Source organism: Lipophrys pholis (genome assembly GCF_963383615.2).
Source record: "Lipophrys pholis genome assembly, chromosome: 21".
NCBI lineage: Eukaryota > Metazoa > Chordata > Actinopteri > Blenniiformes > Blenniidae > Lipophrys > Lipophrys pholis.
The window spans coordinates 12,201,500-12,273,588 of record NC_137649.1 but is presented as its reverse complement, the minus strand read 5'-3'; the positions used below and the strand labels follow the sequence as shown (position 1 = coordinate 12,273,588).

Sequence of the window (72,089 nt, the reverse complement as noted above, 5' to 3'; positions counted from 1 at the left end):
AGTTCAGTGGGCGACTCTCATTTTCCTACATTGAAGTCAGTTTGTCGATTTAACGTTTTTCTGTTTGGTGGCGGACCGGTGACCCGCTCAAGGTGTACCGAACTACTGGGACAGGCTCCCGCTCCCACGGCCTTAACTTTAATAAAGTGAGTATAGAAGATAAATAGGTGATTGTAAAGTATGTTCACAGTAAGTTTGTACTTAGGTACTTTTTCCAAGTAGTTTTGTTTCCTATTTCTCTCAAATTTGTGACATTTATGACAAAATGTAACACAATTTTAATGTGGTCTACTGTGTTTGACACATAACAGCATACACCTAATCAGTAGATGTAGAGGAGGCGACATCTATAGAATTACTTTATGAGTCGTGTACTTTTTTTGCCCAACATTGGCTTAAGCTTGTCCTCAGTCACAAGTGGCGCCCTGACCTTTGACAGTGAAGCGGATACATTTCCAGTGAACTCCACCCAGCATTTTTTTTTATTTTTATTTTTTTAAGTTACCTCAAGGAAACTCTCTGACCTTGGAGATTCATAATGAAACGGTCTCTGCACTCCAAGGTATTTTTCCTGAAACATAATCCCACAGAAAGCCTGGTGCATATGGAGGCCAATCTAAAGCACCGTGTGGCAGAGTGGCACAAATGACTCTTTGTTGCCTCGCGGGTCTTACATCATCTCCAGACTCCAGTTCCTGGACCGACTGCAGGACTTTTGATGGGAGATCCCTGTGGTACACTTGACCCCAGACTCAACCCAGTACATTTCTACTTTTCTCACAGAAGCTGCTATTCGCTCAATTATAACCTCACACGTTCCCATGCGCGGCTTTCCTGTCTCTCTCAGTCTTTTGAGATGAAATCTCACCGTTTTGGTGCTATGTCGGCCTTTGAGCCACCCCGCACGGGATCAGGAGTTACAGGGAGCCCCTGTGGCTGGCAGGTTAACTGTGTCCGTGTTGAAAGGGGTTCTGCTCGGTCTCACTCGACCGGCCTGTCTGAGCTCACGTTTTCCAGCCTCGCCGGTTGGTGAGGGAACCACTTTCATATGGGAACCCTTGTTTCCAACTCCTGTGGCCAACCATGACTTGACGGCGTTATGGGACAAGACTCCGGCAAGAGAAAAAACACAGACAAGAGCGATCTTTCAGCTCGTCCCTGAGGTCACCTTCACTTGGCACAATAACGCTCCCCTCGCATGAGCTCTGCTCCGCCAAATGCATAAACATAAACAACCAATGGAAACAGTCAAAACAAAACGGCTCTTCCTTCATCCATCTGACATTTTTACATGGTTTAACTGGACACACACTAAAACGAATATGTTAATTATTCTTTAACCACAGATGCTTTGAAAGCTGCTATTGATCAAACTAAAACATGTCACAAGGTGCTGACATGCTGGCTGTGACAGTAATGACTCATCGTTTCCAAAAAATATGCCCTTGGCTTGCGACAACTAAGAAGTTAAATGGTAATATTCAAGTAAACTGCTCTTGTGGAAGACAGCTGAAGTGTGTGCTGTATAATTTGCTCTATTTGTACAATAATGAACAACATTTCCCAAAATCGTTCCAGACACCACACAAGGTCATTTACTGAAGATGTACATGATTATTATTAGAGGGCAACGGCTTTATCTGAAGTACTATTAACAACAGGAAGTCAAACTCATAAATGTGAGAGCTGGACGCAAAAGAAAACTTTAGAACACATAAGCCAGATTTTCACATATGGCAAAATGGAGTGTGTTGTCCTTTATAATTTTGCTTTACTCATTTGGATTATTTTATTAAATGTTTTTGATTTGTTCATTCATTCATTCATTCATTCATTCATTCATTCAATATCAGGAGTACAGCATAGACCAATCTATGACTAAGAGCCTGTTGGCACAATTCGACTCAACAAGCTGCTGACTTTGTCATTTCAGCAAGAAAATACAACAGCAGGGAAACAATAGTAGTGGAAGAATGACTTTTTCTAATAAGATGAATGCTGAACAAAGTTGGCAATAAGGAGATTATCTGTAACACCACTACTTTTTGTAGTATGGCAATAGTAACTAAATACAATAATGAAATTCAAAAAGAAGTTGAAAGATTTATTTTAGGATAAAGACTGTTACAGGGTTGATGTCTCTCTCTGTCCTGTTTATTGAGAAAGTTGTTTGAGTGTTAGTCGACATTAGCCTTCATCCACAGTGCCCAAGAGATATTAAAAGGGGACGCTGTAAAGGCCGGTGGAGTTAGTCCATTTAAAAAAAAAAAAGTTGATAAAACAAAGAAACTTTAGTAATCAGAGTAACAATTGTGGATTTCAATCCACAACTCACTGATGTAACTTCAGCTTTTACTTAATGCATGAATGAGACGGAGCCACAGAGCTCAGCTGGTGCATCACAGCAACTTTACAAAAGAAAAATTATCATTAAGATTTCAAGCTTTTTTTTACCCCAAAACTTTCATCTTAACTCTCAAAATTGGCTTTTGACTTTTTTTCCTCAACATTTTAACTGAAGTCTTTTCTCGCATAAATCTTTTTTTCCTTGGTGGAGTTCTAACGTACCATCATATCTGTATAGTCTACATAGTGAATGTGTGTAGCCAACTGTTATTGTAGCATATAATATCCACCCCCCTTCAGCTCACTAATGCTCCACAATCTTCAGCCACCTGTTGTAAACTTTGGGTTGATGAGGATGGAGGAGTGGATTTATCCAAACTATAATGAAGGACGACATAGACAAAGCAGAAACAGAAACAGAGAGCTTAAAGTTGCGAAAAACGATCGCTGAGAAAGGTCAGGGTGTGGCGCGGATGTGGACTTCCAACCTACTTGCAACAAACACCAGCTTAGAAAAAAATTTAATCTAGCAAAATTGAAAAAGAAAAAAAATAAATCAAAAAATATTGTTCTCAAATGCAGCTTTAGTGTATCACCAAGAACAACAAGAGCCCATTGTGGTTTAATATGTCACTTGATGTACCAAGTTTCCAGCTGATAAAATAGTGTCTTGGTAGCAACAGCACTCTGCCCACAAAAATGGGACTTTTCTGGCCTTTGTGCTCGTCTTTATGTGACACACAGTAAAGCCGGTATGCGGCGGAGCGAGGTGACTGACTGGAACTAACAACAGCCTGAGCCACTGGGGAATGGAGGACACTGGTAAACCAGAAAATCTCCCCTAAAATTATAAGAGACCAAAAGGAACAAGAGATCCGGATTGAAAGCCAGAAGAAGGGAAAGAAAGAGCGAGGCAGGAGGAGGAAAATAAAAGAAACATGCAGTGGAATGGGCGAGAAGGGTTATAAAACCTGAAGTACACACTGCAAACACTCACAAAAGCTTCTTCTTTATAGAAATAAAGAGGTGGATCAGTACATGCCTTTAACCGGGACAGCATGTGTCTCTTTATTGTGCTGTATATGGCTTTGCTGGCACCGAGGGGCTTTAATAAGACTCAGAGAATCACGTCGGTGAAAACAACCAGACTTTCGCTGGCTGCTGAGGCCAGAAACCGTGGTTGGGCGCTATACTCATTTAAAAACAATTTTATTATGCAACAGTAAACACAGCACGCACAAATGCGCATGCATAATATGTTGGTAAGGTCTTCCAAAATCAACATTAACATGCTTTTAAAATTGGTGTACGGTTATAATTCATGAAAAAGTTTCCTGCTTCTGTCTCTGAGTGAAAAGCTTGTCAGATGTCTTCAGTGTTCCCATTTCAGCATGGCTTCCTTTTGTTGTTTCTTTTTGTTGTTGTTGTTGTTTTTCACACTCGATGGGCCAGTTACAAATAAGCGTGGTTCAACATGCTGCTCATTTGTGCCAAAATAACCCATTTTTGCCAGAAACAGCCGTGAATTACTGTCTCATTCTGTCTGTGGTTGAAATTTTCATGATGAGCGCTTGGCGTTTGATCCGTTTCAAGCCTTCAAACGGACTCGCTTCCCCTCCATCCCATCCCTGTCATGTCAACCCTGCGGTCAGATATCGTCATTGTCGGCACTTTGAAGAACATAAAAACGGCAGTTCAGCTCAGATGCACCAGTGCAGCTGTCAGTCCACATGAAAAGCTCCTCGGTGCCGTATGTGAATACAGAGTTTCATCCAGCAGATGGGGTGAGAACGCCAACCCAACAGGAATCTTTCATCAGGGGTAATTGAGACATAAATGCAGTCAGAGTAAGATTACAAACCAATTGGAGAAACAGATATTTTAAAGACTTCCTATCACGTGAAGCTTCTCAAACTCAAATTCAGACAAAACCCATCAAATAAATTATAGATCATAAAGTCCTCCACGCCGTGCCTGTAATGTTTTCGAGTCAAACCATTTCACAAACCTGAGAAATAGAAATTTGCTGGGGTCTGATTAAAGTCCATTTATTCCTCCTGGTTCCCTTTGGACGTGGATCAAATACTTATTCATCTTTGTGAGAAGACTTTGAGGAAAATCAGAAAAAACAAGTAAAGTTGGTCCGCTACTATATACAAGGTTGAACTCTAATCGTTAAATATTGATCAACCAAGCCATGGACTTCTACAATAACTTCCAAAACACAGATTTTCTATGTTGTTGTGTGTTCTTCCCCCTGTTGTATCGCCTTGTTTTTTAGTTTCCTTTCTGTTGGTTTCTTTCCTTGTATTCCCTCATGGTGATGTGTGGGGTACACTGAACTCAGGTGGGGAGTGTCCCTCCCCTCCCCAAATATCCTTGATCATTGTCTGGTGTGCCTTGTTGTCACTCCTGCCTCCAGTATATTTCAACCCTCAGTCTGTCCTTGTGTCTTTGCTTGCCCGTCTGCTCAGAGCTGCGTTCTTCCTGCTGTGTCTCTGTGGTTTGTGGTTCCCTGTGGTTCTGTGTTGTTCTCCAGTGTTTTCTTCTGGCCTCCGTCTAGTTTAATAAATATCGCTTCATGTTCGCAACTGGTTGTGTGTTTGGTTCTTCAGTCTTTGCTTGATTGTTCGTCTGTGTTTGTGTGTTGTTGGACCAGCAACATGTATTTGCTGCACCCTGCCTTCACTATGCTTGACTTGCTATGGATAAACATCCTAATGTGTCATTTATGTCATATCATGCTTTAGGTCTCACACAAAATACACAAGTATAATTTATAGCTTTAAAAAAAATGAAATCAGTTTCTTTATGGATTTCTGTGAAAAATCAAACATGACTTGTTGGTTACGCTGAAAATATGTATGACACTGGACATACTGTTTCTTAAAATGTTTCTATGTGCATGTTGTCATGTTTCTTCTCACTGAGTGATGCTCTTCAGGCTTTAGTTTCCAGTTTCCATCCACGGTGGACATCACGTGTCCTCCTGGCTGCTTCAAGTTCAGTCATTTCAAATATCTTGAATCTGAGTTCTATGTTTTTACATTATATTTGGATTTTTATTTATTTTGCATTGCCAGCTAAAGCCAGTAAATTCATCATTTCTGAACCATAGATGATGCATTCTATACTTAACTAAAGCAATATGGTAAAAATAAAAGACATTGTTCGGGCAAAATGTCAATGTTTTGTGCAACTAAACATTTTCTTTGAATGTTATCAAAGCAGCACTATTAGATTGGAATATACCGGGAGTACAGCCATTTACCAGATTAAGAAAAGCCTTCAGTAAAATGCAGTCAAAATTAAAAAATGAAAGACTAAACCATGTTTTGCAGTTGGATATTAAGATTAATTGTTTATCTTTCACGGATGAAGCATTGCATTAAGATGAGAGTTGATTTTAATGTAAACCAATGGCATTTAGTAGTTCACCATCAACAGATTTCTCTCATTTGAGAGACAACTTATGACTTGTTTTAAATCATACCTGTTGTCCTAGGCTGGAATTATGGTATGGGTTTCTGTAAATTTTGTCACTGTATGACATTGATTTAATGGAGTTGAAGTGCATGGCTCTGATAGATTCTGCATGCCAGATATCTGTCTCATTCTTGTGTTTGCTTTGCAGTACTGTACTCAAATTGTGACAATGCATTGCTTGTTCTTATTTCTTGCTTTCCCCAGTTTTCCCCAGCCACTTTCCCCCTGCTTCTGCTTTCTTTTCTCTTCGCTCCTTGAAACCATATATTTAGAATCCTCTTCTGCTCGAATCAATCTCCAGTGATATTGATCATGTCAGGCATAACAGTGGGAAGTAAAAATGATTGCAGACTAAGGGCCCCGGCTAATTAACCAACAATCGATACAACTAATCAAAACCAATTATTCTTCCATTGGCAAGGAAGGCTGCATCTGTGTCTGCTGAGAGGCTCTGTGGATTAGTCTGATTGCAGCTTGTGTTTCATTTAAATGACGCTGGAAATTGGGGTAATATTACGAAAAGGTCAGCATTTTACTAATTTCAGAATAATCTTTAAATCGCTGTCATCGTCTTTCCACTGCTCCCTCTGCAGGTGAAGACTTTTGTTCACAAGTTTGTTTGTTACCATGAAGTTCTATATTGTATAACGATTGTTTAAAAAAAATTTGTGAACCGCATTGCAATAATCAGAGAGCGAGAGCTCTAATCCTCACAGCCATTCCTGTATACATAAAATGACCTAACCATTGTCTGTTTGAATTACCTTTTATCCAGTAAAATGTTATCAGCTCCATTTTTTCAAAACTTTATGATATATAATATTACTCTGACAATAATCCTAGAATGTGTCACGGCACCCCAGCTGATCATTGCACCCTGCTTAAAGCTCTTACGTCTGTGCAACAGAAAGAAACCCACCAAGGAGCAATGAAAAAGTATTGAATCATATTTTGTTTTTGTGTGTACAGTCGATGGCATAAGTGATTTACCCGGGGGAAACATGGCATCCAGATGTAATGCAATAGGACAGCAGGCAGGTGGAGTTAGTGTGACTCACAAGGAAAGGTTCTGCTAGGAAACATTATGTCCCGATATAGCATGTAGCATCAACTGCACTGCAGAGACGATACACCTCCTGGCTCCCTGGAGAACGTGAGTTTTCGCGGGCCCTGTCACGCTGTGGAAATCGTTCAGGAATTCAAAATGTACCGACTTTCAATCCATGTGTGGAATGTGCTGGAAAAACAAATCTGACCTGCGGAGGCCACTCCTCACCAAGACTTAAAGGATTCGCTGTTAACATCTCGGGCTGTGTTGCAAAGCATGAAGTGAACCACGCAGGGTGGCTGCACAGGGAGTCGTCCTTCAACAACAGTATTGGTGGTTCGATTCCCTGGTCTGCTTTTACATGCATCAAAGTGTCTTTGAGAAACACACATTATTATTAATATCTATGGGTTTGATACATGAGCCTTGTCTATCTTTGTACTTTAAGTTTTCAGAAACAAAATACTTCCACTAATGCATAGGGAACATGAAAACAAAGTTATGAACCAGGACTTGATCTGGGTTTATGCGGCTGTGAGGCTGATGTGCTTACCACTACACACCATACAGCCCACAAACACTTTTTCGTAAAGATCATATCTGGAGTTCACAATACCTTCAGATGGTTCAGAAGTCCAAACATAAACCAGATCAAACTGAAACATGACTTGAATAAAGTTCTAGATATAAAAAATTATATATAATATGTACACGTTGACTGGCATAACAACCACACAACACGAAAAGACACAAAACTTCAGGAAGCATTCATCCACTTCAAACTCCACACAAAAAAGCCTGGTCTGGACTCAAAAATATAACTTTATTGTTATGAGGAATTCTAATCACTAACCGCTGCGCGGCTTCAGTAGGAAGAATGAGGAAACACGCTGGGAAAACCAACCATGAAGCCACAACAGAGGAGAGAAAACAAAACTAAACTCTAAAGCTGTGACACTCTAAAGGTCACTTCTGTATGAACTTCTTATAACATTGCCACCTCACCATGTACAGGTCCCAATACTGATTATTTGATGCCTGTTTTACTCGACTTTGAACCCATTCAGCATGGAAAAAAAGGTTTACCGAGCCACTGACGGCACACATCTCTCCATCAATACACCTGTAAGTCCATGTTTATCTCTGATCATTGAGCTGTTAAAAGACACTAATGGGCATCTGTGTGCAAATCCTCCTGTCCCTGTGCCACTCAAAGTCCTCACAGAATTTGCTTTAAATCCTCCAAAACACAGAGACTTTAATGGCTGCTGCCACATGAACATTAAAAAAAAAAAAAGAAGCATGAAAATGTGCCAGCGTCATGAGTGACGACTGTTCTGCGATGACTGCTAAACTGTCAGGTATGGAGAGAGTGCCTGAGGGAGGGACCTGCCTGTTATCGCCTCCATCACCAGACATACGTCTCTCACTCACATAGAGTGACCTGGAAATGCAACTTGTCTTATCTGATTATTCAGGTTACCATCCAGGACCTGTTGTTGTTGTTGTTGTTTTTGTTGTTGTGACTCATCAACCTGTTAGGAAGTAAATCAGCTGTGTGTGTGTCAGTGAGGATGAATGAATATCTGCATTTGCCGTTTGGTTCCTGCTTGCTGGACTGACGTCCACGTGAAAGTAAATCAACTGAGGGCACGCTCAAGGTTTTCCTATGGGGCACTACTGCCTCCTATTGGCAGGCAATGCAGGATTTCAATTTGCTTTTTAAAGCAAACCTGTGTGCAGATCTATCGTCATTCAGAAAGAAAAAAAAGTCTAAAATCTTTCTAAACAAATAAAGGGTACTTATTTTATTCTTAATGATTCACATGCATGCAAGTCTATGTGAGTGCAACATGTAAGAGTTACTCCATGGTCATTATTAAAAGTAATGTTGCAGGATTTATTTTATACTTTTTATCAATATGTATATGCTCTGGCTGCATAATAAAGTACAATCAAATCTGGCTTATACAAATCTTAATAGCAATAGTAATAATTATCATCATCATCATCAGCAGCATCAGCATCAGCATCAGCAGCATCTCACCTACTAATTCCACTGAAGCAGACTAATTAAGAGAAAAACAAGTAAATGTCCCACTATATCAGTGCCATGTATGCTTGGCGCATGTAAAACAGGCTTTTTGCAGGTTTTAGGATTACAGTCATGTTCAGCACTAAATGTCAGTTGTCTGCAGTGGCACAAGATGGAAGAGTACAAATGCTAAGCCTTCTGAATCACATTGAAGGTAAATTACTTGAAATACCAACCGTGGAATAAATTGGGGATGACTGAAAAAAGTATTGTTTCAAGCTCCTTTTAGTATAAACATGCATTAATGATAGCACTGAATTAAAACATGGCCAAACCTAAAATGAGCTTCAAAAGAGCTTCAAAATAATGAAGTGAAATGTTAAAAAAAAAAACAAGCCCATGAAATTAATTGTTTCTTTCGAATAAAACCGATTTAACTTTACCTGCAAATTTTATGTCGATTTTGAAATGGAGACTCAACTATTTAGATTTATGTGTTGATTTGTCAGATTTGTGTTTGAAGAATAAATATATTACCGGCTGGATTGTGCTTGTTATTGGAGTAATTATGAAATGTTGACAGCACATTTCTTGTTTTTCCAAAAACTTGATCATCATCATCATCAGCCCCTTGGGTTGTTGCGACTTACATCTAATTAAACCATGTTATTGTTATGGTTTTGTAACTGGCGGCACTTTTGAAACACACATTCAGCTCAGTATTTAGCCTCAAGTGCATGATTTTGGACTGTGGGAGGAAGGACTCGGAGGAACAAAAAGGCACACACAAGGAGAACGTGGAAACTCCACAGAAAGACCTCCCCAAGCCTAAATAGAACTGCTGTTGTTATGCAGACGACTTCAGGAATTGTCCTTGTCTCAATATAAACAAGGGATAATTGAATCTGATATCTCCTTATTGTTTTTTCAAGATGTCTATAATAGTGTATCTTCATGTGTCAGCTCGACGTAAATTTTCGAAATTACAATATGCGTGATATTCTTACTTCCATATGTTTCACTTGAATAACTTTGAAAGATGGTAAACTGCAATTTGGCAGGAGATAGTCAAGCATTACAGTAGCGACTCCAGCATCACTCCAATAATACAGGTCAGCAGGTCCGGACATCACTCGGCTGTATTCATTCTTTAATCTGTGAACACAGTAACCGAAGCAGTCTGCTTGTCTTCCTGTAAATCCCCTGGGCCTGCCCTAGATTTCCAGAAATGTTTTGTTGTTTTCACGCCGTGATCCACCGACCCTGCATGAGTTCCTGAGAGCATCAGACACCCCAGAGCGACCAGCGGCCTCCTGGAGGGATGATGCTCGGCTGCCTAAACAATTCAAACAGGCTGGGAAAAGCTTTGGTTTAGGCTTCTCTCTGCCGAGGTCTCGAATATTAAAATGAATTAAAGAGAGGGTGGTATGCCCCTCCTCTGGTTTATGTGTCACTCTCCTGGAATAGGTTCTCCATTCTGCCCTCGAAACAACTCTCTCTCTTCTGACTTTTTGAGTTTTAAGCAGGATGTCAGAAAAGTTACCGCAGGAATATCTGGCTTGTGACGGCCAAACGTTCATAGCGACGTCGCTTTTTGATCCTTCGATCTCGGCTCTTCCTATCATTGTGAAGCAGAATTCACTAAAGCGTTGGATTGTTCACCCACTAATAGGGATCGTGAGCTGGGATTAGACCATCGTGAGACAGTTGATGCATTACTGTTGCAACAACACATCATCAGTAGGGTAAAACTAACCTATGTCAAACACCTAATAGGCAGTGTGCACCAACACTCCAGGTGCCCCTGCTGTGTCGTGGTAAACATAAGTGATTCTATCACCAGAGAGCAATGCTTTAGGCAGAGATTTGAGGCACTGCTTTCCTGTTTTGCCAAGGTGTCCTATAGATATGATAACGTCAGCTGGCGTTGGATGATAACCATTAGCATTTACCCGGGAGCACCTGTCTGGTGATAAGAAGATTGGAGGTTACGGTTTCTAAAGTGGATGTGCCACAACGATTTCCTTGGATATGGTGGCATCGTACAAAATATCAAGGAAGCTATTGCTATTTGGTGAATGGAAATTGGAGACCGTACCATTGCTTTCAATTGATTTATAAAGAGTTGAGTGGAAGTATAGTTAAGTTAGAGGTCATCTAGGATTTCTTCACATGCAGAAAAGAGGCTTTAAAAGTAAACATCCCCTTTGTTTGAGGCGCGGGCACAAGAGAAATGTTCTGTTGATAGAGAAAATGATGCATCTTGAAAGTAAATCTCAACTTTCACGCGTCCTCAAGAGTCAAGATGACCTGACGCTATCGGCAGTGGCACCTGTCACAATTGCAGTCACACCTACACAGGAAGCACGGACCACCAGCTCAGTTTGAAAAACAGGAAACCCTGCAGATGCTGTTCCGCGGGGAAACAATTTGTAATGTTTCCCCCGTAATTGCGTGCACAAATGATCTTTTCGTCGTCATTGTCATGCCCTTGTGACTTTCTGCTGATGGAGAGGTGTGTTGTGTTATTTGGATGTCTTAACCCTTTCCGTAAACAAATGAAGCAGCTGCTTTGTGCCCACCAGATGGATGAAATCTAAACTCATTAGGTGGCATGTGTGATGCAGATAATCCAGCAAACTGTGCAGTGTGCAATAAAGGCAGAAGAGTTGACTTTCAAACCAGAAAGGGACTTTAATGTAATTAGGCTGTAATGAAGGTTTTATTTGTATTGTTATTTTTTATTAGAAGTAGTAGTAGTAGTAGTAGTAATAGTAGCAGTGGTAGCAGTAGTACTCATAATAGTCATATATATTTTATAAGGTTTTGGTTTTTTTTTTTCCTTAGTGAATGTTAAACTTTGTAAATAATGCTCATATTTTCAATCAGAATTTTCATCATCGATGCTTTTTGGTTAATTTAGTTAAAAAAATGAAATAAATTTCTCTTAGTATTGCAATTATTTTGACTTTATTCATTTTGTTGGTATTTGATTATGTACATTAGTCATATATATTAGTTACATGTTCAAATAGACTGATGGATTCTTTTCAGAACTTAATCAGAAAGAAATTTATAAAATACAAATGACCTGATAAAATTATAATGTAGAACCTAAAAAAAATCTCAAATAAATTCTCTAATCTGTTCCTGTATTTCTTTGTCTTCCATTAGATATCATATGTAATACTTTAGGGAAGGCTCATATACCAGATAAGGTACAGTCATTATGGCCCATCATGTTGATGCAAAATGTTTTTAACTGCATACACAGTCTGAGGAATACACTGTCTCATAAAGGGGTAATCTCACGGGTCATAATGTTATGGCCGGTGTCATGTGTTTTCCTCTCTGGCGCTCTGGCCTCGGGCTCATGTTGGAAGGAAGCTCGGAGGGGAAACACTGGAGCTGCCATTCGACCTGTTCAGCAGCATCTTGGTTACCTGTTGCCTAGCAACCGTGTTAATTAAATCAGACCTCGCTTCCAGTCAACAGGAATAATAGTTACAAGAAAGAAAGAAAAAAACATATATAAAAAAAAAAAAAAGGAGACAGGTTGAGAGAAACTCTTTCATTCTTTCTCTATTTTGTGAATGCAGTCAGTGGACCTGTAAATAAATCTTTCACTGCTGGCAATAATAGCCCAGCAAACCATTTGATGATTGATTTTTTTTTTTTTTTCGCTTATCTAAATAAGCTTTGACTACTGCAGAATAAGAGTGAGCACATTAAATTATTATCACCGTTGTGCATTCGAATGAACCAATCACATGTGATGCTGCACTGCTTTCTATGACTCAGTTGCTGCTGTGGCTGGAGGCAACGTTTGAAGATTTTTTTTATTTATTTTTTAAGACTATGGGACAGGATTTCATGGTGTGTGACGCACGGATTCAGTTTTAAACGTAAAATAACGAAGGGAAGGTTGCTCTGAAGAATTTATTCGAGGGGCTCAAGCAGAAAGGCAATTATCATTCAAATGTTCTCTTCGGGTTAGGTCTCTGGCTCCCAATTATTGTGTAATTGAAATATCTGGGCTATGTCCTCAGACCTCTCTTGCCAGCCAGGCAGAGAATAGCTGATGGGGAGTTAAGAGTTTGGTGTTTTTCTTTTAATTGGAACAGCTGTCCATCAAACATAATGTTGTTTACAACCAGGTCATTGTTCTTCAAAAGCAGAGAAGACCTACAGCTTTAAGCTTTTAATTCACGGCTTCGAGCTAATAATATGACACTTTACATCGCCAACAACCTTTTATCTCTGGAGTGTTGTGTTGCTGTAGCACACTGGACTGTTATCTGTGTCATGTCTTCAGCAATATGTACTCTTTGCTTGCTTTTTTTACTTACTGCTCCTGATAAGGCGCCACGTCATTTTCTACATTTCAAATTGCCAACGCGATTTCGCTACAGGCCTCCCCTGCTTTTATATACGTCATGTCCGACCTGCTGTGTTTTACAATGTGTCTGCGCTGCCAAACCACACAGCCACTTCACTGTCACTCTTGTCACTTTCATATCATCCCGAGAATCTTGAAATGATCAACAAATGCAACATTTATGCCTTCAGACCTAAAGGTGATGGCGACAATGATTCAACCCAGTTGCACACATTGTTTATTTGTTTATGAAGAGATTTTATTGCTGGAAAACAGTTTACGCCACGTCATCTATTCTCTGTAAAGTTCACCGTGAGGCTTGTTTGTTGAGTCTTATTAGGTGAGAGGCTATAATCATACTCATCTTGAATACTGCTGGTGATAAACAAAAAGTGATTTAGTTACTGAGCTCTTAATAATCAACCCTAAATTGTTGTTAGGGGCAGCTCTTGTAACACAAATCAGTGACGTTGCATTAATTTGCACAATATGGCAGCATAAAAACAAGATTCTATTGTAATACAATGATGCATCTAAATAAAATAGTAACATTTATTTTTCTAGTGGTTTAATTTCATCAGTGAGACCATTTTCAATTTATGACCCATGAAATAGAAGATGTCAAGGTGTTGAAATAACATTTTAGAACATCAAATAATGTAACATAATTCTTTTTCTAATATCTCTATTTACAGAGTAAATATCAATTCCAATTGAATTTTAAAAACACGGCAGAGTCCCTAAGATTGTCAAAATAACTGACAAAACAAATAACTAAGTAATTAAAACTAATGTAGTTACACAAGAAAGGTTCAGAGCACCATTTGCTGTATGTCTCTTTGATTTTCCATTTTAAATTGATTTGTCTCCATTCACCTTAGTCCGCACCAGAAACACAATGCTGCTATCCACAGTGGGCTTTCCACGGAGACTAAAAGGAAGAAACAAACAGTGACGTCACGAAAAGCACCACCTACGACAGCTCCTGCGTAGATTACAATAAACCAAAGCTGATAACAAGCACAGACTTTGTTCCCCTCCTTCAGTTTCTCCAAAGTCCCTCATGTGCTTGATCTTATAAAGACTGCAAAGGAGATTAAACTCTAATTTTTACAGTCTGGATTGCAGCTGCTGGAATAGAAAATCTTTTGGTCAGAACTGACAGATTGTTTGAAGTTGAGGAAATAGAGGGTTTTTTTCCGTAAATGTTGTTGCTGGATGCCTAAATTCAGCGGTGGTTGTGCACCATATCAGAACTTTTGTAAATGGCACAAAGTCATTAATCTCCTTAAACATCGTGATGATCACTCGACCCCATCAGTCATAACACCCAAAGTAACAGTGCACGACAAAGGCTGACAATTTTTATGAGAAGTCTGCCCCAAATAGAATAAAGAAACTAGTTTTAATCCATTTTCTGTTGTTTTGCAAGGTTTGTTTTGTACTTCAAGCAACCTTACGTGTCAAAATGCCACAAAAAGGACAAATGCGTACTTTGAGGCCTACAAATGAGGGGAAAAAAAACACCTCGATCACTTGTCCTGTGGTCCTGGATCCTCCACAGCTAAGATTAAGGTTTAAGCTGATGCACACCGATGAGGAAGACAGAGATAAGATTAAGATTAAACCTGAATTTCATCCGTCAGTGTGACGTGACCGATTTGACAGCGAGTGAAAACCATCAGAAAAGAGTTTTAATCCTGGATGCTCGTTGTACATGGCTGATTGACAATATTAAAGTATGGACTTTTCTAAAAAGATTTGTGGAAGTCGTGAGAATCAGAACGGTTAATAATTTTTTTACTTCTAGTCTCATGTCCTTGGATTTGGATAATCAGCTTGATATTCAGTTTTAAATGTCATCAGCTATTACAGTGTCTTGTTTTCACAAACCTGTCTTTAATTTCCAGTTGACACAGTTCAGAGATGACGGCTCTGTATGTCAGGAGCTCTAAATATGTTTGTTGTCAAGCTCTTAAAGGATACAAGTGGCGGCGTTGTCTGAACGAGTGTCGAATGAAATCAAGTGAACGCTACAAGCCAAGGCCAGAGTATTCCCATTACAAATGTATGATTTTCTTGTTCTGTGTTACACTTCAAGGCAGCAGCTGCTTTGTGAGCTCTGTATTCATCCGGTGGTTGTGTATCTACCACAGCAGCCGCTCTGAACAGCATGAAGCATCCTTATAGATCATCTCTGGAACAGACGCACCAGAATAAACACATTACTCATCTGTTTCCTGCTTTTAACTAGTAGCTGTGGATATTGTTTCAAGTCAGGCGTGACTTCACAATTTTGCCTGATAACAGCGGGGGGGGGGGGGGGGGGGGGGGTAGCAGGGATTCAAGCTCTTTGTGGACATAGCAGGGCATTGTGGGTAGCCCCCGAAGGGAGTTACGGCTTGGCAAATATTTGAAGTGCAGCTGAACACTGTTTACCTCGGCTGAAGGTTCGGGCAGAAACTATTCCTGCTGAATTATGCATCATCACAAAGGAGACAGAGCCACAAGTGTCAGTCAGAGTATTCTTTTTAAATGATATCACAGAGGTTCTGGTGGTATAAAAGGTGCAATTGTTTCTGTGTGTTTACTTGCTTTATTTTGCAGTCATTTTAAAGAGCAATTGGTTTTAAAGACAACCTGTGAGAAAATCAATGAAAATTGACCAAAGGGAACCAAATGATCCCAAACAGAAACGGTAATATTCCTCATTTGTTTCAGCTGTTGGTGCACTTTGGGTTCCAAACAAGACTAAACACACAGTCTGATCGCTTCACATCTGTCAACATGTATTTGCATACGCTACATCTGCATTTTCATCATTCAAAAAAAATTAAAAATCCACTTAGATTTAAAGTACAAAGGACGAGATCATCTAGCACATGAGAGGGAATATTAATATTAAAGAAGTGGGACTTGAGAAGGTGAAAATTGTATGTTAATCTAAAAATTATGTTAACTATGGTTACAAAAATGGTCCCGCAAAAGGGTACGTGAAAGGACCGACGGTAAAATGTGTTCATTTACAGAGTGCAATCACAGCATCTTACAAAATATCCTGTTACTAGACCCAATATTTTCGCTGTCAGAATGTATTATTCAATATCAGTGCATCCCGTAGGAATTGGATTTGCACAGGGTGTTTATTTGGACTCCTGGTGCCAGCTTCAATCAAACAGGAGATAATAAAAAACACAACAGCTTTCTCAATCATTGTAAAGGCCGTTCATTGTGAAATTGTGTCTGTTGGAATAGTGCTAAGGCTGACATCATTCCCAGATTGAAAATGTTTGATATTGAATCTGTTCAGTAGGAAAACTTCCACGTCTCGCAGGTGACTGGCTTTTGTGCAGTCAAGTATAAAGTATGATCTTCTACAAACTGCAAATCAGATAAAAGTGTAAAGCAAAGGGTTTAAATTGACCAGAAGAAAGCGCATGTACATCAATATCTCTCGGAGGCCTGGTTGACCCATGAGGCCTGCCTGTAATGAATTCAGTGTTCAGTGTTGCTGATCAGAAAGCAGCAGAATTGTTCACAGGTCCACGGTGGGAATTGTGCTGACCTTGTTGTTCCTGCTGATGCGGCGTTCGGGCCGCGGCCTGGGCAGCTTAGTCTGGATCAGCTCCTCGGGGGTGTTACCCAGCGGGGGCAGCAGCCTTTTCTTGCTGTTCCTGGTTTCAGGTAGCCACTGAGGGGGCAGCTCAAACGGTCCAAAGCCAAACTGCGGTGAGTCCTCTGCTTCAGTGGGCGTGGCGGGAGCCACCTGTGACGAGGAGGCGTACGCACACGTGTGCACCGGAGAGGCTCGGGGTGCAACCGCTGAAGCAGTGGCCTCTTTTGTGACAATGAGCCCTCCTCCTGTTCCCTGCAGGGGCTCTTTGTTGGAACCACCTTCACTTCGGACGCTCCCGAGTCTTGACCGGCTCTTTTGGTCTTCTTTGGGCCCGGAGCAGCTCCCTGATCCTTGAGGGGGAACCTCATTTTCCACGTTCTCCTCTTCTTCCTCCTCAGACGGTTTGAAGATCTGCTGCTGGCCGATGTTAAACATCTCCAGAAGTTGGCTCCCTGAGCGGCCAGCTGTCTCCAATCCTACAGGCTCTCCAATCGGCCCCTCTGTCCCTAAAGAGGCCAGACCTCCAGTGGTGACCACGTTACGGCGGCTGTAACGTCTATGAAGCCGGGCCAGCAGGTCCAGCCAGCTGTGACGAGCCGAGCGGTTAACGGTCAGAAATAAGAGTGGGTTGGTGAGCAGGGAGATCTTGGGCAGCCAGAGGGCTGTGAGGTACAAGGCGACAGGCAGCTTTTCAGTCTCTGCTAAGATAGTGCGGTAAACCACCAAGGCCCCATAGGGGGCGCTGCAGGCAGAGAAGGCCAGGACCACCGCCAGGAGAGTGGCATGTAGTTCGGCTTCTCTCTGAGAAACATACGGGATGGAGATGCTGTTCTGGGGAGTCCGCAGCGCCGCAATGATCACCTTCTTCTTCTGGCTGGCGCTGAGCGCTCTGCGAATCAGCAGCATGAAGAGGAAGACCAGAGCCAGGGGCAGGATCACCGTGGTGAGGTTGTAGATCAGCACGTACACCATGTGGCCCAGGGAGCGGGCATGGTCGTCGGAGCAGGACGAGGTCACGTACACATCTGTCACGTTGGTCACGGCAAACACGGGGAAGCTGGCCACAGCTGCATGGACCCAGATGTAGATGACCAGATCTCGAGATCTCGCGTCCGAGATTTTCCTCTCTAATGGATACAGCACCGAGTAGTACCTGCAGACAGCAGCACAACAGTACCTCAGTCTAACAACTTCAATTCAAGCCTTTTCAGGTATTTTATGATGATTAACATGGAAATACAGATAGACGGCAGGATAATGTACCTTGGGTGTGCCAATAGCACTGAAACGAAAGCACCTTGATACTAAAATATTTCCCACTGTTCAAATCTACAATCTACAATGAAGGAAGTTGGCTTAAATTGACATACAGTAACGCTCTCTGATGGAAGTATGAGAGAGTGCAAGTGTAAAATATGAAAAAGTAAAATAGTGTGCAGCCGTTACAATAGCAGCAAGCAGACATGAAGGTAAGGCATGCAGGAGTTTATCTAATAAAACATTTAGACAGCTCATTTATCCTACAGCTTCTAAACTCATTTACGGAAGTCTGTTTCTGCCACGTGGGATAAAAATGCATACTAATGTCTTTGTTATGATACGATAATGAGATACAGACTCATGATCATGACAAAACAAAGATATAAATGGCATATAAACCCATAACTCGATGAAGAGTTATGATTTGGGGAAATTAAATCTTATATGAGGTACAGATTTGTAATATACTGGCAACCTGGGCAGGATGAACCTTGACTCTCACACAGGATCAGGAGTCATAAGATACTTTATCATAAATATGAGAAACTGAGTTTCAATTATAATGCATCTTATTAAAGAATAAGTCATATTAGTAAGATGCATAGGAACGACAATCTTAATCATATTTCAGATGTAGTATTGATAAACAAAACACATGTAAAGATTACATGAAATCGTAACAATATACCCTTTTTAATGAGGTAAGACTAATTTTAACTGGATGCGAACCAGGATTCCGCTCAAACGGTCTTGTTTTTAAAATCGGTAACAGCTATGTATGATGCATTTTCTCATATGTAATGAAAATAAGTCTCGACTATACCTTCAGAGATGAACAAAGTGCAACGAATCAGCTACTCTGAGGATCTTATTCAAGACTCGTAATGACTCATATGATGACATTTCACATTGATAATTTTTCAATTTATCTGTGGTGTGATAATAGATGCAGAGGTAAAAGTGTGTGATGTTCAATATGCACCCACATCACTGCACCTTCTGCTGTCTGCATTACCGACAACAGTATTCAGAGTGTCTCATATCCTTTTGTTGTCCTGTGATCATAAACAAATGACAGGAGGGAGTTATTGTTTCCGAAGACCGGCGCTTTCTCTGCCACTTTATGAGCGTGTGTGTATGAGCCCGCTGTATCAACCTGCCTGTGCAACCGCAGCCTTGATTACACTTCCCGGTAATAAATAATTCATCGGTTTGATATAATTCGAACTGTAGTTGCTATGGCGGCTTCATAATCTTTATAGGAGTGAAAACCAAGGTTGAAGTGAAAATCTGACTACAGTCGTGAAAAGGTAAATGAACCTCATCTTTAAAACGGATAAACTACAATCAGTGTACTTCTGCTCATCTCTTCTGATTGTTTTTTTTCTTCTTTTTTTTTTTTTAACAATGGCAATATTCATTCATCATCTTTTGTGAAGCTTCACTTGGGGATTAATGAGGAGACTTAAACTGTTATTTACTAGTGTGATCATGATTAACGGGGACGTGGGAGAGTCAGAATGCTGGTGAATATGTTAGACTTTGGATAGTAGTATGTTTAGGAAAGCTCAGAGAAGCAGATTTCACCCTGCAGCCTGATAAATCAAGGGACTCTGTTAAACCTACACTATCACTGTTTGGATACATACAGGAATCATAATGTTGGTAAACCTTAGTTTTTCCACAGTTGTCCATATAAAGCCATGGCAGATATTTAGTTCACTATCACGAGATTTCCTTATTATGACAGTCAGGCTATTTAAAATATTGCTGCAATGATTGCATAATGCAAAACATTGCCCAAGTGTTCTATCATTGCCATTTGATGCACTTTCCAGTCGTTGTATTAGCTATGAATGAATATTCAGGATGTGGAGGCTGCTGTACACTTTTTGCAGCGAGCAGAAATTTCTAAGTACTGAGGCAAATTAGTGCAAACGGTTTGGTGGATCCCTCTTGCATATCAATCGGTGGAAGAGACTTTTCCACCTGATTCATCTAAACACTTTGTGGATTCACTCATGGAGGACGTTATTGTTTCTGTTTGTCATCTAGTGTCAGAGATTGAATAAAAGAGGCAGGATTTGCAGAGAGCGGTGAGAAAGGAGTTGACGTTTTAAGTGTCCCATTGGAGAGTAAACCACATCCTTAATATCCATCCTGCAAAGTCACCGCTTCTCTTAATCCCCATTAAGCCTTCTATTGAAAGAAAATGTAGGAAAACGCTAACCGGGAAAGTAAACAGACTCATCCGAAGAAAATAAACATGATACTTAATGAAATATTGGTACTGGTAAGACCTACTATAAAAGGATAAATTGACAAGCACCTCTTCAAATAGTTACCTCACCACAATGTTTGTACAACTGCATGTTTTCAAGAGCTGCCAGTGTGATATTTAGCACCTCCCTTTAATGTGAGTAGTTCTGTAATGAAGTGGAAGTAATAATGAAATTCAGAGGGCTTTTTTTGGGGGGGTGATTGTATAATATATATTGTATCTATACATATCACAGGACTCAGTGGAGAGACTCTCATGTGTACTAAGTGGAAATGAATGTGGATGAGTTTGTATTGAAATAAAGTAAAGATATTCAAGTGAAACAGCTGATATTTTGTTTCCAAACATTCAAGAGTTGTGTTTCCGGGCTTCTAGAATAGAACAGTAGTAAATAGCACTATTCTTGATATTTGCGACAAAAGCAACGTAAGAGGATTGCTGTTGTGTTTATTTTCTGGCTGTTGAAGTTGAAAAAAATTTATTTTTACAATAAAACGACAGTAGCTTTAAGAAGAAGAGACACTCTATGTGGGCAGCAGCCATTTCAGCATTTAGCGCTGCAGGGCAGCCTGGGACACATGCTCCATCGATTGCAGTCCTCCACCCCTCTTATCCTCTCATCAGGGTGCAGATGAAGACAGAAAAAGTCTCTTTTTCTTTCCACAAAAAAACAAAACAAAACAAACTTAAACAATCTGAGCTCCTGCACCGAAGGCCCCCCCATAAGAGAAGTACTCCAGCTGACTCAGCCGAGCGACATATTGATAAAATGATCCAAAGAATTGATTAATTGATTTACGATCCAATTCTCTAAAGTGGCCCTGCCAAATACTGCAGAGTGAGTGGGAGGTGCCTGCTAGCTGTTTTCAAACACATATTTCAAAGTCAGCGGCTGTGGCTGCTCCCCTGAAGTGAGCAAAACACAAAACTACGCGAGGACAAAAGAGCCCTTTTGGGTTTGTTTGTTTTTTTTTTTTTTTTTGTCCTCTTCATTTCAGCACTGTTTTTAATTTCAAGAGTAAACCGCAATCATCCCTGAATAAAAAACCTATTATTCCGGTCTACTTCACCCAAAGTGTACAAACCGAAAAGGATTTTAATGTCAAACGTGTCGTGTGTTGACCTGTCGAGGGCGATGGCGCTGAAGCTGAGCACGGTGACCGAGCAGAAAAGTTTATGCAGGAACTTGAGGGCCTTGCAGAGCAGCAGCGTGTGAAGCCACCAGCAGCAGCGGGGGTTTGCGCCCAGCGCCACGTCGAAGGGGACGCACACCAGGCCGGCGCAGATACCCGAGCACGCCAGGTTCTTGATGAATCGATTGGTGACGGACTTGAAGACATTGGTGCAGCAGGTGCACCAAATCACTGTGGCGTTGCCTGTGAGAAGCGAGAAAGACACTCAGATCAGACATATGTGTGCAGGGTTGACCGGGTGGGAAGGCACTACAACCAAAGATTTTTTTTTTTCTTGACAGAGCACATCAAACTCCCCTGGTTTCTAATAGATGCTTCAAAAGAAACTAGGGCTTCTGAGTTGGACGTTCGCGAGGATATTTGAAAACTAATGCAGCCAGTTTCTAACACAACATGCAGTAAATAACAAAAAGATATGACACTTGCATAGTTTTACAAGCCACGTGACTGGTGGGTTTGTTTCAGGCGTCTTTGAGAAGCTGCCACAGATCTGCTGGATTAAGACCTTCTCACATGCTTCACATAATCCCAGTCTGACGCATTAACGTGGCGATCAGGGCTCTTTATGAATGTGGCTGCACGTTTTGGGCAGATCAAATGCCTTCCTGACTCCACAGCTTGACGTACATCATCAACACTAGAAATTTGATCTTAAGATGTTCATTTAAGTTGTTTGAAGTTCAAGTAGACTTATATTTATATTCATTTTATATTCCAATTAAGGAAAGAATTCTTATAATTTCATTATGAGAACTAATTGATCTCTTAAAAACCATTCATTGTTGCATTTACACGAAGAAAAGGTTTATATATATTTATTAATGCGCACAAAATCTTACTCTAGAATGAAGTTAAATTAAAAAAAAAAATCTAAGAAACAAATATGCATTTCGGCTTCTACTTTATAACATCAATGAATTTGCCTATGTACTGGTTTATCATCATTTAAGTCCAACTTGCAAACTGATTCAAACTAATGTTGCCTCGCAGGAAAAAAACATAGTGATGACAGTTCAGTGTGACTTAAACAAAAAAAATTATCTATTTGTTCGATTCACCAATTTCCTCATCTTTTATTATCACTATTACCGATATTGGATATATAAAGAACATGGTTGCAAGGCATTGACTATATAAGCACTGCATGAAACAAAACGGGCAAAAGAATGTATCCGACTTTAACGGTGTTTAAAAAAGAAGATGCTGATGAGGGCGGCCGCCGCTCCGCAGGCGGATCGCTCTAACAGAGTCTCGATCTCTTAGTCTTCCACCATGTTGTGAGGACTGTCAGCAGGATGCTGCCTGAGGACTTGATGTTATACAGAGGACGCTGCGTCTGGCAAATGCAGCAGCACTCAAAAACAATTCAGATTCTCATGAGTATTTGTAACACACTTGTTTTTTTGTTTTTTTCTTCTCTGCTAACCGAGTGCAATGCTTAGGTTTGAATCAACGTCCAAAAAATAAAAAGAACTGATCATCGTCAAACAGATTTGCTCCCCTGAAAGTATTTTGGGCGTTAGAAAGAAAAAAAACTGTGTAACCTGTACATGAGGGACAGTGTGTGCTTGCAGAGACGTGTGAAGGAGCAACACATGCAGGTCTCTTGTCAGGTGGAAAAAAAATAAAAAATTAAGAAAAACAGAATCCCACTTTACAATAGGTTTAGAAGACAGATTATGTGATTATGTGTGATTATGTGATTGTGCTGAAAGCGCTGAAAGGACCTACGTCTGTCACAAACGTAAGATATTTTGATTTCTCTGCAGTATGAAAAGATTAAGCCTGGCGGGAAGGCACAAGTCCATTGTGTAAGATTGCGTAAGGCTATCCTTTTTATGTTGCTTTCCTAAATTTACACCGAGACGATAGTAAAGACTCATGATTACAGTTAAAACGATGTACTTCATTCTACCGGAGGCACACCGACTGACGTCAGGTCAGAGAGGACCGAGGTGATATCAGCTCCTTCAAAAGTAATTACCAGTGGAGTGTTAGCTGTGCTCCCATTGTCAAAAACACAGTAATCTGTCTTTTGGTGAAGAAGAAAGTCGTTTTGTCTGAAGGCTGTTATTTTTTTGGATCTGTCTAATTCTTGAAAAAAATGTGCCTCTGTCAGTCAGACAGAAACAGACACTCATCATCAGTCAACATTAAATAAATATATAGTTCAAGTTTAAAATGCCTTTTAAAAAGCCTTCCACACAATGACAGTCAGGTTCGATCTGGAAGCTTTAATAGAATACAGTGTCTTACTTACTTACTTTACTTACTTAGTCTTACTGCAGGAGTAATCTTTCCTGTATATAGACGTAGTAAATAATTAAATACATTTTTCCCGCTGTATTCTGTGATGCTGACTTGTGGGTGATGATGAAATTCACAGAAAATCCAGTGTTTCAAATGCAGAACTAGATAAAGGAAAATATTGGGGTACGTGTGATGTACTGATTAATCGGGGGTACAGTCATCCAGTCACCTTCTATACTGATTTACATCACTGGTCAAACACAGAAAGACATCATCACTACAAATAATTTACCAAACAGCCTCGTCAAATAGTCTCAATTGCATGTTTTCTTTTTTTGATTGAGTGATCTAAAAAAAAAAACATTATGTGCAAAATCTACTACATCCTGAAAACATTTTTTAATTTAAAAAAAAAGCAGTCCGAAATTCTGTCACGTATCAATAAATATGATTTCCGCAGCCTCTTGAATGCACATTTTCACATCTTCAATGCTATTTCACCAACAGCTCACTTTTCCTGCAGCATCACAGAACTGTCAGCTGCAGGCATTGTTGCCATTCGCTGTTTGTTCTGTTCTGTGAGTCAACGTCAAGAGTCGGCCTCTAATTTGACTAAAACTGACATTTTTGTCTGGGGGTTTTGTCAGCAACATACACCTAGAAACGATCAGATTATTATCTGAGCTGCAATAAATCCACAAGCACTGAATTCTTGAGCTCCATCTACACGGAGACGTTTTAATTTACAAAAGGTTTTTCCATGCAAACAACACTGCATCAAGGAATGTTATTTCCGCACTGAAATGAGGAGGAGGAGATGTTGTAAAAGCCAAAACAAGCTCAGGAAGCTTCTGTTGTCTGTATCCACCATTGTAATGTTGTTGGCAGGGTTCAGAGGGAGGAAGATCTCTCTCATCAGCGCTTATGCATTTTCATCTGTAAGGGCAGAGATGCTGAGCAAGCCGGTTTGGAAGTTCAGCACTGACGCTTTCTGAAAGCGCCGGCTTTATGTGGACAAACTTTAGCCTGAGTTGGTTCATCGCGAGTTGCTGAGCTGCAGATCGGCTGTCTGTCTCTGCCTGAATCACTGCAGGCTTCCACTTCTTTCCAAAGACTAGTAATAAATGACTAATATTCAAAGATTACAATCATGGTGAGAAGTCAACGATGACATAATGCAAACCATAAAGGCCTCCTGTGTCAAACTGATGCTCAAACACAAGTCCACGCTGGACCAAAGGATTCTGGCTGTTTAAAATACAATACAATATACTTGCAAGCAATGCAACGCAGATTTTAGAGCTATCAAATATATATATTGGGAGAATTTTCCATCCACTATTTCTGAAGTGACCCTGAAACTCACTGCCCAAGTGACCATATTTGGTAACTTCGTTAACGTGCTTACTTACATTGTTCTGAACCGTGATCAATTTTACTGAATAACACAATATAGGAAGAAATAGTGTAATATTATTCTTAAATATTATTCAGATAGGCATTGTTTCTTATAATAGTGTAATGATCACAGTGTTTGTTCTATTGTTCTCACTTCATTAAGCCTCGGAGGTCATGCTGGGTGTAATTTTATTCTCTTTTGATTTCATATGCAAACCTATTAACAGTGAATTATGGCATTTCAACCAAAAAGCCAGTGTTGCTGTTTTTTTCTTTTTCAAATAAATAGACTGATCACCAGAAATATATATCTTAGAATTAGATAAAAGAAATAGCTTCATTAAAATCACAACAACAAAAGAAAATTACAATGGAGTGGTTAATTTCACCTCAGCAACAGTAGAAAATGCCAAACCACTCAGCATTTCCTTACGGATGGTCTCCCTATTGATAACTAATCACTGTAAATAATTAGTCCGGCGTGACCAGGGCTTTGACAGGAGACGTGTGACGGGCTAACTACTGCACAGCTCCAGTGGTGTGATGTGACACCCTTGTTCGTGGCTGCAAAACAAGTGCTGCATGTGAGATCACACTTCCAGCCCAATATGTGAAATGAGAGGAAAAAATCAGCAAGTTCTGTTGCATTTACAAGGGATTCCCACCGGTATGAAATCGCAGGCTTGTGAACACCAAGTTCCCCACAAAGAGTCAGCTGTGACTAATAAAATATGGTGTCCTTGTCAGTGACTTCATGCAGACCACTGTGTGGCCTCCCTTCTTTCATTGTACGAGCATGCATTGTTTCCAAAACCACTTTGTCCTTCCAAGCTTCCAACACTCACCTGGTACTTCAGGAACACCTTGGCAACCATAGAAAGAGCAGCCAATAGGGAGAAAGAGCAAACATAATAGCGTTTTTCTTTTTTTTTTTTTGTTGTTGTTATTTTTTGCACCTAACAAATTGCAGCGTACCTAAAAGTGGCACCGTGATGGAAAAGGAAAAATAACACAATCTTTTGGAAATGCTTTTGTTCGGCTTCCAATTAAGTTGTCTCATCTATGGCTTGGCGCTAATGAGCTGCTGTTTTTTAGGCGTGGGTTGACAGAGGCGAGGTACGTTCAGGTGTCTAAAGATAGTAACAGGAGCTGTTTGAGCACCGGGTGCTGTTAGAAGCATTAACACGTGTAACAGCTTTTAAGGCACATCATGACGGTGTTGAACCTACTTTGGTTTGAGGTATTTTTATGAACCGCAGTGAGAACTGGAGGGCCAGCCAGTCCACGTCATTCCTCACAGACCTGATTACGATGGTTGTAAATGTCAACCACTACCAAGCACATTATGACATATTAATCAGATTAGCAGTATGAACACTGACCTGTGCTTTATCAGTGCAGCCGGGTCATTTCCTTTGCTTATTACTGGGGATGTTACAAGAAAGCATGCCAGAGAGTGTGTTTTAGCTGCTGCCTTCCAGGATCATGTGATTCAACATGTTGGATTTGGCACACGTTTTATGACAGATGTTGGAGGTGAAGGGCCACATAGAGGTGACATTACCTCAGCGGTACTCGCACCAGCAAGTTTGGTCGCAAGCTCACATTGCACACATGCAATGTTTCTGATTTTTGCCAAGAAAAACATTTGTCAATTGAGCTCTGCATCATTAATAAAATATGAATTTTGTAATATACTCAATACAAACAGTTTAAGTCATTAGATTTTAAAATACAGGAGCATTAGTTAAAAATAATAATCCATATACAATCTATTCAATGTGTTCTTTGCCTTTTGATTACTTCCTTCAGGGTTTGACAGACTGGATCATCTGCCTCCATCTCACCGGGCTCCTATTTATTTGTAGTTTGTCCGCGTAATCAATTTGTTTTCTTTCCACATAGTCAGGAAAAAAATTGCAAATGTGAGAATTAGCATGAGCGCTGGGTTAGTTTGGTTCTAATAAAAACAATAAAGAGCAGTCTGAAGTGGATTGATACAAACATTCTGAATCTGTCAAAGCCAAATGTTTCTATTGAGGATTCCAGTGTTAAAAAAAACAACTGAATTACTATCTAAATACAAATGTCATATAAATGTTTTGTAAATCTACATTGTTTCAGTGCAGATAAGAGTTTACAAGACATATCCTCTGCTTGTTGGCATGAGCTACTTGTACCTGTCATTGTAAAGTACACTACGGCTACATAAATGCCCCCACGCCATAGTAAGAAGGTCATCAAGTCAGAGTCGGACTACAACAGTCATGTGAGGAGCTTTGTCAACTTTAACAAAAGCAACGAAGATGTTCAAGAAAAGGGATAAGAAGAAATAACATGTAACTTTAACTCATTAGTATTAGTATTAGTATTAGTATTAGTATTAGTATTAGTATTAGTATTAGTAATCAAAATGCCAGTTTTGTTTGAGGAATGTCTGGTGAAAATGGAATATACAGTGTAGTATACTGGTTTCTCTGTGTCACAACAGCAGCTCCGACCCTTTCGAGCATGAACTCTCAAAGACCTCTGAGGGTGGCCGGGGGTATCTGACACAAAGAATCTGACACAAAGACATTAGCAGCAGACCCTTTCAGTAATCCAGCACGCAGTCAGTCTGAGCCCCCGTGGTTCAAATCACCACAGCTGACCACAAGCGCCCCACACAGCCTCCGCTTCCCAGACGTGTTCCCACCCTGTCAAACAGCCATAATGTATCAAAGTCCCTCTGGTTTAACACCCTTTCTTCCCCCCGTCTGACATGCTGTCACCTGAAACGCACTCACTGGATGTTTTCTCGGGTACATCAGTAATCTGTCCAATGTAGTGGAAGACATTTGTATAAAAAGAAAACTTTCTCTGATTCAATACAAATGAATCCAGGGGTCATTTAATTGATCCAGATTCAACTCAGCTCCATTTTCAACAACAGCTTCGCACACTAATACCCTGTTTCACTCTGTTCATCAGACATCTCGGCGGCATTTCTGATTAATATTCTCAATTTTAATCAACACATCAAAATTATCGTTCACCAGCTTTGAAAATGTTCTAAAATCCACCCTGCTTGTCGCCTTTTGTCAACCATTTAGATTACCACAACTCTTTGTTCTCTTGTCGATCCAAATCAAACACGAACAACCTTCAGCTGACACACTGCTCACTAATATGAACAAAACAGAATAATACATCAATCCAATTTTAGCTTCACTGCACTGCTTACCGGTACATATTAGAATTGATTTTAAGATTGCAGTTATTACTTTTGAGGCGAGGATGGGACTGACCCAGTTTCACTCCATATGAACCGAAGCGAAACCTCTAAGGTCATTGATACCCGGAACAACATTACAAATCAGGGGTGACAAATCCCTTTCCGTGAATGCCGTGGTGCTCGAAAATGACCTGCTGGAGGAAATTGTGCCAGCCTCACCCTGTCCTCTTTTAACTTCATACTGAAAACACATCTTTGTAAATAGATAATTATGAATCCACTATATTCTGTACAAATTGAATGTTCTTTTTTGAGGGGTGTCTTTGTTCTGTTTTGAGCTGCATTGGGTTGTTTGAACCTTTTATAGAACAGCCGTTGAAATAGATCTTCACCATTTATTATTATTATTATTATTATTATTACTATTATGCTGACGTGTGATTCAAATACCACATTCACATGTCTGCTAATTTAGGGGCCAAAATATCAGACACACCACCTTATCCACCACTATAAACTATATCAAAACCTTTAGTTAACTAAATAAATGAATACCTTTATTACAGCCCCAAGCAAAACTAGTCAGTATTATCTTTTTCAAATGCAGAATTTATGGCAAAACTGTTGTGATAGGCGAAATAGCAATACATTGTTACAGTCTACCTAATTTCTTAACTGGATAACGTCTATACAGAGGTTTTTTTTAATCTATTAACTAATCAGTATTATCAGCTTGAGTCTCATTATTTGTAATTTTATTTTTGTTGTATATATTTTTCCCACCACTGACGCAAAACAAAGAGAACAAACAATAATTTTGTTAAAACACCATTCTTAACATCCATTCATGTCTTGTTTTCTTAACCCTGCCACATTGTAGTGCGCAGGAGGTGATATAGAGTCAAAGCAACAGTCATTTGGTCATTTCTTGCCACTTGTGGTGTCAATTGCGCCGCGTTTCATCATCGTGTACACTACAAAAAGCCTCGGCCGCTCTCAGAGACCACAACAGAAAGAGTCACTGGAGGCTCGAGTGTATGTTTTCTGTGGCTGGGAGACGTGGTGTCACAGCCACATCCATTCACAGAGCGCATTTTAAGATGGGGTGGGGGAGTAGGTTTGTGGCTGCTGATGAGATGGAATGAGATGTTAAAACCAGGACTGTGTGAGCCTGATGTGCTCGTAGACCATCAATGCTCACTGCTCCTTCCCCAACTCCATCACCATCCGCAGGAGCAGCCTGTATTTCTACCAGCAGCAGCAGCAGCAGGGGCAGTTCTCACAAAGACAGAAGCTTTAAACATGCATGCACGGTGATATCTGCCATTTATCTGTTACAAAAGCAACATTAATCAAGTTTATGTCCACAGCCCACCAAGATGTTGTTTTTTCTTAATATTGCCATCCAAAAAATGTGACTTAAATGGGAACGTCACCTTCAATTATTGTTCATTTTAAATGGTTGATTTTCTAACTACAATAAACTGCGACTGTTTCATTTTTGTTTCTGTTAAAGTAACCACCAACTGAATCTCTCAACACCAAACACACAGTCAGGCTCCCAGGGACACAGTGCCGAAGGAGACACAAAGTAATTGAGTGGAACCAACCTACGTAACAGTCTTCAAACCACTTGGGAAGACATTTTGAAAGTAAATGGCCGTAAACAATCAAATGATATATGTAAAGACTTTCACCATCCTTACTATGTTATTTGTAGAAATGAGCAGGAGTGACCAAGGAATATGTTGAGAGTGATATGGTGGGGTGAGGTGCCTCAGATTGAATAGTAAGAGGGCAGTGCCACAGGGTTTGCAGTTAGACTGATCATATATGACATCTTTCACTTGGAGCCTTGAGGGTGAAGCCAGGAGGGGCCGGCTTCCTGTCACTGATGGTTTGAATGGTGGATGACAGCAAAATAATGAAACTATATGTAATTTTGATTGTGTATTCTAAAATATTCCAAGCTTCAAATTGATTTAGTGTGCAACATCTTTGAAGATCTTCCATCCATCCATCTACTATACTCTTTTTTTTTTTTTTTGGAGTGCTGGAGCTGCCACCAGCTCACATTTACACCTACAGTTAATATAGAATGACAAGTCAAACTCTGTGTGACTGTGGAATGAATCTGCCTGAAGAAAACCCAGGAGGACATGAAAAAATAAAAGATCCACAAAGAGAGGCAGCCTACAGGACTCAAACTGAAACCATAGAACTAACCACTCCACCACCATGATGCTCCTTTGGAGACCTTATGTAGTCACAAACCTTTGTTTCTTTATTATTGAAGGAGAACAAAAAGCCATATGATCGAGACAGACATCCAAATTCTTTTTTTTTGTTTGTTTGTTTGTTTGTTTGTTTGTTTGTTTGTTTGTTTGTTTTTGGCACAGGTGAAGCTGCTTGTTGATTGTTGGAAACTGCTTCAGCTATTTTAATCATCCAGGCACAAAAAATGTCCTCACTGAAAGGTCCCCATGACCCAGATCTTTGACTCAAACTACTGAGACTTCTGGAAAATAGAGGGGGACGTTGTGTCTATGTGTGTATGTGTGTGTGGGTGTGTGTGTGTGTGTGTGTGTGTGTGTGTGTGTGTGTGTGTGTGTGTGTGTGTGTGTGTGTGTGTGTGTGTGTGTGTGTGTGTTTCATTAAGCCACCCAAAAGCTGTGCACAGATTTATTTAATTATTTATTTTTGTTATGAGGATTTATGTCTGGACTATCCATGTGTATGAACGCACTCACCGAGCAGTGACCCTATGAGGATGAAGACCTGGATGGTGGTGGTGAAGTCCCGGTAGGCTTGCTCTCGGATGAGAGGCTGCTCCTCGTCCAGCCCGGTCCCTTCGGCAGGCGGGCTGCCGTCCCACCGGCTCGACGGACTGGACGCGTTGAGGAGATCCAGCCAGAGGTGGGCTGCTGTGAAATTGGCCGCACCGTCCCCCGCCGTCGCTGCCCGGCTTCCACTCTCCATGTCGAGACTCACCCCGGGGATCCACGCGGCGGATTTCCTCTCTCTTTTTTTCCTTTTTTTTAAGAAAGCAGGCAGATTGGCAGAGCCATATCTGACCTGCGGTTTCTGCATGTAGAGATGATGGCTTAAAAGAGGGAAATCTTCATTTCACAGCTTGGATGCGAATGAAGATGCAGAGTGGGCATAAAGCAGGCATTGCGCACGGCTGCCAGCAATGACAGGGTGTTTTGTATATGAATATGACTGATTAAATTAAGAGCAAGAGAAAAAAATAACGTGGTCAAATAATCAAACATCAACGCATAAGGAAATGGAGAGCTGGGACGTGTGCTCGATAATGCTCCGATGCGGACGCATGGCAGGAATGACCGGGATCCGTGCGCAGTGTGGATGGATGGATGGATGGATGGATGGATGGATGGATGCAGCCCTCTGAACACTTCAAACCACACTGGCTGATTGCAAAGTGTCCATTCCGGGAAGGAAGCCTGCAGAACCGAGAACGCCGAACCATCACCTCTTGTCGAAAAAGAAAAAAAAAAATATATATATATATATATTGTAGCTGACAGGCTTGTTACTCCTGCTGTCGCTGCCAATCGCACTGTCAGAGGCTATTTATTGGTAGACAAGCGTGGGGAGACTGCAAGTGGATATTTCACAGCATGAGGTGCAACACTGAAGAGGAAAGCCCCTCCTCCTCCTCCACCTCCCACCATTGGAGGCTTGAGAAACTCCACTCAATCTTGTGAATGACAGTGTGGCCAAAAATACTCACTGAGATGTATTGATCCGATTGTAATAAACATTTATTTTTAAATACACCACATCCGATGACACTCCACTTGTTTTGTTTAAAATCATGATGTTGATCTAAAACAGTGGTCAAATGTAGGGGTGGGGGTATGAGGTGTGGCATTCTGATGTCCTTGGGTTGAGTCTATGCTTGGGAGCCTTTCAGTGTGAGGTTTATTTTCTCTGTGTACATCGGTTTTCCTTCTCTACTTGCTCGGGATGTCTCCTGTCGTCCTGGCCTCAGCCTATCTTATGCAACCTAAAGTTTTATAAAGCAGTGGATGGTGGATTGCATGAGGTGTCTCCTATACATTGCCGCTGTTGTGTTGTTCAGCCTGGACTCTCACAACTGCATATCACATTCCTCTCTGGGTCGCTAAAAATACCAAAAAGAGGTGAGGGCGTACTTTAGAAATGCACAACAAATTCATGGATGACTCCAATTTTAATAAGAAGGCAGAGAATAAGGATCCAAATACATTCAAGATCTGTATGAAAACACCTTTTCATCCCAGGGCTCGATAAAGAAGATGAAGGTGACACCTCATTACAACAACTGATGAATCATATTGATCTGAAGACATTCCTGCAACTCAACACCGAGTTCAGCAGGAGGAGTAGATCCCTGCTTGTTGGACTCGTCTGAATCACACTCTTTGACGTTAGGTTTTATAGTTGAAAGAAAAGAGTAAATACAAAATCATCAAAGTTAATCCACTACTCGTTGAATGAGACAAAAAAGAAAAAAGAAATAATTCAAGAAAAATGTTAATGAAAAACAAAAATACCTAAGAAAAATTGTGTGATCTAGTCAGCACTCGGAAATCAAGGTTCAATTCCAGGTTTGAATGAGTTTGCATTTTCTCCTTGTGTGCACGTCTCATTTGGGTCCTCGAGCTTCACTCTGACAGTCCAAAGACACGTCAAGTGAAATTGTTGAGTTATAATTGATCCAAACTCAAGTGATAATGCAAGATAGTGACATCCACAAGACAAGGAGGGTGGGAACAGGCAGGCTGACACATTTCCCAATAAAAACTGTCACCGGTCCACAGACTCAAAGCAGTGAACACTAGCTCATTTCTCGAACCTCTTTGGGCCACCATTAATGCGTTCGTTAAGTGGGTATAGAAGAAGGTGGATGGTTGCAAAACGTCTAACATTTGGATTAGATCAGACTTTATTATTAATGCCACAAATGGGGCGGCACAACAGCAGTTTCACATTGCAAAAAATAATTAAAGACAGTATGTTTACACACAGAGAAACAGACTAGATACACACACACACACCTACACAACGTAACTTTTCATGCCCACCTCAACAGTTGCGTGTATTAAAAATCATTCACTGATGTCTGGCAGACTTGATGCAGCATTGCTTGCTAAAAAGAGCTCTTTTGCTGCAAGTGGCTCTTGAAGAAAGCCTGGACTCTTTCCCATAGGTCCAGCTGAGCCTCAGAATGAGCTTTTGGCTCCCCACCAAAAGACACAACGCTCCCTACAAGTGCGTGAAACCCAGTTGGACAATAAGGCATGTGAGGGACATCCAGCAAGTGTCCGGCTTTCGGATAAGAAACCACCTGAAATGACTCTTTGCCATGATTTCTGAGGATCGCAGCAGCATGCTTGGCGAAAAAGGCGCTGTTCCAGTTGTGGTCGTCTTCAGAAACGGCAAACAGGAACTGGCAGCTGGCACGTTCAATTGGAATCAAAGACGCTCGGTTTTCTCCTGAGGTGGGGTCTGGTAAGGCATTGCGTATATCTATCAGCCCGGAGTCTGTGACTTTCAAATTCTCCATGACAGGCTCGAGGGGAGGTATTACCATGCCTTTGTAATGTAAAGGAATCACAACATTTGCAATGCAGCCATTGATACAGACCGTCGCTGAGATCCCAGACAGAAAAGCTGACATCGATAACGCCATGGTACCACCGTGAGAAATAGATAGGATGCCAATCCCCGGTCCTGTAACCTGAACAGACAGTGTGTTAATGATTTATTGGATTTTTGTAGTAGATTTTAATCCCTGCAAATAATTCCTCGCAAAGAGCATTTACTGTCACACATTTTTGCAGATAAAATGAAAAAAGAAAAAAAAAAAAAAAAACACCACACAGAGACTTATAGGGTGAAAGGGTGGTGTGTACATAAGTCACTCAGACAGGTCAATCTCTGTTGTGTTCCTCCATATGGATACCAGAATAAAGATCAAAAAAATCGAATTAATAGCTGTTCTGAGGAGGTGGGGACACGTCTGTGAACGCCACTGCAAACGAAATGGATAATTGCTTGAACAGATCAGGTTTTAAGTCTCAGGCACATTATTATATGCATTCCAGAACAGTGTTTTAAGATGTAATTAAATATGTTATACTCTGGAATCCGCTTGGCTGCTAAAATGTGAAAATCAACAGAAACACTACATTAAGCAATCATTTAAAAATGTAAGTAAAAGTAAATCAGATCTAAAATAGGACAATCAATCAATCAATCATTCAATAAATAGAAAAAGTAATTTGATTCTCAATGAAAGTTTATGTGACTATATCAAGGTTTTGTTTTTTATTGTGGCAGTAATCTTTAGACCGTCGTATATGTTCGAATTAAGCCATGGAATTATTTCTCCATGATTTACCCAAATCCCCATCAATCAAGCAGGAAAATGTAACTCATGTACACACCTGTTTAACAGTACAATTCCCGAATTCAACACAGCATAGTTCATCATCATCCCTTTGCTTGGTTTCAGTGTCATTTTCAAACATGTTTCAAGCTGTCGGGAGAGCAGATGTATGACTTTAAGTAAACAACAAATACATAGGTTTTTACAAAAACTACAGAAGTAATATTATTTTATTGGTTTTAATGTACACCCTAGTGTGCTGAAGAACCTAACTTTAACCACTATATGTTTCAATAATTTTATTCCGAGTGGAAATTGTTGCTGGAAATCAAAGAAAGGAAAAAAGTGTAACAATCAAATACTCATCATTTATAGTGTTTGTCTCCATAGTTCATATCACTGCTTTACGATCAGTGTTTTTGTGACCGTAATAATCACAATTGAAATTTTAGAATGTCTGAAAGTTTAAAGTTTATGTGTGATGAGTGCATAAATAACTGATACAAGAATGACTCCTTCCTCTCTTTAGTGACGCTCATGCAAATACACAACTGCAATATCAAAGTGGGCCAGTAGGTGGCAACACTGACACAGTGAAAACAAACGTGTTTCCCCACTACATTCTCACTTTCCTTGTTTAGACAGTACATTATATGTCTGGAAGAGATTAAACAGGATATGGGATTTAGCAGCTTTGATCTTAAATACTAACCTCTGGCCGTGTCCTCAGATATGTTACAGCCTCTTCGAAATACTCCAAATCAAAGTTTTCTGGGTGTTTCGGTATATCCTGATAGTGATAATAGGCCAGTGCCAGGACAACATATCCTTTACCTGCCAAGAGGCTGGCTCTGGGCTCCGTAAGACCTCCACCAAAGATGTACAAATCCATAATTCCTGGAAATGGACCCTTTCCTAAACACATGATTGGAAAAAAACTTCAAGTTAAATAATGACACAATTTTGATTTTCTAGTTTTATGAGCTCCAGTTCCACCATGATATCTTACCTGGTGGTATGAAGAGGACTCCACGTAATCTGCCTTCTTGCAGTGGTATTCTCTTCATTCCCTCGGTCATGCATCCTCTCTCGTTGCTTGCAGTTGCTAAGCGCTCACCTGTCTCGCCATTCAACGCTTCGAACTCCACCACAGCTGGACTGAGCACAGTCTTCTTCTGGAGCTTACTGTGTGGTGTGTCTGGTGCCATGGACCAAAACAAACCCATCGGCTCAACGCCCCTGTAACTCCCTCCCAGAGAAGGTGACCTGCAGACATCCACCAGGCCAGCTGCATCTGCTTTGTACCGGGCAGAAGCTCTAAAGACGACTCCTTTATCATCAACCAGTTTGGACCTCAGCTCCACTGGTTTATGAGGAGCGACTCCCTCCACTTTTATCTGCACCAGTTTGTCAAAGAGACAGCGAACGCTGGGGAGAATTCTCAGGCGGGCCTGTGAATACGTCATTCGAACTGCTCAGGATAGTAACAGTGGATCACTTGGTCTTTCGCCTTGGCCTTTATTGCCGTCTTCCTGGTAATGTCCTGACACTGACGGCCTTTGGTCGACTTGTAGCTGCAGATGTAAACGCTGTAAAGATCTTCAGCTGATGGGAAGGGGTGCACACGGGGACAGCACTGTTTATCTGGGTGGAAGGTAACTGCTCTGGAGCGAGAGGTAAAGTAACCAGCAAACTCAACATAAAAGTTAACTTGTTTGCGTCGATTCACCCTGAAGGTTAACAACAGCGAAATACTTTGCAAGCTTGAGCTGAACCGCCATTTTTTTTTCTTGTTTTGATTCAGGACAACCCGAATCAATACAGTGTATATGTATTTTGGTTTTTTTAATAAAGATCCTACCAATTTGACAACAATCCCATCGAGGCAGTACAGGACTCACCGAACAGGAAGTGACTGAGAGGACGCAACCATTTTCACAAAGAACGGGGGGAGAAGAGAAGTTTAACTTCTGTTTCTGTGTGTTTGTGCTGTGAGGGTATCCGTTTTTTTTGCACACGTAATATCAAAATGTTATGTTATTAAACGCTTTTTTCATCTCAAAATATTAAATCTTTCACAAAATCCGAACGAGAATAGCGCGGAGCCCCTCTATGCAGGGAAACTGTCGATATTATTGAAGACTATCAGTTTAGTCTCAAGTGAGTGTTTGAAACGATGAATGCAATAAATCATATGCAATGAATAATAGTGACAATTTAAAAATCATTCTTGGCAGGGTATTTGAAAATATAGCAGATCCGCATACCCATACACACAGGTGTTTAAGAAATGCAGCCACTAGGTGTCATCATTGTGTCAGAGTATTAGCCCTGGAGAAGGTTTAATGCTTGGATTTTGTCATTTTCCATTATACATGTATTCTGTCGTCCTCAGCATATTTTTCACCGATTTTGCTGCTGGAGTGACCCTGCCCAACATGATTTAGATGTCCCCTTGCTCCAACACACCTGATTCGAGAAAATAGGTCAACATAAATCTCTGCAGCGGCCTGGGAACTACTTCTTCATTGAAATCAGGTGTATTGGTGCAGGGGACCTTCTAAAACATTCAGAGCATTGGGTCCCACGGGACCATCACGAGGAAACACTGAACACGTTGTAACCTATGGTCGGTAGAACATGTCCTTTCTTTAGCATTGTAGATTATGTTCCACTGCCTAACTGTATATATTTTCATTTTAATGAGCACATTCACAGGATCTTCAGGGTTGTGTTAGTATTCACAGATATTTTTAATATAGAACCCAACATTATGGCACAGTTGATAGGTGAGAGTTTCTCCTGTGCTTGCATTTTAAAACATCTACAAATATATTTTAAGGCAGAGAATAACAGAGAGGACCCCCCCCCTGAAGACAGGACACGGGTGGATTTTAAAAAACAAGGTGGATGTCAAACATGTCAAAATGACTGTGAAACAGTGGATCTCGCAGATATGCAGTGACAACACACAAACAGATGACAATATTGTGTGATCTTGAATCTTGATAAAATGCTAAAGCTTGATTAGTATCCATGTGGTTTTTCAAATTGACGCATCATGACAACATTCAGGTCTTCTGTGTCCTTCCGTGTGAATCCTACACTTCAAAGGAAACCTCTTTAGTCATTACTGGAGTATTGATTCCTCCCTACTTTTAAATAGAACACATTACTGATTCAATCTAAGAAAATAGATACAAATTAATGAATAAAATGAGTGAACTCACTCTTCTAAATCTTCTAAATCTCGACTGCGGTTGACCGATAGATAGATAGAAATGTAATGTATGTCTCCCAGTCTGCCTTATGTATTTCATCGATTAAAAAAAAAAAATCCATAATTTCTTCAGTCTCTGGAGAGCCATTATTCTATAAATGTGCATGACATGATTGATTCGATGTTTACTGTTCTGTAACTGTAAGGTGTTTGCAGTAGTCGATGAACTCTCTGGGGATGTGGCACTAAGACAGGAAATTCAAAAAAAACAGTGAGTGCCTCTTTCACTGCACCTTTGCAGTGATGCAATAGTGGGGCTGTCGACGTTATGAGTGAACCACTTTTAGGTTTCATAATCGTTCCTTATTTCTCCACTGTGTGAATGAAAGTTTAAATGTCACCCACTCATTCGCCTCAATCTTCCATGTGCAAGTTCATTATGTAAATATTAAACAGCAATGTATATTTCATAACAGAATACACTGTAGTGGCTTAGAACATTTAGCTCATGTTTTTATCCATTTATCACTTTTACAGTTTAACACCCACTCATCTCAAAGAAAATCTAATGGCTATGCGCACTGTGACAATTTACTTTTTTCAGCCTAAGCGTCTATAATGAAACAAAGCAATACTGGGTGGTCTGTTAAAAGGCCACGGAAGACATACCAGTTGAAGTTGTGTTAAATAATGCAGTACTGGTAATGATGTTGTGAATACAGTAAAAAGTAAATTGTGAAATATTCCTACATATTGATATGGTTATTTATATCAATTTGTAGTATCATACTGTAACAACCTAAATTTGTGTTGTTTGTTGTTTGCTATTTTTACACAAATGTCAACTCATATAAAGATAAACTCTAACATTCATTGCCTGGACAATAAAAACCTTTTTATAAAATTACATTAAAGGTTTTGAAGCAGAAGCTGCTTTTGGTGGATGTGGAACAAATATGTGTACTGGTGTACATGTTCTCATGTATTGGCCTACTATGTGCTTTGTCCGTCGGAAATTAAGTCAAAGGAATATTTAAGGTATTACGATCCACAAGCCAGTGACAAGATCACAGAAAATCAGCCTGCTACAACACTCAATTCTTTTGAATGACAACTGGACTATTGTTTGTTCACTGTTGCCTTTGATTGAATCAAATTAAACATTAATTACAATGACATTGTGGATGTAACTTTGTAATTCAAATCCTAGTATATTTAATCCAGTTTTTCACTATACTTTATTTAGGATATTTGTTGTTTTTTGGATTTTTTTAATGTACTGTGTTGTTTGTGCAAAAGAGTTTGAATGCTGCTGGTCATAGTCGCCTTGGTTGAAATAGATTTTAAAATATTACTGGTCTTCAGAACTGAAGGGCTGCTATTCATTTTTAGGCAACAAAGATTTGTAACAAACTCCCTGAACTGCAGGACTGCTGCATTTTAGTAAACAGAGTACCGGTAGGTATTTATTATACTGACAGATCTATGAATAGGTCTGTCTCAGACTTAAAAGGATAAATGATGAACATCCCTGGAGAACTTCTTAGACAATTGACACACTGCACTTTCTGTTCTCTCGTGTGCAATATATATTATCCGTTTATTCCCTGCAATAATAACAAATCTCTGGTATATTTCAAATCACTACAAACATTATCTTGCATGAACGCATACTATTTTACAGTAATTATCTTGTTTTTCAATATTTTCTAATATTCATTCTTATTCTTATTCTTATTTTGCTACTATTTTATTACTGTTCACTTGCTCCTTCAACAATGCAAATGTCCCCATTGGGGGACAAATGCATTTCTTATTACATATTTATATATTTATGTTGCATTGTATCTCTGTAGCACTGTCACTATTTTAATTTCCTTTGCCTGATTTCTGTTTAGCTTATTTATTATTCATATTTGCCAACTGTATATGTTTGTAAAGCACTTTAAATTATCTTTTTGCTCAAATATGCTATAACACTGTGGTTTGTTTGTATTTATTGATCTTGAATGAACATGAGAGTAAGCATAGTTCTGCTTTTGTCATGCCAGTTACAAAAAATAATTGACGAACAGCAGTTGATAATATATCATACGCCTTGAGGCCGTTGCAGTTGTCATTGTTCTCAGTCATGATGTTTCAGCTTTTGTTCTTTTGTCCTCTCATCAAATCTCGTGCTTTTTTATATGGAAGTCGCGACGTGCGCTTTTGGACCCGCCCTTTTTCCCGAGGTCGCCATGGAGACCGCGCGAGAGCGAGGCGGGCAGCCCCGTGGAGTTCTCACAGCGAGTGTTTCCGCTCACCTCAAATAAAGAGCTGCTGGCGAGCCGCGGACACGGAACCGAGCGGGACTACACGACGAAAGCAGGGATTTTTATTTTTTAACCGAATCTTTCCACCATTCTCGCGTCAGCGGTTCCAGTAACGTCTACATTAATGTCTCGAATGTGAACCGAGCGCGAGGAGGGCTCGCTACTGGTAACCTTTACGTTGGTGAGTCTTATCGGGTTTTTTTTTTTTTTTTTTTTTCGCAAGCTAAGCAGACATAGGCCACTACGAGCTGTCGTTCACCCTCTCGCTTTCTACTTAATACACAATAACATTGAAAACGTCCATAATATGGCATCGTCTCACAATAAAAAAAAAACGAAAGGCCGCCAAGTGCCTGTCAGTTTTCTCGTTGTTCAACTAACGAGTTGTTGTTCACCAAGCGAGCCGCGATCTTGGTTGTTTAAACGTCTTATTTTGGTTTCCGTGAGCTCTGCCGTGTGTTCCAAGTTCACTATCCCACTTTGACGAAGTGCGTAGTGACAAGACATAAACACGAAATATTCCCAGTCGCTTTCCTGTCCCGTGTCTTAATAGTTAACAGCTGTTTGGTTACTGTATTATTACGTTCGGTCATGTGAACAATAAACCGTACAAGGAAGCGAGAGGTTCTCCTCTGTCGCATAATGGATTCTTTTATGGCGCTTGTGTGGGAGTGTAGGTAAATCAGAGGCTTCACAGATATGTGTGCGTGTTGGACTGTCACTTTGGTGGAGGTTTTGTCTTTGTTTTTTTATTCACGTGCGTGTGTGTGTACGTGTGTGTGTGTGCGCGCGCGAGCGCTGGCAGCCCACCACACTCTTTGTTTAAATAGCTCGCAGTACAGTTGCACGTGTCGGAGCGTGTGACTCTGCTTCGGGCCAGCTCGTGAGCCAGTTGGCCACGTTACATCCAGCTGCTGTGATGTGCCGTTGAATGTTGAGGACCTGCGTCGCTTCCAGCCTTTCCCAACAGTGTAGTTTCCCACTCCTCCGCCTTTGTTCCAGTAAAAGTTTCGGTCGTTTCCTGTTTGCAGTGCAGGGTAAAGATGTGACACTTGGCATTTCTAAGAGCAGGGAAGTCCAGATGTGAACTATTGTTGTGTTTACTCTAGAGAACAAAGTCGAGGGAAACATTGAAGCCCAATGCTCCTTCTGGAATAGCAGTTTGTGTCTTGTGTTAGGCCCACAAGTGTTTTGATCATATCTTTGTTCAACTCTTTGTTGTTGTTTTACGGTCAACAATATGGAAGTCTCAAGGAGTGTAGTAGACCCTGATTACAATGCCCTACACTCTTTTATTGAGGTAACTTATCACACAAGTTTTCATTTAGCAACAAATTAAAGAATGGTAATTCATCTTTGACTCAAGCATGTTGACAGAATAACAAACCATAGCCAGAACAAAACTGTCACAACCGCAAGACACCCTGTCTGTATAGGTGCAAGTAGAATACACAATTTATTGATCCCTTCTCCATGCTTATTATAACTTTGGAGCAATTCTAGTTCTTAAGAATTTCACAGCTCATTTTTGAAGGGACACAGGAACATAATGTATTTACTGTCACTTTTGTTGGAAACATGAAATAGAGCTAATGTTGCTGTGCTGTTTCCTGCTATTAAAAATATCTTGTATATCAATATTACAAGTGTGTTTGTATCTTCAAACAAGTCCATCTATTTTTTTCTTTAAAGTCTGATCCCTTTACATTTAAACCAGCCATCACAGTAAGCATTGTCCCCATCTCTGCGTATTTTGTCCAACAAGACACTGTCCACTGACCAAACATGATGTTGCTTGCTCTAAGAAATTGCTCAGTTCTGTCTCTAGAAATCCATTCTGCAGTGTATCTCAAGACTATTCTCATTTTATGTTGACAGCATGGCAATAATCCATGAATTGGTTTGCTCACTTGTATTATTTTTATATATACTATAGTTGTTTACAACTTTCTGGTTGGCATAAATGCCAAACAATGCCCAATATTAGTGGTTTTGTGGGGATACTTTGACAGGCCGGGTCAGATAATCTGAATTATTTTCCCAACACCACAATCACTCATTAGCCCACCATTGTTCCAAATTGCTTGTTTTGTTTTCATGCATTGCACATGCTCAAGCTTTCCGAGAATATGTGCTGCTTTTAGTGGCTCTCAGTTTCAAAGACATTGTGGAACTGCAGGGACAGTTATAATTCACTGTGCTGAACAATGTGATAACTTTTTGTTTGACAACATGGTTAAAAAAAACAACCCCATAGATTTTGAGCAAAAATAAGAACAATTAATTTTCCTTAGGTGCCATTCTTAGATTACCCTGCTTTTCCTGCTGTCAACACAGCAGGATAGTAATTCAATCATGTTTGCATGTTTTTCTTCTGTTATCTTGTTTTATATTATGTTTTTACCATCTCCTCACAACCTTCAATCCCTCTTCCACCTTTGTTGCTGTTTCTGCCCCCTTCCTTGCAGCAGTACAGAGAGATGCTGAGTTGCTGTGGGGCTTAATACATAATACTTAATAACAAAGGGTCCTTTCTCCGCTGCCACGCAGAGCCCCATCTCTGGGCTCCCTACACAGGCCCACGCAAGCTCTACCAGCAGCAGTAGCACTGGGGCCTATCGGGTGGAAATCTCCTCTTGGCTGTTTCTTTGGCACACTGAGTCCTCTCTGTTCCCAACACATGCCTGTGCTGCTGCTCTCCTTGGCTCCCTTTGCATTCCAGGAGCCCCGGGCAGCTGAAAAACTGCAGTAGCAGCCTGCTGGCTGGCTGGGTGTCTCATTGGTTTCTGAAGTGGAGGGTTGCAGAGTTTTTCCCCCCCAAGTAAAGGACTTAACAGGCAAAGCATTTATGTCTTTAAAACCTCCACTTTGTTGATGTACTGGCCCACAGGTTAGCCTAGAGATTGTACAAAGGCAACACCTAATTTAGCACTGTTGTTTATGTTTTTTTTTTTTTAATTAGGTGCTCTATTCATGTCACTTTTTTTTATATTTTAAAGCTAAGAAAAGCTCAAAATTCCTACACCAAAAAGTTGGGTTTTCAAGCCCCCAGCCGGACAATGTGTTTCCTTGTTCTGCCTCAGATTTGCTTGACATGATGATGATTCCCGCTTCTTGATGAAATAAGTGTTTTTTAGCTGTTGTGTTTGTCAGGAACTCTGCTTAATTGCCCAGTCCTGCTTGGTCAATGGCCAGACACTGATGATTATGGTACTGGTCACAAATTATTCAGCGTGAGTCATGTAAAAGAGGCAAAATGGGAAGTTAAAAGGGGATCTATATGCCAAGCTTTGGTAGTTATGTATGTCAGTGTCCAGTAGTGATGTTCCACTTAGGTTCACTGAGTTACTCATTAACTTCAGAATTGTTTCTATGCCTTGAAGTGTCAAATGTTAGGGATGCATTGTTAGTAACTGATCTTGTACTCACAAATAAAGTGTTGCATTGTGCAATCACTGTTTTGTCGTTGTAAACTCATTGTAAACCCAAACCAGTCATCGGCAGAGCTTAGCTTAGCAGTTTCAGGTGCGACGATCTTAAAAACTATAAGTCTGTCCTGAAAAACTGTCACTGAGTGGCAGTTTAAAAGTGGTACGTTATACTGTACTACTCCATCGAAACCTAATGGTTTAACTGGAAACACCTGTTTTGTTTTTGTGTGTGTGGTTTTATTTGGCTTCATGTGCAGTCACCCAACTTCATGTCCATGTGTCACTGAGTCATCAAAAGTTAATGTGAGTAATTGTGTTCTCAAAGTATACCCATTCTACAATTATTAAAGGTCATTTTCACTCTTGGGTTTATAAAGTATGGAACCTGGACTTCTTCTGTTTTGTTTTGTTTTTGTAGCTGTGGTTTCTTGCTCTGTGGGTGTGGGCTGACATAATGTTACACATACTTTCACTTTTGCGTTTTTATTGGTTTCTTCTTTGTCTGTACTTGCACTTTAATATCTGTTCTAATAGAGTCCTACCGTACCGGTAACGCCTCAAATGGTTATAAAACGGTTTGTCTTTCATTGTGATCAGGATTATCCAAAAGCCTCAGGTCACCTGGCTGCATGCAGCTATCAGATACAAAATGGTGTTCCAGTAAGTGAAATGTCTTGAAGTTAAAATTCGCTTCTTTAATGTTATTTGTCTGGCACATTGTTTTGGCAGCATGTGACAGGAAGCGCACACAGTTGCAGGTTAGGTTGACATCCAAACTGAAAGTATCTCGATGCTGTCTGCTGTCAAGCTGCTCACTGTGTGGCTAATCAATTGAATTCAGGACCATGAAGTCAGTGCAATAAAAATGTGTAAATAGTCTTTTAAGGCTCAGAGATATCGAGCTAATTGGATGCCATATTTCTATTGGCTATCTTAGCATAATGTTAATGTCTTTGTCCTTTCTCATACCATTTTGTGTGGAAGCAATTAAGGTAATTCTGCTTAAGTTTTCACTTTGCAAATGCACCGGCTGGTCAATACTCTGCCCTCAGCTCTTTGGGAGGTCAGTCCTGCATTATATATGCTATCCCAAGCAGATATTTCCACCCAAACAAGTGCCTTCCTTGCCCTAGCTTTGACTTTTGTTTGTCCTTGATATTTCCAAGACATTCATCTTTCAAAAATAGCTTCTAAAAAGAGTGAAGGTCCTTTTGTATGACAGAGGTCTTAGCAGCTTCTGTGTTCTGATTCTAGCATGGACAAATGGGAAACCATCTACGTATCAAATGGCTGGCAAGGGTCCCGTGCTTTTGACTGGCTGCCCTTTGGCTCCATGCAGGACTCAGACTGTCCTGCCAAAACTGACTTGCGTCACTCTCTCCCACCGGGCCGTGTCGGAGGCAGGTATGCCTCTGCGTACGACTCCTGGGGACACCAGAAAGGTCGCAGCAGTGGGGGCCAGGATTTGTGCGTGTTGGATATTGCTGGTTAATTTAGATTTCCTATATCATTAGCAGCTTTAAGTGCCGCCTCGTTCAAGTTCAGTACACTTGAGTTCAGAACGATGGTAAATTCAACTCTGATGTTAAATAACAGCGGAGAAAAAGTGGAGAATGATAAACAAGTAGAGGTGGTTGGAGTACTCAAAAAGTTATTGTTATTTTAGCATAATAGTATTGAGGTAAACATGGTGTAAGCACTTGGAACAAAACCGACTCGGGTAGTGAATAATTACTGAGTCTGAAAATATGTAGAGATTTAAGTTGTTTAAGGTAATTTTGATAGGTCACTTGGCCATTTTTGTTATACATAATATTATTATTATTATTCATAAGAATATCTGGATTTTCCTTTCTTTCAAACTGACTAGTGGTTTGTGCAGAATACTGCAAAAATTTGTTGTGTGACAAGTAATCCCCAAGAAGCTGCCCACAAAGAAAAACTACTGTACTATGCTCATTTCTCACATCCACTCTGAGATAATATAATATCTAACAAATGGACGTCCAACATAGCACCGCTTCTGATCTGCCCACAGAAGGCAAAGGTGCTGATTTTGAGAGGAACTGAAGAAAATCTTCCATATTTACTGACTGAAGTGTCTGAAACGAGATTTATTCAGAACATTATTTTGTGTTTTGTCCAGTGAACCTGAAAGAAAATGCTGTTTTTTGTTTTTTTCCATTTCTGTCATTGTTTCATTCCAGAGATTTTTTTTTAAATTATTGTTGGAAAGAGATTATTAGACATAATAATGCTTGGGTTTTATAGAGCACTTTTTTTTTTTCTGGGAACTTAAAGTGCTTACATTGCACTATTCATTCACTCCATACTCGATGCTGGTAAGCTATGTAAGTAGCCGCAGCTGCTCTGGGGCAGACTGACAGAAGCGAGGCCGGCAAACAGTTTGGGGTTAAGTGTCTTGCCCAAGGACACTTCAGCATGTAGGCAGGCAGAGATGGGAATTGAACCTGCAACCAAATTGGGAGACAACCACTCCACCAACCCAGCCATGCCACCCCGAAATAAAGATAAATTACACTAGGCTCTTCGTCCTGCCACCTCAGAGCAAATCTGAATTTTTCATTTGGTTATAATAGCATTGCTTAACTTTATATTCAGTCCATACTATGAATAAATTAAAATTCTAAGACATCCAAAGGGTTACTTCAGTATATATAACATAGTAAAGTTAATTTGGTACTACAAACCCTTGCAAATAATTATGTAAATGAAATATTAAACTGATAAGACCATGCCGTGCAGTTTGTATCTTCCAGCCATGTGTGCATGTTTGTTTTATTGTTCCTTTCCTGTCAGCATCCGGATTGTGTGTGGTGGTGCCAGTGGCCATGCAGCAATCAAATTTGCGGCTTTCTGAGTGCAGCCATGCCATTACTGTAGGCATTTGCTCTGCAGCCTTTTGGAACTGTAATGGGCCCCCTGTCTGTTCTGGCCTCCCAATTAGTTTGATAAAAAAATAAAACCTAGCCACTGCTGTTTCAGTGGCTAACACTATGTGCGCCTGCATCTTGTTCTCATATATATAAAGTACGTTAATTTGTGTCCTTCCAATCAACCAACAAATGCTTTTTCAGCACAGTGTGTTCGATACCATGCAGACATGTTTGCAGAGCGACACCGGAGTTGTTTCGTTTGTGTGCATATTTTGGTGTTTGTTTTGTTTTATTGTCATCTTCCTATTTCGAAAACCAAAGACACATTTTACTGTTGAATTACTCTACATGTGGGATGCTTTGCATTGACAGCGCTCAAAACTCTATAGCCTGATATTATTGGCCAATATATTTCATCAAGAACAGTGTATCATAAAGTTATGTGGGCTATATCAGACCAAAGACATAGAAAGTAAAGAATTATTGTCTCTGTGTACGTTCGCCATCATGTAATGAGAATCTTTTTACAGCTGTGTTTATATACATTTATAAGGAGTCTAAAAGAAATATATAAGCTTGCAAAAGTTTTGCCGGCGTCGACATGATCTGGTAAAACGAAGTTTATTGGCCAGACTCACATTCTGAACATCATGATGTTTGCAAAAAATTCCAGTTGTAATCAATATTGACTTTATGTGCTGACCCTTTGTCAGCCTTTTTCTCCTTAATGTTGCTACGTCATCATTACCAGCAATCTGTTTCCCCCTTACATCATGTACAGGGGTTTGTAGCTGAAACAGTGGAAAGATCAAACGATGCCCTATTCAAATGTAATTGTGGTAATAATATATGAAAGTGAAACACTATGAGAGTCATGTATGTTACTGTTATCAGCAAAGTAATTCAGCTTGATGACATGCAGCTCAAGCCTTTTCTCTGTTACTGTTATTTCTTCAGGCTATTGCTCTCGATTCCCTCCTGTCGCTCAGTGTTGCTTCTGGTTACGTAATCCGTGCTGAATGTTGATAGTAATCCGTGTCCTCCCTCCCCCTCCCTCTATGTCCCTTCCTCTATGTGTGGCCTGGACAGGTTAAGCCGTAGAGGACTCTCCCTGGTTGTCAGAGGAAAAGATGTGCGATGGAATGGTAGCGTTTCAGACGAGAGCCTTGTCCTCCTCCTCCTCCTCTTCTTCCTCTACCTCCTCCTCCTCTCGAGCCCGCAGGCTGGCGGCCTCCGCGCTTCTCCTCCTCTTCGTCCTGCTCCCTCATGGTCACGCATCAGGTAAGACACACACACACACACACACACACACACACACACACACACACACACACACACACACACACACACACACACACACACACACACACACACACACACACACACACACACACACACACACACACACACACACACACACATTTTTCCATCTATGCCTATGCTCACACATGATGCACATTGAATAGGCTGCCATCTTCTCCTGTCCCCCGTGAATTGATTGAGGTTATTTTCCCCTCGTCTTGCAGGTCAGTTAGATTAAATTGGCTTCCTTTACCCTTGGCTCGGTCAGGGTTCTCTGCCTCAGAGCAGCAGATCATGCCTACACACAGTGCAAATTCATTCACTGTCCTAATGAGTCACAACAGTTTTCGACACTACTGAGTGAAATAGAGAGATTATGTTGTCTGCGGTCACAATGCTGTCATAAGGTTTCAATCAAGCATGACATTTAACGTCCTCTGAGGGCTTTAAGCGTGGCTAACTAACTCTGGTCGTAGCCTCACAGCAACCTCGGCATCAGGTTTATATGTCTTGCTGAGCTCTGACAAAATTAAATACTAAGTATTGAAGTATCAGACTTTCAGATTGACTCGATCATTGTCTAACTTAGGAACTTGGATCCTCGTGTGCAGGTTAAAGTAATCATAATGCAGGTACCTATCGAGAAATACTGGATCGTTATTACTTGTATCCTCTGTTTGTTCTAAAATAGTGCAGTGTTGATGCTGCGGACTCGATGAACTCCTTTACTTGTGCCAGCTTTCCTTTCAGTTCAGCACTCTGATGTTCCAGTCCCCTCCCCCTACACACACACACACACACACACACACACACACACACACACACACACACACACACACACACATGCACTCCCCACACATAGGCAGCTTGTGAAATGTGCCAGATGTCCTTGCCACACAGAGCAAGCAGACTGTGTATGTGCGATGGCGAAAGTCTCAGGGATGTTTATAAGTGCTGAATGATTTTAGTCTTCAGTGACTTAAATAAGTAGATGTGCTTATGGATGTGAGAAATGGTAACATAAGGCAACTAAAACAAGAGAGGTGGAGGCGATGTGCAAAGCCGGGATGAAGGCACCGCTGATCTCCAATGTATCGTTTCTCTAGTCTTACGTAACACACATGATTCATGTAGAGCCCAGAGGAACTGGTGTCACGCTCACGTTCTGCAACAGACTTACACACACATACTGTCTTCCAGAACCAACAAAAATGTGTCCTGAAATCCTCGGCCCACGTGCTCAGAGTCTGTGTGAGTGTGTGTGCATCCCTGTCGTCCAGTTTGGTTTACACACTGCTGTGCCTTCTGTCGGGTTGTGCACAAAATAATCTATAAAGATGACGTGGAACAGTAAATGTGCGTCCAACATGTTCACATGTGCCTTTAAGACTGCCTGTCAACTGGGAAAAGGACAGATAGTTCTCTGGACTCCACCACACTAGACCCTACGGTCTAAAATGTTCTAGTCGTTCTGTCTCATCATCTGTTTGAGGGAATCAGAACGGACATCTCCCCCAATCATATCTCTTTTAATCATAACTTTTTGACTATATTTTCCCCTTTTGACAACTTGTTGCCACATGGAGGCTGTCATTTTATGCTGTAATGGACTACATTGGGATAAAGCATTTGCCAACAATCATTGTTGTTGGACATGTGTTCAGACAAAGGCAGCCTTTGGACTAGCTGGACTAACTTTGGACTAACAACTTTAAAGGGATTTATAGCACTTGATATTTGATCCTTTGCAATGATTGAATGAGAGCTAGTAACATATTAATAACTTCAGCGAATGCCTGACTTCCATGTTTCCAAGCCGTTTTTCTGACTAATACATTCCCCAAGCTGTTAATGACGAAAGAGTACAGCTTTTCAGATTTCAGATTAGTCTTTTTGGAATGTGGGCAGGGGCTGTAGTATGAAGTTAAATATTTAATCAAGCTACACAAGAAACTTATATTGAGAGATAAAACATTTAGTGCCTTGACACTTCAATAAGAGAAGAAAGAATCTTTTCAAATAGAACCGTCTGCTATTTTCTGTTAGATCCTTTTTCCAAGTTCCGATCACAGAAGACAACATGAAACTGATTCTTACTGATGAAAAATAAATTCAGTTTGTTTTGTTGGAAATGGAGCTAAAGAATGATCAAATAGGATAATATACAAAAGAAAGCATTAAACCCTTATTACAGTGTTTAAAAAAAAGTCCTTTATCGAACATTTAAAACTTGACAGCATAAAGTATCTTCTTCTTCATGAAATTATATCCGTGATGAGACATTTTATCATAAAGGTGAGACACTCAATGTAGAGCTTTGGAGTCATCATTAATTGTTCCTTTCACGACCTTCTTCTTTTCTCCTGCTCGCCATCCATAATTCACATAGGTAATCCCCTGACGTGCTACTGGGATGGAGATTGCTGTGGAAATTTCATGAATATCAAATTTCCTCTACGCTGACAGGCCTATTCCACACTAATAAAATAGCGGTTTGCTGAATAAATGTGAATAGATACCAAAAAATATCCTGTATTCTATTTGCATACCAGAGAAAAGGCTACCTCCAATCTAGAATACACCAACGAGCAGAATCCAACCTGTATTTATGGTCCATGGAGGTCTGTTGTAGATATTTCTTTTAGAATATGTTCTTTAACTGATGGAAAATGATCAAATGGGATGAGAAAGGACAAGATCAAGCATAGTAAAGGTTTCCCTTTATAGCTCCTTTTAAGAAAGTTGGGAAAATCTTTAAGCTTCTGCATTGTTTGGTTAATGTTTTCTTCTGTATTGTCAAGACAACAATTTGTGGGAACTGTAAAGACGCTACGTTAGCAGGTAGTTAGAGAGCCTTTGGAGCGGAGGTATTTTTAGACCCAATCACAGTCCAGGTCGTGTCTTTTTTATCTTTCGTTCAGCCGTTCATTGTAAATGAGATTACCAGCAGGGAATCTGCTGAGGCGGTTTAAATGGCTTTCTCAGAATTGTGTTTGTGATTACTGCACATGATTGCATTTGTGTTTATGAATCAGGACATTTTTCCAAAAGTGGCAACATGCTAAAGAAAACATCCTGTTCATTGAAACGGGCTACCAGTAAACAAACACGGCCACAATGTAGCACCTTGGGTTTTTTTTGGATTCAAACGATGAACGGTATCATTTTTCTCCTTTGTTTCTTGACTTTCCTAAGTCTTTTTGACATCCCACATATGTTAGCTGCTTAGAGTTTAGTTCCTAATATGGTGTCAATCCTGACGGTAAGCCTTTGTGGTTTGTTTTAGAGGAAGTGGGCCCAGACAGTGAGTCAGTACTGGGAGAGTAAAGATGGCAACTCAGAGCTCGAAGGGGCCATTCTCATGATCCCACAGAGTGGTTTTTTTCTGAGTGAATATTGCTCCATGTCAGGAGGCAAAGAGACCCGAACCATCACTCTGGGTCCAGTTAGGCAGATAAATGTTGCCCTCTAAAACCCATTGTCCTCTGAACTTGAGTTAAAGCAGTACATGAAAGTGCCAGTGAGAACCAGAAGTCTCCCACAAACAAGCCTGCTGTGTGCTCTGTGTGGTGGTGACGTTAATGTATGTTCATGTGTGAGAACGGGAAATGGCTTTCCCCGGGCCTGACAAAAAGTGGACTCATAAGATTAGAAAAAGGGGCGGAGAGCAGGACAGGGCAGCTCAAGCCTGCCTCTAATTTCCTTTGTGATTTGTGTTCTTTTTCATCACTGGGTTGTTGTGTGTTTGTCTATGGGGTGAATACATGTTTCTCTGCCTGGTCAGACGCCACTATATAGACAAATCCCTGTGTACCGCAATGCCAAGAGTATGATTTTATTTTATTTTCTTGAAAGCTGAATCCTGAGACTCAAACAAGATTTGACAACACTCCTTTCTCTATAATAACAGAGTGGTGTGGCTAGTCTAGCGTCACTGTTCTGACCACAGAGGAAAATATCTGAAAGAGCCATGCCCTACTTCAAACATCTTTATACAGCTGTAGTTTTTCAAACTTATTGCTGGCTGCAGCAAAAAAGAAAGAATTAAAAAAAAAAAAACAACAACATTGCGTGCGTGCGTGCGTGCGTGCGTGCGTGCGTGCGTGCGTGTGTGTGCGTGCAGTATAAAAACCAGCCACACTATGCAGGCCCGTTCCCGGCCCCCACAGAAAGTTTGTTACAAAGGCTATTGGGTTTACTAACAGTACACCCCGAGGGGGGAGGGAACAATGGTTTCTGAGCAATTAACTTTTAAGAATAGTTCCCTGAAGTCCTGTTAGCAAGGTTACTTCAGGCAGACAGGGGTAAAGCAACACATTGGCTACTGGCTTCTCTATGAAATGTGAGAACAAAGAGGGCATTTAAGGGGTGTTGTAGGCTACGGCCCAAACCACATCTAGCTTTAGCTCCAGTAGATCACCAGTCAGCAATTACAACTTCCAACTCTCTCTTTATGTGTATGCGTGTGTATTGAGCACAGAACAGGAACGCAGTTCATGGCTTACTTTCTATGACGTCTCTGTTCCTTTCTTCTCTCTCTCTCTCTCTCTCTCTCTCTCTCTCTCTCTCGCTCTCTCTCTCTCCAGGCATTAGCCAGGTGAGACTGGGGCCCATTAGCAGCGGTCCGGTTGAATCCATCAGCCTTTCTCTTTCATTACCTGTGTGTTTATCACTTGAGCCATCACTCTGTGCTCTCGCCCTGTGTCATTTAACAGCACTCCCAACCAATCAAGCCCTAAAGGGAAACTCAAGAATCGCCTCAGTAGACAAAGAAAAACTCAATAGAAGCAGATACTGCAATGCTGACAAGCCACACAGGACCGTTTTATTCATTTCACGAGTGTTGACCTTTTCCGTTACCATCACAAATGGCCAGGGTTATTGTTTGCCACACCATGCTGCTACCCAGCCCTCTCAGACTAGCCTTATCATGTTCTTTCTGGTTTAAAATTTTTCCACTAAGGTCTGATTTTTGAGATCGTACACCTAATGAATATGATTTAGGCTTTTTGTGCAGTGTGTGTTTGACTTTTTTTAGATTTCACTTGACGACAGATGCTGCGTAGTAAGAGTTAATAAAAGTCAAACCAGGAAGTGGTTGTTCCTTGCACCACAGGACACGCCAACAGTCAAATCTGACCTAATAAAGCGTAATGCTGATACATCGATCTGCCTTTATACATAACATAATGCAGTTGATGTGTTGTGAAAACTGTTACAGCTATTGCAAAACATGTCACTTTGCATTCTTTAGAGCTTTAGTTTTGGCCTTCACTTGAGCAATTGAGGATGATTGTGAGGCGACATTAGGACTGAGGCGAGGAAAGGCAGTTTCTAAATTGTTTTCCTGTGAAATGTGTGTGGCTGTCTGAAGCAGCAGGCAGTCATAATGATTTCCAAAGGGCCTCATCTGAGGGACCAGCTCGCTGAATAGAGGACATCTCTGACTAATGAGCTGCTAAATATATCCCCCAATCTCTCCTGGCCTCTGTTGCTTTTCTTCTGTTTTTCTCACAATCGTTGATTCACTTTTATTCTGAATTATTTTGGTACCTTGACTGTATTTTTGAGATTTTGATAGACAATGTGTTCTTCCACTTGGCTGTCTATCAAATTATTTGATTTCTTTTTTTTTTCAGTGTTCAGTCTCCCCTCTTCCCCTCCTTGTCCTCTTTGATGTGTGTGTGTGTGTGTGTGGGTTTTCTTTTTTTTCTGGCCCACTGGAACTGTGTGGGCTGGGTTTTTTTTTCATCACACCGTTAGTCAACACCAGCATCCTGTTCAAACAAGTTCATCAGCGTACTCATAAGACAGTGAGCATCCTACACACATGTTGAATTTGCCAATTGTTGAGACATCCCAGTTGTGTCAGACTGAGCAACCGGGTTCAGCGGTGCTCACAATGCGAGCAAAGGATGGTGTTCTATCTACAGCCACATGACAGGATTATCTAAAAAATTTGGGGGATTATATACTTTCCTTGTATCTTGCTTTGTACCTCAGTCGTCTGGGTGATTCTCTGTTCCTGAAGTTGCTACAAAATATAACTCGATGTGTTTTGTTGTGGAGCAGCATCTAAATTACAGGAGCAGTAACAGAAAACAACTATTAAAACGTACAGCAGAGAAAATCAGAGGAAACACAGATGTGCTAGACACTTTTAGCCACTTCAGCACAACAACGGCTGTGTGGCATCTATTGTGTTTGGACCCAAATATGGACAGTCGGTGTAATTATCACCTGCTGTGGTGGGAAACCGAGTGGATTTGTACGTCTTCATGCCTTAACATGCTCTGCTGCTGTGATGTAGAAATGGGGCAACTGCTGCACTGTTTTTCTCTGAACTCTTTCGAGCTGAATCACTATTTCACCTTAACTTAGTCATCATACATTCTACCAAATATTTACTCCAGTGTACTTGTAGAGGGTTCATACACAGGTAGCAAAATGGACCTCAGATAAAGTTGTTATGCAAACTTGGTGATATTTAGCTGAGGGGAAAGGCAGGGCTATACATGTGCTATCATGCAGCATGTGCTCAGCTTGTTTTCATGGGTGGAGGTGGTGTACAGCTGTTTCTCTTTAGCCAAGTACATTTCAGACGAAGCACTCAGTCATCGCTGTCTTGTTTTTAGGGCCTTTCCACTTCAGCAGTCTTGGTATAGTGAGTGTAAATAAACGGAAGAGAGTTGATGAGACGTCATGATTTCCAGCTAATCTCCCACCACAGCTCCCAGCTGAGTTAAGAACAGCACTTTTGAAAGAAGTTCTTTTGAAAGACTCTCGTATTGTTTGCGCAGCTAGAATACATGGGTACATGCCTCTGTCTCATTTCCAGTCAGTTCCTCTTTATCCCTTGTTTTCCTTGTCTTGTCTCATCCCTTAAAACGTAAACTGTGCATTACAATGTGTGTTGAGATATTTAGTGGCCTGCTGGCTTAGCTCCACTCTAATTCCCTCTGTTCATATTACATCATCTGTAAACTGCTCTTTGTATCTAACATCAGCCAGACGTTGAAGGTCTCTGTAGCGACTATCCTGGAAACCGTTTTAGTAATTGCACTGGGACTTATAGAACACGTGCTTGTCTAAGTATGTACTATGCAAGTGTATTTATTTGCTTATTTATTTTTACATAGCGGTGTACTCATGCATGTAATAGTTTCCTGTTTTTGCTCATTTTTTAAAAATGATTTACTATTTAATTCTTTGTCTGACCAACATCTAATTTTCAGTTAAACATTTTGCTGGAGGTTCAGCTTTATTTTTTGACTTGAGTGTTTATTCACCAAGTGTCATTTGTCTTACATAAGGTTTAAGCAGATTTTTTTTTTTGTCAGTCTGTAATTTTTTTGTATAGAATGTTTTTTCATTGTCTGCAGACAAATAGTTGGACTGACGGGGTGATACTAGTCAGCAGACATGTTATAATCGAATACCTTGCCCCTCATCTGGAGCCAGTTTCTTTGAAATGTAGCCTGTGACACACAGAACACATTTAGTTTCTAGCCAGTGCCTGAACACTGACTGGTGGCTCTAGATCACTGTTTGCTGTTTACTTATCTTGTGCACTCAGCTGTTCATATCCTCACAATAGTTTCGCTTAAGACAGAATTATTGATTTTATTCTCTGAGCAAACAAAGGGTAAAAACTGCATCTGGCTCTACGGTCAATATTTGTTGCAATCTATCAGAAACTACTTGTACTGTTTCCAGGAACCTCGCCAGCAAATATAAGTTTCAACAATACAAGCTAATAACTTGTGATTAGCTTCCCCATGATATTATGAAATCAGCATCAGTTTCAGGTTTTACTTCCACTCTGTTGCTTAATGTTAGCACGTAATGACTAACTCATATGAAGAAGATAGGACGCGTACTGACACACAGCACGCCATTCCTCCCAGAGCAGTAAGCAGCATGTGCTGGGATGCTATCCACACTGATACTTCATGGCAGTTGCCCACCCTCCTTATGACTTACGCAAGCAGTTGCTTTATCATAGGCCATCTGGACTTCATTATGGTGATGATGGACGTTGGACTATAGCTCTGACTGAATATTATTCAATCATGAAAGGTGTTAATTAGCGTGGGAATGTATTTGTGCTTTATCTGGCTTTTCTGTTTTTTAAAGGGAGAAATTACCGTGATCTTGTACCTCACCGTGTTGACAAAACAGAAGTAAACAATTATTGTCTTATCAGACTTCCCGTTCTGTGAGTGCGACTGCTTTGTTTAGTGGAGCGCTCCCTTGGGACCGTGCTGTCGGTAGTACACTGTGTGCTTTTGCAGTGAACAGGGTCACAAAGCAACCAGGGCAGGACAGTAAAGATATGTTGGTTACAATCAAATACACATGAATGAAATAACATTTTCCTGACACTGCGCACTCATCAGTGACTCCGGTAGTAGCTACTAACATGTCAGCATGCTGCCTCTGGTAAGCAGGGTTGAGATTATCTCCCTGACTTTCACCTTCAACAAATGTCCCGGGCTCAGCACTCATGCTGCTGCTTGCTGGCAGGCTCAAGCTGCTGAAATATGATCCACCCACAGTTGCACTGACAGGTTTTTGGTGGGGTGGGTTGTGTGTGTCTGAACACATGCACGTGTGTGTAGGAGGGGTCCCCACACACTCTTTTGTTTTCCTCTGAAAGCTGAGAAGAAGGAATGTCTGCCTCCCAGCTGTCCTTTGCAGTGAGGGTAATAGAAGAGAGAAGGGGGAGCTCGCTGTTTGCCTCTTCTAACATCCTCCCATCTGCTCCACGCGGACTGTGTGTGTGTGTGTGTGTGTGTGTGTGTGTGTGTGTGTGTGTGTGTGTGTGTGTGTGTGTGTGTGTGTGTGTGTGTGTGTGTGTGTGTGTGTGTGTGTGTGTGTGTGTGTGTGTGTGTGTGTGTGTGTGTGTGTCGGGGTCACACAATAGTGGTACTCCCCCACCCTGCAGTCACCCCGATTCGGCCTCGCATGCATATTTAACCCTTCAAATGCAAAGTTTCTCTTGTTCTCTTTGGAGGCCTACTGCTTAAATCTGTCACTGTTCCCTGTCCCTCAGTGAGCACGGACAATGGAGTGTAGTGGCAGCACACGTGGCTCGCTAAATGCATTGCAACGAGGGGGGGCTGTTTCTACCTGTTTACAGACACCATTCACTCTGGTGGTGTGTGGCTTGTGTGGTTGTGTCTCTGCCTTGCAGCTGCAGGAAGAGTTGCAGTGTGTGATTAATGAGGGGATTTTTGGACAGGTTCTTTTGGAGGCTCACAAATATTTTGTTAATTTCTGGTGGATTTCCTGTTTACTTTACGAATGACATTGTTGCTTCTGGCACCAGTGTGAAATGCCAAATTAGTTTTTTTTTTATTGTGTGAAAAATGAATTGCCATGAAGCATATGTCCGCAACTGTCCTTAGGGATATCGAACATCTCTGTGTTTGAGGATGCATTTTGACATCTGCAGCTCCAGAATTCAGTGTAAATATGTGGAGGTGCACATAAATCATATTGAAAACATTATAAAGACAACATCTTTAGTTGACTGTTGGAGAATGGTGTGTGGATAAACTAATGGAGGCAACACTTGGTGCTGAAGATCATTAAAAGACGGACACTGTTTCTAACGCTGATACTGACCAGGATAAGACTATATTGAATGAAGAGTCTTGATTTCTTCCTTGGGATACTTTCTTAGGTTTTGGTCCTTCAAATCGGCCTCAGGAAATACAAGACCTCCCCGCTTTTGGCAACACAACACTGCAGCATTAAAAAAAAAAAAAAATCTTCTTCATTGACTTGACCCGGTTAGTAAATACATGCCCGTCAAGGTCCTTACAAAAACCTCATGAAAATGGTTAAACCGTTACTTACGCTGCCTTTGAGCATTAGACATGTCAACATAATATAAAACACGAGATCTGGTCTGTCACATGCTCGTCTCTCAGCTCTGATGTACATTCACCTGTCAGAGAAGCCCACCGAGACATTCAACCCAAAGCCAGCAGATGTTCTGTGGATCAAGTTATAGATAAGTTATGTGTGCTCATACTGTAACTGTAAACATAGCATCTACTTCACATAACCATAGCCTCCTTTTCCTTTATCACTTTCCTCCTCCCTCTCCTTCCTTCTGTGGCCCGTTCCCATACACGAACTGCTTCAAAGATAAAGCAGGAGAAAAGTGGCTCTGATGACTTCACGTATTAGTTTTGTCCTGTATTCTTTCCACCTTTATAGTAATAGAAGTCATCCTATTATATGTCGGGTTTTTTATATATTTTCCACTCCCTGCTCGATAAACTGTTTTTGTTCTCTTTTGGTCTTTTCCTTTGAGTTCATTGCCAAGATTTTATGAGTGGACAACATATGAAAAGAAAATTCAGCAGGACTACTCTCTGTGCATAGAACCTGACACTGCTAGTATCATTCACTTGGACAAAAGGCTTCCTTTTTCACAGTATGAAATTACCCACCTCGCTCTATGTATTTGTTATGTCATTTAATAGTGTGAAGTGTCTCTCTTGTCTGAAAATGTATCTGAGATCATTTTGGGCACGAGAAAATGAATGCCCCTTATCGTATCATATTTACAAGATGTTCCATTACTTATGCTGTATGGTGGACTTAACTGGTCTGACTTTCTTGAATTGAAAGAAGCTGTTTCCTCTAACTAAACACGTAAAAAAATAAAAGGTTCATATCAAAGTAGAGTTTACATCAGCGCTTTCTCTAGATTCTACACTGTATTTATGTTCTATGTGAAAGCCTCATGTTATGAGATTGGTAGTTGCTCCGATTTATCGGTGTTCCCTAAATACTGTGGACTATTTGTACGCAGTGAAACGTACACCTCGGAGCAGACAAGGGACACTGGTGTCCTGCAGGCCACATGCAGCCCCGGATCAACTTTTGGAACTTTAAAGCAGTGCTGTGGGAAATGAATTCATGTTGTCTCAGTAAACAAGTGTGGTTTGTCATTACTTTCATCTAGAAATTAAAACAAGGTAGCATGTAGGCTGTGTTGGAACAAACTGACATATAATCACTTTACAGGGGAATTGCACAACCACATCAACCCACACGTTTGTATATTTATCTACCGCATGACAACTGCTACTGCTGCTAGCAGCGCTGGCTAGCTATGCCCAGGCTAACTTGACTTTTTCTAAGGTCTAATTCCATTACCTTGTTCAGTTATTTTTGCTCCTAAAAATAGTTTCCAGGGCTGTTAGAATTAGATATAAAATTCAGAACGCGGACCATATCTACCAGCAGCAGGAATGAATGGCGAGCCCTTTCATCTTTCCGAAGCTACACTGCTGTCGGCTGCACCGCACTGTACAGCATTCTAATAACAACAGCTTGGCTAAAAATCCCGAGGATTAGGAGAGGCAGGAGGACGTGGCAAAAAACAAAAACACCCTTGTCCCAAAAATGACAGCGACATCGTCAAAAAACAACAACAACTGAGGATGTGGAGCGCTGCCAACAAAGGGAACAAAAACATATTTACCAGGCCAAAGAGAGCATCATCATCCTTTTTGGTTTTGAGCTTAATCCAATGCACAGCCCCCCATCACACACACACACACACACACACACACACACACACACACACACACACACACACACACACACACACACACACACACACACACACACACACACACACACACACCCTCTTTTATGGCCTATTGTTGTATAGCACAAACAAAACAGCTGGCTGTAGAAGTCATCAGTATCTGATTTGCTTTAGTGCGCTCCCAGCTTGTAATGGAGGATAATTAGAAATTTAATTTGCTGGGCAAAGAGGGCTAAAGCCTCTGCCCCCCCCCCCCCCCCCCCCCCCCCCCCCCATCCGTATTTTCCTCAATCCACCCATCCTCCTGCTCTAAGCAGGAGAGTGCCATCAGTAACAGATGGGAAAGGGGAGATATTCACAGCTAGTCCAGCACTTCAGAGCAAAGCAGGGGATATTAACGCCCCCGCTATGGGCTGAGGCTCCTCTGGCATCGCCTTAAGGCGCTGGATGTTAGGATAAGCAATCAGCCTCGTGGTGCTCTGTCCTGGCCTCGGCCTCCTAATGCATGAAGTGTTCCTTCAACCTTTTGACAACTAAGCCTTTTGATCAGCTTACAGTTGTGTGCCTGGAAGATTTCCAATAGTTCCACTTTTTTATACCTCAACTTTATTTCACTCATCATTGCAAATGGCTTCACTGAAGTCCTGTAGGGGTCTTCACTTGTTATTTATTTGCCACAACAGCAAACTTTTTTGTAGATTTTGTATGCAGGCAAGTCATTTTTTGACAGTGTTCACAAAACATTGGGGTTTTTTTTCACCAATTCTCAGCAAACCTGCTCTCTTGAGCAAGCTCTTCATATCAGACCAGTGGGAGAACAGCTTGTGTTTGACTGTGACTCATACTCTTCCTCATGAGCACAAAACGTGGTGTGCTGAAATCCACTCTGGCATTGCGTCGTGCTTTAATCGCTTCTGTCCTGTGTGTGTTTTTAAAGCCACTGTTAAATTGAGGCTGAGAGGGTGATGGAAACGTGAGAGACAGTGAAGTTGTATCTTAAACATTGCACTCTTGCTCTACTTTAAGTTTCTCTTTCGTTGTGCAGCCCAGCCCAGCCCACTGTTATCTGTATGGAGGCTGGCTGCTCACTACTCTTCCCATTGTTGTAGTCCAGCGCGTTCCGCTCGCTCATAAAATTACTGGTCGATGTTGGCTTGCCACAACATGTCTCCTTGTTTTGTGGCCCATAACTGCTCAGGGCCGCCGCCGCGCTACACTATTTTTTGCGTTGCCTTCCTCTACTTCTCTTTCTCCCTTCCCCCTCTTTCAGCTGATATATCTGACGATCAGTACCTTTTCCTGTCACTGTATCTCTCTTTTCTGCTTGACGTGTATGCTGCACACCACTTCCCAACATCGCCTCGGTCTGCTTTTGTAATTTGCGAAGGTGCTTCTTTTTATGACGTTTAATATAATTATATATTCGTATCTAGGGAAAACTCAGACTTGGTTTGACAAGTGTGATCCCACTGCTCCAAGTTCTTCAGTCACTTTTTTTTTTTTTTTTTTTTACTTATTTTTCATTGTTTTGACTGTTTAAGCTGTCATGACTTTGACTCTCTTTACTTCCAAGGGTGAGATGAAGTGTGCAAGCATGCATATATTTTATTTTATATTTCATCTGTAGTCTATATTTGGAACCTGTGTTAAGTTGTTATTGTGCCATATATAGTGTAAAGCTGAACCTTATGATTGAAAAATCATCCACATGAGTAGACAGAGGAGGCTTGTTCTGGAGGAGAAGTTTTCATTGTCTTTTTCACCATTTCACTAAAAGCAAATGCTTATTGTGTTTTAGGAGGTGACATAGGAAGTCTTTATATTCAAGTGGTGACTTTTATCAATGAAAGTGGTTGTTGCAGGAATGAGTCGAAAGTACAATATTGAAATTTTAGACAGTTTTTGAGTGTCCTGGGGGTCTGATAAAGTAGGTCTTTTCATAGATGTTCGGGGACTAATATTCAGCTCCCTGAGTGATGAGCAATAATCTTGAGGGCACTAAAGAGTGTAAACTGCATGTAAGACAGTTCATAAGGAAGTTGAGCAGAGTTACCCTGATAATTGTATTTGACCAGGATTTAGAAATGATAACAGATTTTTAATTATATGTTTTTATTGACTGAAACATCATGTTTATATAATTACAAAATTTAATCTGCAAAATTTTCCTCTTAATATGAACTTTGTTAAAGTGGCCGTTGTCCGATATTCAGACCACTATGGTAGTAATAAGTTTGAATTTCAAATCTTTCAATGTTCTCGTTCTGAATTGATTGTTAGTGTTATAGTGCTCAGGTAAAGTTCTTTGTTTTATTTTTAACACAGACTGGATAGATTAGTGTATGATCAATTATGTCGATGAATAACCGATTCACCCAATTTCGGATTGCAGGTTTCTCTGTGTCATATAAAAATCCCTCAGTGTTATGTTTGTGGTCTTGTTATCTTTGCTGTCAGGAATTTTCAAACTCAGGAATGATAAGTTTCCCGGGTTTTAAAGCAGTAGCTGAGCTATTCACTGTTGAGTTTGAAGCTGATCTTGAAGTCATCCACGTGTGCTTTTGAGTAGCTTCCCTATTTAAACTACACCTCTGATTACTGTAACGCGGATTCCAAAATAAACCGTGTAGATGGTTTTGGTTTAGTACTTCTTTTTCTCATTTCTCAATCTCATTGTTCATGGGAGCTATAATGCTGCAAACCTCTGGGTTGGTAGACAAATGTACAAAAAAACCTGCGTCACTTGACATGAGGGTATAGGAGAATATTTATGGTGGAGAACGTGTGTTTTGTGATCATATTCCTGTCTCTGCTTGTTGTTGCTTTCATGTGTAATTTCTTACTCCGGCACACCACCACACTGACTGTGGTGGTGCAGATCCAAATATGTCTGATTGTTGGATGTCTAGTGTGTCATATAGACTGTAGGAAGAGGTTGGAATATTTGTTACAGTTCACTTTAAAGTGTCAGGAAAGTTTTAACGTCATTTATGTGGTACGCACATTGCAGCCAGAATAGTTTTTCAACAGCATCACTCAGCATATATTAAAATTAATTTGCATCTCTTAGACAGTCCTGTTGATCAGAAAAGACCTTGAAGAGAAGAAAAAATGATGAGTGCCATTAACATTCATCCGTCTTCTGACTGGGATGGAGTGCACCACAAAACACCAAAATAATTGTTAAAGGCTGTTGCCCCAAAGCACCCCCCGGGGCCTTTTTGTCTGTTGCTGCTCCACAGCCGTGGGCTATCAATTCATCACCCATACCACCAGCTCGTCCTCTGAGGTCCTTTAGTCACCTCGATGTGATTCAGGGAGCAACTGCTTGTGTCACAGTGTCAAATGACACACTGTAATGTGAGTGTACTGACAGTGTTGGTGTGGTCCAGGGAAAGTATTAATGTTCTCAAGGATAAAAGAGAATTCCACTCTTAATATAAAGATGTGTGTTTTTAGAATATTGACTCGTTGATTTCATTTCATAATAAAGCTATATAATAACTTTTAGTGCAGTGTTCTGTAAGAGCACCTCTGAAACAATCACGAAGTGCTTTAACTGAGAAGAATGAGAAATTCAATTTCATTCATCATGGATGATCAGGATGGTTAAGGGGAAACTGAACAGTGATTATCGAAAAGATACCAATCCTTAAAAGCAAGTTCATGAGAGTTTGAAGGAACGTTTTGCAGGACAGTACAGATTCTGGCAGTCTTATCTCCACAGACTCCTCGTTCCAATGTCCAGAGCTGCTGACAGAAAACACACAGTCGCCAGATTTTCTAAGGCTGCACATTGGCGTGTATGAAGTCAGCATCACAGTAATAAAGCTGGGGGCTACTTAAAGATGTGCTTTAAAACTAATAAGTACAATGTTAAAATCAATTCTAAAAACCTATAAGTAACTGAGCTCCTGAATTCTGAATTAGATGAACACAGGAAACTGATTTTTTGTTTACAGGGGATAGAATTACTGTCATCGAGGTGAGAGAAGATGAATGCATGGATTCTGGGTAACAATTGGATAAGATATATTTGATTTTGGAAATGGAGCTGGAGGAAACATGACCAGCGGATGGATTTAATGTGAGGATAGAAAGACAGGCTTGAGTCCAAAATGAGTGTTTGTGCCCGGGAGGCTGAGGGAATCGTCTGTGCAGGTGTTTGGATTTGAGGGACCGAACAAGGAATGTTTCAGTCTGGGAATTTTCAAGTTGGCGAAAGGTTTGGGCCATTCAGCAGTTTATGTGCTTTTAACAGGCTTGGCGCATCACTTGTTTGTGTCCGTAGTTTGCAGGGCAGCAAAATCTCAGTTTTAATTGAATAATTGAAGATTTAATGTAACTAAACCCCTGACTAAGGGAACAGCATGAAATATAGCCAAGTGTTGTTCACCTGATTCAATTGTTTAGAGATGCCTCCGACCTGGACAAATGATGTCATGTACTGAAAGATTGACGCTTTTTTCTTTATTCGATTTTTTCTTTGTTTACCTAATAACAGTTTCAATGTATGCTGGTTTTGACTGTTAGTGGGAAAGTCTGCTCTATTGTCTCCTGTGTGCCAATAATCTATTGCCTTTAATGAACAAATACATTCTTGTTACTTCATGTTTTGTTTCAGTCTTCTTGCGCAGACAAACTCAATCTATTACCAGCACAGTTCAGTAACACACCCTTTGGTTTCACATGTCTGAACCTGAGGCGTGTCTTTTTGTTTGTGGGTGTTAACTTTGAGCTTATGTGAGAGAAGGCACTCACACATTTGAGTATTTGCATTTAATCTTGTGCCGCCAGCTTAGAGCGTCGTCTCTTCCCAGCGATTAGAGGATGTCGGAGGCACTGCTGTGGAAATAGTCTCTCTTTCAATCTCTAAACACACACAGGCCAGACAAAGTGGCTGTTCGCAGTGTTGGAGTGTTTATGCCAAGCGAGTGATAAGGCCCTGCAATAGACCATGGCTAATATGATTTTATAAATACTCACACCATGGATTAAATAATGAGCCATATGGTCATTAGTGTTGATGGTATTAATAATGTTTCTACCACAGAGTGCTTTAATGTTCCTTGTTACATAAAAAAGACAAATCACAATGTAGTATAATCCTGTTTGATTCAAACAACTAAGATGTAGCAATACAAGCACAACAGTCCCTGACGTGTTACAACAGCTTTACTTTGGACATTCAATGGCTCAAAAAACACATAAATAAAAGTAAAAGTACATAGCCATCTAACCACAAGCCAGATCAGAGGTAATGAAGTCGCTGTGTTTGCATCTGGTTTCCACAGATCTCTATTCAGGCTTTAAGATCAGTCTTACTGGAAGGAAACTCAGCCTCCTGCTGTCATGTATCCGTTGACACAGGTGCTCCAATGTTATGTCAGATCTGCTGGATTCAGGTGCTCTGCTCCCACCAGAATGTCGCTCCAAATGTTTGTGTCTATCAGTATGTGTGTGTGTGTGTGTGTATTTTGTTGTGAGCTGTGAGGGAGTAGTAATACTTAAGATAATCTACTTTCACGCTATGATGATACAAGTAGCTGGCACGATGCTGAAATATCATAAGCACAATCACCTTTAGGTCTTCTCCTTCATCCTCTGTTCACTGGCTGGTGCAGAGCTTCAAGTCTGTCATTAATACAAAGTAAATGAGTCCTGCAACCGATTCTGTCTCGCTGCCAGATAGAAGCAATGGTAGCGTGAGATGAAGACAGCTTAATGAGCAGGAGATAATCGAGAGGAATTAGATCTCTATGAAGCTCATTTTGACATTTTAATCCACTGTAAGCGCTTGTGGTGTTCTCTGTTGTGTACAGCATAGCTCTCTCTATCTAACTCTTCGTAATGATACACTGCTTTGCTCTTGCGGGTGTAAAAAGGAGCCGAGTTTCAAATGACAATACCAGTGAGCTTTAATTATCAGCTCAGCCTGTCAACTTGACAGAGTTTCCCTGTGAAAAGTAGTTTGACCCGGTGTCGGCTGCCTGCAGAGCAGACCAGTAGATAGTTTATGTCAATGTAATGAAACAACGGTACCATAATGCCATATTAATGTGATGCTAAAATTTTAGAGTCACTGAGTAACTATAATCTGGGCTCTCCATTAGTCTCTGATGGAAACAGACATAGAGACTCGTAAATTTGACATAATAACGGTAGATCCTTCTATTAAGAGCCGGGAAACATGCTGCATAGAGCAAACACTTGTTCTCCCAGGAGGCCTGTAAATGGATCCACATCCTGTCCAGAGGCAGTCTCATCTCTCCTGAGTTTGTGTCCCCACCTTATAATTACTTTGTTACCTTGCATTATTAAAATGTGAAAAAGGATTGAAGGTTGGCTGCCGGCCCACAGCTGGCAGTGCCTTCCATAATGGAGAGGAAGATGCCTCAGATCTGTATGTGCTGAACAGCCCTCCATCATCCTCACTTTCTGTGTCTTCAGGCTGCGGGCGGCCACCCAGCGTGCAGCACGGAGACCTGCTGAACCAGACCGAATCCAACCGGGGCTCCTTTCCCCCTGGCACCCTGCTGGCATATGGATGTTGGCACGGGTATATTGCAGATGGACCCACAGCCATCATTTGTACCAGTACAGGAACTTGGTCTTATGAACCTCCACGCTGCATCAAAAGCAATGGTAAGTCAGGTAACGAAAGCCAATGACTACGTATTCACACAATAAGTTTTAGTGCTAATGCCTGGTTTTTTATCAAATTAGTATATTTCTTCTATAGGATATTTTCTCAACACTGTTTGTTTTTCTACTTTATATCAATGGTGATATATATTAAATCTTCTTTATTTTTATCGATCGCCTCTCACCAACATACTAAAGCAGTAGTCAGCTTCCCAGGTCTGCTCTACATTCTTATTATGTTTTTCCTTTGTGTCCGTGTACCGAAAGATGAGCGAAAGTCTCTGCTGAAGGCAGACTTTCTACCCGATGGGTATATTTCTTACAACAACTCTAAGAGAATAACAATGAATACAAGATAACACATTTGTCTTACAGTTTCTGATAGTATTTATGGTTGTCAGGAGAAATATTGTTGTAATAATTACATTCTGTCTATATCCATGGACTTCTAAATAAAAGCTGTGATTGAATGAACTCGTGCACCTCTGGAAAATAACTTTGAAAGAGTTCTCGACATTATTGAATGCAGCCCAACACACCTTGCCGAAGAACATGAAACTTTCTGGACTTTGATTTCAGCTTGTGAATACCATATTGCATCAAATCGGCCTCTCCATACCACAGTTTCAAACACCAACAGGGTTGTTGTCCTTGAAAGCAATCCGGGAACATTTTAAGATAAAAGTCTGAGACTTCAGACCACCACAATCAAACCTGTCCACAGGTAGAAATGATGCCAAACACTTTTCCCGTGTACAACAACAGCAATCATGATCCACACTCCCTCTGCCTTTCTCCAGTGTGCTCGCCTCCTACTGAACCAGAGAACGGGGGCTACCGCTGTCACCCGTCTCCCTGCCATCTCACCCAGAAGACTGTCATTGAGTACTTCTGCGACGAGGGTTACGCTCTGAAAGGAAACTACAAGTTCCTCACCTGCCAGAACGGCGAGTGGGACGGCCCCATGCAGATCAGCTGCCGACTCACTCAAGGTCCGCTGTCTCTGGTCGCCTCGGCTGTTTAGAGGGAAAAACAACCTGTGGGCCACATTCTCACTTTTTGTTTGTTCTTCTTGCGTCCTCCAGATAAAGAGACAAGCTCCCCCCTTGGTATACCAGCCCTGTCTATTGTGGCATCCACAGCCAGTTCTGTGGCTCTTATCCTGCTTTTAGTAGTGCTGTTTGTTCTTGTCCAGCCAAAACTCAAGTCCTTCCATCATAACAGGTAAGAGCCATGCGGTGTTCTCCACCAAATACACACATTTGTGTTGTCACATTATAATTCGAGATCTAACTTTTTGCGAGTGGCCTTCTCAAACTAAAATGTGTTTGTCACCCCTGGTCGTAATTGTGAAATCATCAAATAAACGGTGACTTGCCTTCAAGGTTTCTCTCAGGAACGTTTCATTGAATCACATCATAAATGAGACTTCATTTCCCTGTTGTTGTTTTTTTTTGTTGGTTTTTTTGGTCTTCAAGATAAAGTTTAAATTTCCAAGCTAATCCTGAACGTTCAAATCACACTTGACGTTGTGTGTAGTCTCTGTCTTCAGCTTCATTAAAGAAAGTTTTTCTCTGCGAGGCCTTCTTGCCTCGAACTGCAGCCTCTTTCACTCTGACATGTAGTTTCTGGGCTGTTGTGCCTTTGTTATCACTGGTGAGGGAGTGTCAGTGAGACTGGGTGAGCTGGCACTCAGGAGCACACTCCTGATTCTCATGTTGTGTTCCAGTATCGTCTGTGTTGTGAGAAGCCATCAGCTGTTAATATCATCCAATGGAATCAGCTTAAACTTGGTCCAGGGTGTCATGTATTCAGTGAATTGTGTTCTGTAGTTTACTATTAAAGTTATATGACCTTTTTTCCATTGACACGCCTCTTCTTCAGAAGTTTCGGCTGACTAGTTATGCAAAGTCGTTCACGTATGACTAGTTCTGCAAGTTAGCATGTCTTGAATACCTGAGAAATGAAAGCAGATGAAAAGAGCTAATCTGATCACAGTTATTACAGGTCCTTGACAAAAAGCCTGGGACGATTCACTCTATTGCTCATTAGCCTTCTTGTTGTTGTACTGTGGACCAGAGGCCTATAAAGGGATTGTACAGTCGACACTAATCACCAGAGGTTTTAGTGTAGCGGGCGTCACGTGTGACTTTCAACCTGAATTTCATTCCAGTTACGACATTAGCCTTGTCCACGCTTATCGTTCGGTATGTTTGACTCTTTCTCCATTACTCTGTTCATCAGGAGAGAACAGGGAGTCTCAGGTCACCCCAGTTCAATCATGGTGGAGGGTGTCCAGGTGACACTTCCCTCTTATGAAGAGGCTGTATATGGAAGCAGTGGACCCTGCGGTGCTTCTGCTCCTCCTCCTTCTCCACCACCACCTCCAGCTCCTCCAGAGTCCCGAGTTCCAATCGTTCTCTCCGAGGGGCTTCCTCAGGGGGCCACCAGAGGTCACGGCTCCAGCAGATCTCGCCACCACAGAGACTTAGACTTCTGCCTCCCTTCCACCTCCTCCTCTTCATCCTTCTCCTCCTGCCATCATGCGGAGACGGTGCTGGTTCATCAGGCACCCTCTTCTTCCTTTTCCTCCTCTTGTTCATCGTCGTGGGCTCGCGAGCACCCTGGGGGTGCGTGCGCAGGCCCCCTACCTCTACGTAGAGACTCTGAGAGCAGCGACCAGCACAGTCTGCTTTCTGTCACCTCTACAGATGAGTTTTCTGATGGTAAGATAATCTATTCTATTCTTTATGTCATAGATATTATACTTATAGATGTTTACTTTTTGTTCTTCCACATGACACTTTGTTGTTACACAAATTTGTAAAATTTTATAGAATTGTAGGTTTATTTGTTTGTTTTTTAATTTATTGCTATATTTTGTCATCCAAAAGAGTGTCTGGTGATCCATCCATTCACCCACCCCAGGCTACAATTCTAGGGCCTTTAATCTATTTGCATCCACATCAGTGGTACATCTGAGATGTGTAACCAGTACTGTCTCTGGGTTCTCCGGTTTCCTCCCACAGTCCAAAACATGCTTTTTAGCCTAATTAGTGACATTAGATTGATGAACGTGAGTGTGTCTGTCTGGCTGTGTTTGTCCTGTAATGGACTGCAGACCTGTCCAGGGTGTATCCTGGAAATGAGAGGGAATAGGCTCCAGCACCCCGTGACATGATTTAGAAGATGCATTAGGATGGATTGAAATGATTACTATGAATGTTGAGAAACTTTTTTTCCCAGTTGCCAAAATATTGTGATTTGGTGTAAACAGCAATTCAGTTGACATAATCAATACTCCGAGAACGTTTTGCATTATATCAAGTTGTTTCATGTTAAGTAGGTTAAAAACGACACAAGCAGGTTTGATTAAGAAATTCTGGTACCTCACCACGTTCGCCTCCTCCATCCATCCTCGATCCGGCTTCACAGATCTCAGGGTGAAGGAGGGTACATCCTGGATAGATCACAAGTCCATCACAGACACAGAGAAACAGAAAGTCATTCTCAAAATCACAAGGCCTTCGAACACAATCTGATGTCAAACTGGCTGAAGAGTTCACCACGTTCATATAATATAACTCCATGTAAACAGCAAAGTCAGAATCCAAGCATAAATACAAGCGGGCAATCTAAATGAAAATCGGTGTACAGAGTGATGTAATGGATTGCATGAGTGTGTAGCTGTTGCTCCTCTCTAAGATGACTCGTCTGTTCCCCTGCAGATATTCCCCTGTTGAAGGAAGCATGAAGCCTGCTGGCCCGCTATCAGCATCTGCAGCAGAGCCCCTCTCTCCCTATCTCTCTCACTGCTGGGCAGGACTGACTGTGGCTGTCAACCCACTTCCCCCCATGACTCCCCTCCCTCCTCCACCCTCAGCAGCCGGCAGAGAGAAACACTAGAACGATGCCCATTCCTCCATCGCAGCCTCCTCTGCCATTGCTATCCATGCAGAGCCAAGCCAACAACCCAAGACTGCAGCAGAAGCAGCGACGGAGCGCCGCAGGATCCAACGGCTGGATCGACCTCACCAAGAGCCAGACTAACCACGTGGTGCCAGCTCGTCGTAAACCGTGTAGCTCCTGTGCACATGAGTAAAACATACATACTGAGTCACGGTTGTGTACTATAGAATATATATTACCATACACTTGCCTCCACCCAGGTGTAGTTCTCTATATTCAAATCTCTCAGAGAGGCTTCTTTTGGAAAATCAAAGAGAAGTGAGACACATGGACACTGCTTGGGATTACTGCAGATACTGAAGGAGGATAAGGAGGAGAAAAAAAAAAACAAAGTTGTGATTTCCACTCCTGATGCTGTGGCACTCGCAACTCGAATCGTCTTCCCGCTGTACTTGAAAAGTTGTGAGTGACGCCTGAAGTTTTCTGCTGCCCTCTTTGTGAATGCTGCATGTTGTTTTTCGGTTATTGCTGTCGCGGCACAGTGGCCCACGCTGAATGAAGCATGAAGCCCTCCTCTGTCTTTCCATCTCTCGCTCGCTCTCTCTCTCACTCTGAAGCTCTTGGTGTATGCAGTCTAGTGTATGGATTAGTACGAGTGACAACCACTTCACTAAAGCTATAAAAGCAGGAGTGCAGCGTTTCCTGATGCGCCATATCACAGCTATAAAAAGAACTGCTCCTTTCTTTTCTGTTGCCAGCTGCACCTGGTGTCTGGAAGCTGCTCCTTCTGTTGCATGAGTGGGATTGATTAGTGTTTTTTATTTTTGTTATTATTGTTTTATTTCGGTGCTGCACATCTTTTAACCTGTATAAGGAAAGTGAGGCTTTAAGTCCCAACGTGTCTGAGCTGAAGAGAGTTGTTGAACATGGTGACTGGGCACATGACAATACTTAGATTCTTTTTTTTGGCGGGGGGGTAAATTTTTCTTTCTTTCTGTATTTATTGTTTGGTGTGTGCTTCTGTTTGCTTTGAGTTGCTGAGTCTGAGTGCATGTATGTGTGTGTTTGTTTGTGTGTGTGTGTGTGTGTGTGTGTGTGAGAGAAGCAGGGGGTTACGTGTCCTCATATGGCAGGCCTTTGATACAGCCATTCCCAGACTTGGCATAGGAAAACATCCCTCCCGGCGTGAAAGAAGTCACATGTAGAAACCAGCGTCATTTCAAGCATCAAACCCGCCACACAATGTGTTGTTCATCTTCTCTCCAACTTGAATACTTATTCTTTTCTGATGAATGGCTGTAAATCGCAAATCTCCTCAGAGGAACTGGCTCGCTCCCATCGTCCCACTGAACTCCACTTTTGTGCATTATTGACACAAACTGCAACTGGTTGCAGTGAATCGAGAACATTTTTTGTTATATAGCCTCCCCACCTCACCCCTGTCTCCAATGCCAAGTGCAAATATAGGGAGGAATCCTGTTCTAATCCTGTTCGTCCGCCATCTTCATAGTCACCTGAACAGCTTCGATGCTTGAGCTGGTCACCCTGGAAACAGCAGGACTCAGACAGATCTGCAGAAATACTTCTCAAGCTTCGCCACTTTAGAATAATTATTAAAAAAAATAATAAAAAAAAGCCACACAATGACCAATCCGAATCTTCGCTCTCAGTTTGATCTAGCATTCATGGTCTGTCATGGTCGACGGCTACATTAATAATGCAAAACAAAATGTTGCCTTAGACTTGTACATTTTCTTTGTCTTTTGTTCATGTATAATCCTGAGCCTCTGCTTTGGTTGTTGTACATTACTTCAACATTGTTCTGTTTTCCCAAATGGCCTTAATCGATTCTTTTCTATTCTATGCATAGAACTGTCTTTGCATATTTATCAA

The 72,089-nt window shown here is 41.0% G+C and overlaps 3 protein-coding genes across 5 annotated transcripts; 1 reads left to right on the top strand and 2 right to left on the bottom strand.

The window, feature by feature from the left end:
- Positions 1-15,805: 15,805 nt before the first annotated feature.
- On the bottom strand, positions 15,806-32,078 carry gpr176 (G protein-coupled receptor 176). Its single transcript, XM_080490070.1, has 3 exons — positions 31,256-32,078; positions 21,574-21,826; positions 15,806-18,062 (listed from the first exon to the last, which is right to left on the bottom strand). The coding sequence occupies exons 1-3, from the start codon at positions 31,593-31,595 to the stop codon at positions 16,829-16,831; spliced, it is 1,827 nt and encodes a 608-aa protein (XP_080346196.1). The 5' UTR covers positions 31,596-32,078; the 3' UTR covers positions 15,806-16,828.
- A 198-nt stretch (positions 32,079-32,276) lies between these two features.
- Positions 32,277-36,822, bottom strand: LOC308126104 (acyl-coenzyme A thioesterase 1-like). Of its 3 annotated transcripts, none has more exons than XM_080490232.1 (4): positions 35,915-36,822; positions 35,740-35,820; positions 34,162-34,254; positions 32,708-34,022 (listed from the first exon to the last, which is right to left on the bottom strand). In XM_080490232.1, exons 1-4 carry the CDS (start codon positions 36,369-36,371, stop codon positions 33,664-33,666), a joined length of 990 nt encoding a protein of 329 aa, XP_080346358.1. In that variant the 5' UTR covers positions 36,372-36,822; the 3' UTR covers positions 32,708-33,663. The 3 variants fall into 3 exon arrangements, with proteins under 3 accessions (XP_080346357.1, XP_080346358.1, XP_080346359.1); XM_080490233.1 differs by adding an exon at positions 34,964-35,055 and having other exon boundaries at positions 33,993-34,254; positions 35,618-35,820; positions 35,915-36,787; XM_080490231.1 differs by having other exon boundaries at positions 32,277-34,254; positions 35,618-35,820.
- Positions 36,823-40,390: 3,568 nt separating this feature from the next.
- Positions 40,391-70,644, top strand: susd6 (sushi domain containing 6). Its single transcript, XM_080491369.1, has 7 exons — positions 40,391-40,618; positions 47,855-48,046; positions 66,093-66,287; positions 67,088-67,279; positions 67,373-67,511; positions 68,532-69,013; positions 70,016-70,644. Exons 2-7 carry the CDS (start codon positions 47,896-47,898, stop codon positions 70,039-70,041), a joined length of 1,185 nt encoding a protein of 394 aa, XP_080347495.1. The 5' UTR covers positions 40,391-40,618; positions 47,855-47,895; the 3' UTR covers positions 70,042-70,644.
- The last annotated feature ends 1,445 nt before the right edge of the window (positions 70,645-72,089 follow it).

Bases quoted from the DNA above. Each gene is read 5' to 3' on its own strand.
- gpr176 (XM_080490070.1), bottom strand. From the start codon at position 31,595: ATGCAGAAACCGCAGGTCAGATATGGCTCTGCCAATCTGCCTGCTTTC. The intron at 21,827-31,255 runs GTGAGTGCGTTC...CGCTTCTCACAG, and splicing joins CCTCATAGGGTCACTGCTCG to GCAACGCCACAGTGATTTGG. The intron at 18,063-21,573 runs GTCAACACACGA...TGCTGTCTGCAG, and splicing joins AGCGCCATCGCCCTCGACAG to GTACTACTCGGTGCTGTATC.
- LOC308126104 (XM_080490231.1), bottom strand. From the start codon at position 36,371: ATGACGTATTCACAGGCCCGCCTGAGAATTCTCCCCAGCGTTCGCTGT. The intron at 35,821-35,914 runs GTAAGATATCAT...TCATGTGTTTAG, and splicing joins AGTCCTCTTCATACCACCAG to GAAAGGGTCCATTTCCAGGA. The intron at 34,255-35,617 runs GTTAGTATTTAA...CTGTCTGTTCAG, and splicing joins ATCTGAGGACACGGCCAGAG to GTTACAGGACCGGGGATTGG.
- susd6 (XM_080491369.1), top strand. From the start codon at position 47,896: ATGTGCGATGGAATGGTAGCGTTTCAGACGAGAGCCTTGTCCTCCTCC. The intron at 67,280-67,372 runs GTCCGCTGTCTC...TGCGTCCTCCAG, and splicing joins CAGCTGCCGACTCACTCAAG to ATAAAGAGACAAGCTCCCCC. The intron at 69,014-70,015 runs GTAAGATAATCT...GTTCCCCTGCAG, and splicing joins TACAGATGAGTTTTCTGATG to ATATTCCCCTGTTGAAGGAA.